Genomic DNA, 72,089 nt, shown 5'->3' with positions numbered 1-72,089 from the left:
ATGTGTTCTATGGAAGTAACCAGGCAGTGGGGGAATTGATTATGGCATTCGATATGGCTCTCCGAAGGGCAGCCCACCGCTGCAACTTCAGCAATCTGGAAGAAGCTCTCTGGGACCAGCCAGTGTGCGGCCTCTGGGATGAAAGAATACAATGGAGGCTCCTCGCCAAGAAGGACCCCACGTACCAGGTTGCGATGGAAAAGGCCCTCGCTGCTGAAGCAGTGGAACAGTTCACCATGGAGGTCTATCTGCCACCAAGCACACCAGTTTCCAGGAGGCCCGCCACTGCAGCCCACCATGTGGAATCAGCTGATGAAGCGGAAGAGGTCCTACAGCTACCCCGACCTACTCACCGTGCCTCATGCCTGACCACCACGCCACCTCAGGCTGCCATCGCGACTCCCTGTGCCAGCTGCGGAGAGCTCCATGAGAGGAGGACCTGCCGGTTCTGAGATGCCCAGTGCCAGAACTGTGTAAAGGTTGACCACATTGCCCGAGTCTGCTCCAAAGGGACCCGGAGGTGACAAACCGCACACCAAGAGTCAATGCACGAGATGGAGCTCCACACCACGTCACTCCAACCACTACAGGTACTGCATCTGCCCTTGGACACCCCAGATAAAATCAAGGTGACTGTTAAGTTAGAGGGGGGCCCTTGCCTGATGGAATTGGACACAGGATCCTCCATTTCAATTATTTCAGAGGAGATCCTCAGGGAAATCTGCCCCAATGGATGGCCGTACCTCTGGCTTGCAGGGTTCATCCTCAGAGACTTTTCACAGAATGATGTAGAAATAAGGGTGTGGGGGATGCCTGTTCTGGGGCATCCGGGTGGTGGTTCCTGCTGCTTTGCACCAATGAGTTCTGGAAGCCCTGCATGAGACACACCTGGGCATCATTAAATGAAAGCGCTCACCCAGAGCTATGTGTGGTGGCCAGGGATGGACAGTGAAATTGAAGCCTGGGTCAAGTGATGCCAGGCCTGTAAGGATACCCAGCCAGAACCACCCTGCGCCCCTGTACAACTCTGGGAGTCCACCCACAACCCATGGTCCCAGATGCACTTGGACTTTCCGGGCCCATTCCAGGGGCAAATATTCTATTTTGGTGGACTCATACACCAAGTGGTTGGAGGTAGTCCCAGTCACTTCCAAATCCTCCCAAGCAGCAATCCAAGCGCTCCGTAGGATTTTCTGCACACATGGCGTCCCGGTACACAGTGGTCACAGAAAATGGAATGGCCTTCACTTCAGAAGAGTTCATGGGCTGCTACCTCATCAAGCACGTCCACTTCGCCCCATTTCACCCGGTCACCAATGGAGAGGTGGAAAGAATGGTGTGCACCACGAAAGAGTATTTCCAGCGACTAATTCATGGGGACTGGGACCACTGCTTAGCTGCGTTCCTTTTCAGCCATCGAGTGACCCCCAGTGCTACCACAGGTCACAGCCCAGCAGATCTCCTCATGGGCCGCCGCCTGACGACCAGACCAAACCATCTCCACCCAGATAGAGCCCCTGAACCTTGGTCGTCACCAGAGTGCCAGGAGGTGCACCAAGGATTTTTTCTGGGAGACTCTGTGTATGTCTGGAACTTTGGCAGTGGCCCCGCCTGGATCCCTGCCTGAGTCACAGGCTTGGTTTTGTACGAAGTATCTACTGATGGGGGCCAAGTTCTGTGCAGACATGTGGATCAACTCCGCTGCTGCATGCTCCCTCCTGAGCCAGATGTTATGCCGGACACCGCGGAGCAACACCAGTTGGCGCTGCTGCAGGAGCCAGTGGGAGTTAGTGGCCAGCCAGACCGCCAGAAATCAGAGGAAACCCCACTGGGCACCTCCAACACTGGGGACCCTTCAATTGCTTCACTGCCACAGCCTTCCACTAGCACGGCACTGGCAACCCCAACAAGGGAACCTGACTCCTTGGCCGCCCCTGGTGTGCTTAAGTTTTTCCCATCATAGGAGACAACGGGGAAGAGAGGGCAAGAAATTTGGGGCCCCATAGAATGGGAACCCCTAGTCCAATCTTTTTGGAATTTGAAACTTCCTTGTGGGAGAGGCTCCTTCAGCTACACTGCAAATGTGGTGCCTCTCCCTCAAATCCCTTCCTCCCCAGTATCAATTTTCCCACTATGAAGAAATTGACACCTTTTCTCCCTGCCCTCCCCTGGGGAATGGGGCACCCTCTTTGGGTGCCCTGAGAATTGGATGCCCTTGTCCAATCTTTTTGGAATGTAGGGGTTTGGTAGGCAAGAGGCTCCTGCAGCTGCCTTGCAACTTTGGGGCCTCTCCCTCAAGCCCCCTCTTCCCCAGCACTCATACATTACCCTAGGTTGTTTGCCTTTTTTTTTTAAGTCTTGGAAGGAAAGAAAGCCCCAGACTCATGGAAGGAAACAAAAATAATTTTGATATTAAAGCCCCAGGAAGACCCGGAAGAAGTAGTTTCGTATAGGCCCATTAGTTTACTAAATCAAGATTATAAGATCTTTGCTAAGGTTTTAGCAAATAGACTTAAGAGAGTTATCCCGTCAATCATAAAAGGGGACCAATACAGTTTTATTGAGGGTAGATCTATTGCCCATCCCATTAGAAATATCTTAAATGTACTGCACCATGGCCAAAAGAAAAAAATAGCTCTGTTAAAGTTGGATGTTTATAAAGCCTTTGATACTCTCTCACATGAATTCTTGTGGCAAATATTAAAGAAGATAGGTTTAAAGGAACGGTTCTTACACGCTATACAGGAAATATACAACGGAGGTAAGGCAAAAGTTAGAGTCAACACTGACCACTCACAAGCGTTTCCAATTCAAGGCGGGGGGTAAGACAAGGCTGTCCACTATCCCCGCTCATATTTATAATAGCTATAGAACAACTAGCAGAGCGAATTAGGAATGCAGGGAGAATAGAGGGGTATAAGTCAGGTAATGAAGAAATGAAAATTAATTTATTTGTGGATGATATCATAGTAATTATGTCTAATCCAAAAGACGGAGTTAAAGAGATTAAGATAATTTTAGATGATTTTGAAAAGTGTCCAGGGCTCGGAGTGAATATGGCAAAATCAGAAATTCTATACCTTAATGTTAATAGAGAGGAAAAACAGGAAATAAATAGGATTACGAATATAGGAATGGGAGCCAAGAGACTTAAATACCTAGGGATAGTCCTGCAAAAAAATATGGACAAAATGATAAAGGAGAACTATGGTAAAATATGGAAGAAAATAGAGAGAGATATGAATAAATGGAATCATAAAATACTAGGGATATCAACTAGAATAAGATCTCTTAAAATGTTCTTGATACCAAAATTAATGTATTTATTCCAAACGTTGCCTTTAGGTTTGAGGAAAAATCAAATTGAACAATGGAATAAAGCAATCAAAGTGTGGATTTTTAATAATAAAAACTGTAGGTTTCATAAGAGAATTCTATACAACCTTAAATCAGAATTAGGTTGGGGAATCCCAGATTTAAGTAAATATTATGAGGCCTTCCAACTAAGAGCGTTACTAGATCTGAGTGAGGATAAGGTACAGAAGTGGATTAATTTCGAGAATGCAGTCAACAGTGGTATTGAAAGATTTGGAATTTTTTCCACAGTGTCGACAAAAGATCTAAAATTAGCTATACGGCCCAGAAGAGTAGCATTAGAAACCTGGATGAAATGGTACCCACAGTGGCTAGGAAAGGTTTCAAGGTGGAGCCCCCTAGAAGCTATTGTTAAGGAGGTGCATGCTATAAAATGGTGGGAAAGGCTTAAAAACAAAGGCTATTTTAGAGTGGACGATATGTTTAGGGGTGGTAAACTAAAACCCTTACAGGAAATTACAGAAGATTTAGGTAATCAATACTGGTTAAACATAGCAGGCTTGCATAAGATAGTTAAGAAGATCAGTGAAAAGGGAGAGCTTTGGTTAGACGCTCCAATGGAAGAGATATATAAAGTAATGGCCAAACAAAGGAAGGGTCTAGTGGGGTTACTATACAGAAAAATGATTTCAAATAAAGATAAAATAATAGTACATTTACAAAAGATTTGGAGTCATGAAGGTCAGTTAGCAGAGAGGTTGGCTGGGAAAATCTTGGAAGGACTAGAAGGGATTAAAGTAATCAAATTTAAAGAACTGGAATATAAATTTTTCACAAAATGGTACAAAACTCCCGCACAAATAGCCAATATATTCCCAGGAATGAGTTCCAAGTGCTGGCATTGCAAACAATTTAAGGGTTGGTTTGCACATATGTGGTGGGAGTGTGAAGAGGTTAAACCCTTTTGGGGGGAAATTATTCAGTTTATTAGAAAAGTCTGCAATGTACCATTAACCATTGGCTTTAATATGATGTTGTTAAGCACAATAGGAAGTCCGGCACTAAGTAGACCCACTCAAAACCTTGTCAAGGCAATGATACTAGCGGGGAAGGCGGTCATCACTTTGGAGTGGAAAGATAAAAGTAAATGGTCAATAGAAATCTGGCACAGCTATTTGTTTGATTACATACAGTCTGACATCGTGGCAACAATCAACAAGGATTCCACGTGGGAAGATAAAGTCAAAGAAATCGAGACCAGATGGAACCCTTATTTAGAATGGATCTCAGGAGAAACAAGGAAGGACATTCAGTGGAAGATTAAGACTTTGTGACCTTGGCTGAGGGGAAAAGACTAAGAGAAGATGGGGAGGGTTGGGGGGGGAAGGGTTATTTGTAATCTCAACAGTCATATGCTGTAATGGTCAATTGTACAAGAGTCAATAAAATATAAAAAATATTTTTTAAAAAAACCATTACCCTAGGTTTTGCCATTGACTTCATTGACCTATAGAGTATAAAGGTGTGATGGGGGCATTCACTTTAGGTGCCCCTAGAAATTGACCCCAGTCCAATTTATTGAATCCTGGGGTGTTCTATGGGGAGAGTTGCCCTGCATATTTGAAACCTCTACCTCAAACCTCCCCCCTCAACCGCAATTCATTATACCCTATTCTGTGATTGACTTCAATGGCCCTTAGGGTATAATGGAGCTGCATGTTCAGGAATAGCCGAATATCTTCCAAATCAGCTTCAGTCACCAAAGCTGATATTAGGAGATATTTAGCTTCAGTTGCCAAATCTGATATTAGGAGATATTCAGCCCCTCAAATCCTTAAGCCCCAAATACCCCCAAATCTGAATTTTCCCAAATTGTTTTTGCAGGTCCCCCTCCAGTAATTACCATTGTTTTTAATATGACCTATACCCTAGTAACATGACACTGTAAATCCAAGTGAATTAAAATGAGGCTTGGTCCCTTGTAAATATATATAGGATCTGTCTAAAAGTGCCAAGGAGTATAATCCCAAGTACTTAATATTACTGGGTTGGCCTTATTGTTATATAAGCAGGAAGTAATTACCATATGATTGCTGACTCCAAACTTCCTTTTGCAATGCCAAATCAATAAAGCATAAGAGTGCCACTAGTCATGAAGTTATATTGGATGGCAGCTTTGATCTGACTTGTCTGAGACCTGATTGGGGGATGATGATTCAATTTATCTTTCTCAACTAACCCCTCCAGGATATGTGACTTTTCAGCAGTCACAAACTGGGAGATTAGGAAATGCTGTTGCAGTTCTTATTCCAGATTGTTTCTCCTTTTGTAGTGTCCCTGTACAGGAGATTGCTAGCACTGAGTCCATTGGCCTGGTGAGGGAAACCTGGGAGAGGCTGGCTATCTTGCTAGCATATCATCCACCCTGGGGATGACTGAGGTGGTCTTGGAGTGATCATTGCATTTCCCTCAGCTGATAGTATTTGGGGATCTCAATATCCACCCTGATAGCATCCTATTGGGTTTGGCCTTAGACTTCAATACTGGGAAAGTTGATGGAAAATGTTCTGAAAGACAGAATTAGTAGGCACATTGATGAACAAACATTATTGTGGAAGACTCAGCATGGGTTATGTAAGGAAAGATCTTTTCTCATTAACCAGTTAGAGGGTTTTTTTTTTTTTGGGGGGGGTGAACAGACATGTGGACAAAGGGGACCCAATAGATATTGTTTACCTTGACTTCCAGAAAGCTTTTGATAAAGTTCCTCATCAAAGGCTCCTTAGCAAGCTCAAGCGTCATGGGGTAAAAGGACAAGTCCTCTTGTGAATCAAAAACTGGCTAATTAATAGGAAACAGAGAGTGAGTCTAAATGGGCAATTTTGGCAGTGGAGGGTGGTAAGCATTGGGGTGCCGCAAGGCTCAGTACTGGGTCTGATGCTTTTTAACTTATTCATTAATGATTTGAAGTTGGGAGTAAGCAGTGAAGTGGCTAAGTTTGTGGATGACACTAAACTGTTCAGGGTGGTAAGAACCAGAGAGGATTGTGAGGCACTCCAAAGGGATCTGTCGAGGCTGGGCGAGTAGGTGTCATATGGCAAATGAGGTTCAGTGTGGCCAAGTGCAAAGCAATGCACATTGGGGGCAAAAATCCTAACTAAAAAATACAAGTTGATGGGGTGTAAACTGGCGGAGACTAACCAAGGTCATGGGGTCATTGGGGTCATGGTAGATAACTCACTGAAAATGTAGAGACAGTGTGCAACTGCGATAAAAAAAAAAAAGGCTAACACCATGCTTGGAATTATTAGGAAGGGAATTGAAAAATTAGCCAGTATCATAATGCCCCTGTATAAATTGATGGTGCGGCCTCATTTGGAATACTGTGTACAATTCTGGTCACCGCACCGCCAAAAAGATATTATATAGCATTGGAAAAAGTGCAGAAAAGGGCAACTAGAATGATTAAAGGGTTGGAACACTTTCCCTATGAAGAAAGGTTAAAACACTTGGGGATCTTTAGCTTGGAGAAACATCAATGACATGATAGAGGTTTACAAGATTATGCATGGGATAGAGAAAGTAGAGAAAGAGGTATTTTTCTCCCTTTCTCACAATAAGAGAACTTGTGGACATTCAGTGAAATTGTTAAGCAGATGGGTTAGAACTGATAAAGGGAAGTACTTCTTCACCCAAAGGATGATTAACACATGGAATTCACTGCCACAGGAGGTGGTAGTGGCTGCTAGCATAGACAGCTTCAAGAGGAGATTGGATAAACATATGGAGCAGAGATCTGTCAGTGGCTATTAGCCACAACTTATTGTTGGAACTCTGGGGCAGTTATTCTTGGTGTTTGGGAGGGGGGGCACAGTGGGAGAATGCCTAGTGTCCTGGCCCCACTGGTGGACCTCCTGATGGCACTTGGTTCTGTCAGTAATGGAATCTATCTTAACACAGTTTGACAGCTCTGTTATGACAGCAGGTGATCTAGCTGGCATGCTAGGTCACAGTGACCTTATCTACAGGCCGGTTTGAGCCGGCTGAAGACAGGTGGAAAGGACCTGCTGAGTCAGCATGACTGTGGACTGCCAGGATTGGCTGACAGGACTATATATGGACTGTGCTTGCAATGCACAGGTCTCTCTTCGAGAGTACACTTGCTGGCGGAGCATTTTGGTCCTGTGTTTAATGTATTTATCTGCACTAGTGAGCACGAACTGTATATATTGTAAATACACTGTTTTAGCACTAGCTGCAGGTGTCTGGCTCACTTCTTTCCTGGGGCTCACCGTTGAGCACATCACACAGCTCTCTCTGCTAACACCCGCACCGACAGGTTCCCCCCCCCCATCATCTGTATATTATGCCAATCTATTGTTGATGTTTTTAGTATTTTAATGGTGCTTTAATTCCCCCTACACACCTGTTGTATATGAACCTATGAAGTGGTTGTGAAGGCAGTGAAAATATCTTATTTCTCTACCTCCATTGTGCCTGCTAGTTTGCACCCAGTACAATTATTTAGAAAAGTTCATTGCCTGATTTCAGCTAATGTGGAATCCCAAAATGATAGGGAATTGCTTATTAGATGTGACACTTTTGCAACATATTTTGCAGACAAAAACTTGACATTCTGCCAGGACATCACTGCCAGTTGGTATACAGGTAATGTGCCAGGGGCTTCCATGACTTATACAAGTCCTCTCTTGAATCACTTCTGCCTGATCTCCCCAATGGATATTGACAGGATTCTGGTGGCTGTCAAGCTGGATACTTGCTCCCTAGATCCCTACCCATGTTGGCTGGTTAAATCTTGCGAGTATAAACAATTTTTATTAGTAACATATGGTAGTAGAACTATATCTACAACTTATAAAAAGCTTAAGATTAAAAAAAAATCATTCTACCCCACATCTTACTTTTCTCCCACCCCTCCCCCCAATAATTGACCCCCGCCAGTGTTATTATTTTTTTTTTTAAAAAAAAACAGATATTAAAGGTACCTTTAACTATCAAGAAAAAACAAAAATTGATTAAGAAAAAGATCCCCCCTTCAAAAGTTATATTCTTGTCTTAAAGGTCTTAATCTTCAAAAATTGTCCAATGTCCTTTTATTTTCCACTCTTTTTCTACATATCTTCTGAATTTCTTCCACTCCCGATTAAAAAGTTCTAAATCGCAGTCTCTTAGTTTTCTTGTTAGCTTGTCCATTTCACTCCATGACATAACTTTTATAGTCCAGTCCCATTTTTCTGGTATTTTTTCTTGCTTCCACAACTGCGCATACAATGTCCTAGCAGCTGAGAGCAAGTACCATATTAAAGTTCTATCTTCTTTTGGAAATTTTTCCATTTGTAATCCCAGCAGAAAAGTCTCTGCTTCTTTGTTAAATTCATATCCTAGGATCTTAGATATCTCTTGTTGAATCATCTGCCAAAACATTTTAGCTCTTTCACAAGTCCACCACATATGGTAGAAAGAACCTTCATGCTTTTTACATTTCCAACACCTATCTGGCATCTTATTGTTCATCTTTGCTAATTTTTTTGGAGTCATATACCATCTGTACATCATCTTAAAACAGTTCTCTTTAATACTATGACATGTTGCGAGTTTCATAGAGTTTTTCCACAGATATTCCCAAGATTCCATCTTTATTTCTTTATTTACATTAATTGCCCATTTTATCATTTGAGATTTCACTACTTCATCTTCTGTAGTCCATTGTAAAAGTAATTTGTACACTTTTGAAATTAATTTCTCATTATCTCCAAGCAGAACTCTTTCCATTTCTGTTTGCTCTTTCCTTATTCCTTCAGCTTTGATATCATTCTCCATCAAGCTTTTTATTTGTTGCATTTGAAACCAATCATATTTATAATTCAATTCTTCTGCAGTTTTCATTTCTATTTTCCCACTTTGTATTTTTAGTAGTTGGTTGTATGATAGTTGTTTTTCCTTAACTGTTTTGGCCGTTAACTTTATCACTTCAGCCGGCACTATCCACAAAGGTCTTCTCTCATCGCCATATTTCTTGTACTTTATCCACACATTTAGTAAGCTGCTCCTTATATAATGGTGAGAGAAAAGACCGTCCATCTTCTTTTTCCCATAATACAAGTAGGCATGCCAGCCGAATTTTTTCCCATGGCCTTCTAACACTAGAAGTTTTTTATTTAATAACGTTATCCGTTCTTTCAACCATACTAAACAAATTGCTTCATGATACAGTTTCAAATCTGGTAATTGAAACCCACCTCTCTCTTTTGCATCTATCAGGACTTTCATTTTAATTCTAGGTTTCCTCCCGGCCCACACAAATTCCGAGATTTTTCTTCTCCATTTATCAAATTGCTTAGCATCTTTCACAATGGGGATGGTTTGAAACAAATACATAATCCTTGGTAAGATATTCATTTTTACTGCAGCTATTCTGCCCAACAATGACAAATTGAGCTTGTTCCACTTTAGCATATCTTCTTCTATTTTGCGCCAGAGCTTTTCATAGTTGTTCCTAAACAGATCAATATTTTTCATTGTTATCTCTACCCCTAGGTATTTTACCTTAGAGGTAACTTCACAACCCGTTAGTCTTTGTAGTTCTTGTTGTCTATTTTTCTGCATATTCTTACATAAAATTTTCGATTTTTCTTTGTTTATGTAAAGTCCCACCAACTCCCCAAACTCTTGTATTCTCGTTAACAACAACGGTGTAGCTTGTAAGGGATTTTCATTTATAAACATTATATCATCCGCAAATGCTCTATATTTATAGGTATACCCTTTTATTTGTAGTCCTTCTAAATCTTTTTCATCTTGGATCTGCATCAGTAAAATTTCAAGAGTCATTATGAACAACAATGGCGAAAGCGGGCAGCCTTGTCTAGTACCTTTACTAATTTTCATTTCGTCTGTAAGATCTGCATTGATGCACAACCTTGCCCTTTGTTCAAAATATATTGCCTTTATCATTCTTATAAAACTTTCTCCAAGCTCCATTTTTTCCATCACTGCAAACATGAAGTCCCAATTTAAATTGTCAAATGCTTTTTCTGCATCCGCAAAGAATAGTGCTACTTCCTTTTCTGGATGTCTTTCATAGTATTCTACAATATTTACAACAGTTCTAATATTGTCTCTTATTTGTCTTTTAGGAAGAAAACCAGCTTGGTCCTCCTTTATAAAATTTATCAGATATTGCTTAAGTCGTTCCGCCAGAATTCTTGTAAATATTTTATAATCGTTGTTCAAAAGTGAAATTGGTCTATAATTTTTCACATTTGTAACGTCTCTTTCTTCTTTAGGTATCAAAGAAATAACAGCTTCCTTCCATGTATTTGGTACCTTCCCTTTAACTCTTATTACATTCATCAGTTTCTGTAATTTTGGTATTAATTCATCTTTAAAAATTTTAAAATACTTAGCTGTATAACCGTCTGGCCCGGGAGCTTTATCATTCTTCATCACATTAATTGCTGCTTCAATTTCTATTTTTTCAATGGGGTCATTCAAAATTTTTCTCATATTTTCAGTTAAAGGCTCAATTTTTATTTTCTGTAAATATTCATCTATCTTTTTTCTCTTTACTTCAGCACCTTTAAACAACTTGGCATAGTACTTAAAAAATTCTCTTTTTATTCCCTCTTGAGTAACTACATCTCTTCCATCTATCACAATTCTACTAATTGTTTTGTTTTCCCTCTTTTTTTTCAGCTGCCACGCCAAGTATTTCCCCGTCTTATTTGCTCCTTCAAACGATTTCTGCTGAAGCCTTTTCAAATTCCATTCCACTTCTTTGTTTAGTAAATGTCTTAATTGAGTTTGCAATATTGATATTTCCCTTAGAATCTTCTTTTCCCCTGGTCTTTTCCTCAACTCTCCTTTTTTCTTTATTTCATTTTGAATGTCCAATAATTGTTTTTCTTTTTCCCTTTTATCTTTGTTGTTCAAAGTAATCAACAACCCTCTCATTACTGCTTTATAAGTATCCCAGACCGTCTGGAAGTCAATATCTTCTTTATCATTCATTTGGAAAAATTCCTTAGTTTCTTTTCCTAGGAAAGTCACTGTTTCTTTGTTCTGTAGCAAATCTTCATTCAGTCTCCATCTTCTCAGTCTTTTGGACAATTTTGTAATCCACATTATTGGGTTATGGTCAGCACCAATTTTAGGCAAAATATCTATCTTCTTTGTTATAAGGCCTAAGTCTCTAGTTCCCCACAGCATGTCAATTCTAGAAAAGGTCTTATGTCTTGCAGAAAAAAAAGTATAGTCCCGCACTTCAGGATTAAACTTTCTCCATATATCTTCCAAGTTTTCCTGTTTAACTAATTCAAAAAAAGACTTTGGCAATTTCCCTTCTTTCCCACTATTTTTTTTCCCTCCGGATCTATCCAATGAGTTCTCAACTGTTCCATTAAAATCTCCCATTAAGAGTATTTGATCGTAGGTCAACTCATCTAGTTGTTGTATAATGTCTTTAAAAAAAACATCTTTTGCACCATTAGGTGCATATAGTCCCAATAACAGCGTTTTTTTCCCATTTGATGTTATTTCCACTGCTACAAATCTTCCATCTTTATCTTTAAACACCAGTTTTGGCTCCAAGTCCTGTTTAATATAAAAAACTACTCCCCTTTTTTTCTGTTCAGCTAATGAAAAAAATTCCCTTCCCAATTGTTTGTTCCATAAAAATTTATAATCCTTTTGTTTCATGTGGACTTCTTGCAAACAAATTATATTACAATTTTGCTTCTTAATCCAATGAAAAGTTGCCCTTCTTTTTTGTGGTGAATTTAGTCCATTAACATTCCAAGACAATAATTTGTAATCCATCATGGTGCAAATTCTTTATTTTCTTCAAAAAATCTCCTCAACTCTCTGGCATTTGTAATTGTTACTCTCTTCCCCTGAAGTTCAAAGCTCAAACCCTCGGGGATTATCCATCTGTACCTTGTGCCATTGTCTTTCAGTTTTTCTGTCAACTTTTTATATGTTCTCCTGTCATTTATCACTTCTTTGGGTAGCTCCTTCATTATTCTCACTCTGCTACCTCTTACTATCAATGACTGTTCAAAGTTTTTCTTCATAATCCTTCCCACCATTTCCTTTGTCATAAATCTTACAACAACATTTCTTGGTAAGTTGTTTTTTTTTGGCATATAACGAATTGACTCTATACATATGATCATACATGCTCTTAGTCTTGTCAGGGTCTTCTTCTAAGAATTCTGCAATTATGTTTATTATATATCCTTTCAGATCATCATTCTCTTCCTCAGGTACTCCTCTCAAGCGTATCTGATTTTCCATTAATTTGCATTCGTGGATCGTCACTTTTTCTTGGACTTTCAGCAAGGTGGTATCATGTATTTTAACTTTCTCCTCCACTTCCTGTACTTTCTTGTCTATTTTTCCAATTTGGTCTTTAAGGTCATCCACTTCTTTTTTAATTACTGTGACAAGTTCTTCCTTCATTTCTTCCATCATTTTCTTAACTCCTTTCATAATCCTGGCTTCCATAGCCTCCATTTGGTCCTGCATTTTTTCTAATGAGAGGGCTCTTGTTCGGGGCTGCCTGGGCTCTGACATTTAGGCAAGGAGCAGGGAGATAAAATAAAAATACCAAAAATTTCCATCTCACAATTTACAAATTTGGCTACCAAGTTCAAAAGGTCTAAATTTTCTCTCTTATTTAGTCTTTGTTCTGTTCTCTTCTGAGCTTCCCAGGCCCAGATATATATTTTTAAAGAAATTTTTCCCCTTTAAAAAATGACGAAATTTTTAACTTCACCAATTTGAAATTTGACAGTCAGGTTCAATAGAGCAGAGCTTGCCCTTTCCAGCAAGCCTAATTTCGCTGGTTTCTGAGCCTCCAAAGCCAAGATATTTATCAAAAAAGTCTTCAAAAATTCCAAAATGGCGGCCGCGATTTTTTCCCCTTTAAAATTTTTTTTCCCCTTTTAAAGTCACCCCAGGAGCCCACCAGTAATGTAGTCAATAGTTCTTGTCCTCTTACCCTTTTTCCCGTCGATTCTGTCAATTTTTAAAGTCCCAAATCTTTTTAAAACAATGTTTTAAATTGGACCTCCCAGCAATGGCTGCCGACGTTTCTCTATGATGTAGAGTAGGCTTTTTTCTTTACTGCTTCCTGTCTCTGTCAGCTTCAACTCTCATGGAAATCTCACGATACTTGACGCACTTCCTGTCTTGCTCAGAAGAGTTGCAGAACTGTTCCAGTATATTCCAATGCAACGTGGGCTGTTTACTTTTCACAAACCGCAAACAGCAAGTAGACAAAACTATGTTCTCTTTTCAAATTTTAGCAGTTTTTAACACTGTCTTTTGTATTAAAACAGTCCAAACTTCTCAATTTCTTTCTTCTAATTGCAAGCTTTATATTTTCCCCTTCTTCCCACCTTTAATATGTCCCTTTAATCTGTAAATAGCTCCGGAGTGAAAAAAGAGCTTCTGTACCTTTTTTTCTTCACTTATCCAAGTTCCACTGGTCTTCCAAAACTTTAGTTGTTTAAAATTGTCCCAGAAGGTTAGGATCCTGATGAGCTTATGCCAAATCAATGACTCTGAAAGATCTTGCAGACGATAACTATGCAAACTTCTGAGACCCCTCAAAGCCTCAAAGGAACCCCCTACAGGGCTCCTTTTCAGCCAAGGTAAATCTCTTCCAAAGTTTTAAGTGCAAGTCTTGGACCTTTCTCTCACTGAGAAAGGTAGGCAGTGGGCTTTGATTTGCCCTCCACTACCCCGAACAAGACCTTCAGCTTGCTCCCGATGTGAGAGACAACTCAGCTCGCCATTTTCCTCCCCGGAAGTCCCTTGGCTGGTTAAATCTTGTGGTGATGTAGTAGGAAGCTCCCTGAGAGAAACTGAATTTGTCTCTCTCAGGGCTGTTTTTCCAGTTCTTTAAAGGAGGCCCTAATTTGACTTATTTTGAAGAAGCCTTCTTTGGATAAGACAGAGCTGGCCAGTTACCACCCAGTCTCAAATCTCCCATTTCTTGGGAAGACAATTGATAGGGCAGTGGCTGGCCAGCTACAGGAATTCCTAGATGAAGCTTGCGTATTAGATCTATTCAGGGGTTGTTTTGTAGAAAAATAGGTGGTGGAGCTCATCCAGAGATTGTTATGCAGCTGCACATACTATTCAATGGACAAGGAGGTGGAACTCTCAGAAGGAGGAGGAGGAACTCTCAGAAAGGTTCAGGAGCTGTGCTCCTGTGAGCTCCCACTGAATCTGAGGCCTGGATCTATTCCAATCTGGCTTTATACCTGGGTATGAGATGAAAACCACACTTGAGGTGCTGGTTGATAACCTTTAATGGCAATCAGACTGTGGTGAGTCAGCACTGCTGATTTTACTAGATCTTTCAGCAGTGTTTGACATTTTTGACCACTCAGTACTAATTGACTGCCTCACCTCCCAGGTGATATGCACTTCAGTGGTTTTTCTCATTCTTATGGGGACATCTACAGAAGGTTGTTGTTGGCAGCAGGAATTCACCTAGTACACCACTTGTTTGTGGTATTCCTCAAGGTGTGATCCTGCCACCAATGTTATTCAACATCTATATGCACCCTCTTGCTGAACTCATCAGGGGTTGCAGGGTGGGGTGCCATCAGTAGGCATACATCCAGCTTTATCAAGGCTTGGTGATCGGCCAGAGCCTACTCTCCTTGGAGTAGCTCAGTGTCTTGATGCTGTGGTGGACTAGTTGAAGGAAAACTGGGTGAAGCAAAATCCTTCCAAGACTGAGGTGATATGGCTGGGTTGGCATGGACCTGTTGGCAACATAAAACTCTCAGCTCTTGGTGGGATTCTGCTTACATTACTGGACTTCATCAGGAGTCTGGAGGTATGGCTGGATACTTGCTCACATTTGAAAAACAGGTGTCCAACATTGTACAGACTGTCTTTTACTATCTACATTGAGCCCAACATTTAGTTCCCTAACTCTCTTGTTCTGATCTTGCTACAGTTATTGAAAGGGGTGCTCTTGGTTACCACTAGGACAAAGGCCTTTTCCACCTTGGCTGTGTTCTGGTGGAATATCTTGCCAGACAAGGTTTGAACCCTGTGAGACTTTCTGAGCTTCTGCAGGGCTTGCAAATCAGTCTTATTCAGGGAGGCCTTCTTCTTGTTCTGTTGGGCCTCCTGGAACTCATCCACTGTTTCACTTCATTATATTTTATTAATTGATGAATGGCCAGTGTCTGATTTTATTGTCTTATATATTTTATATGCAATTGTTGTAATCTATCCTGAGCCTTTGGGAAAGGGTGGAATAGAAATCTAAATAAATAAATTCTAAAAGGTAGTTTTCTTAAGCAATTGTGTGTAGATCCATAGGCACTAGCAACACATTGATCTGTTACAGTCACCCCCACCCAGGGTTCTGTAATTAATATGGACACTGTAATGCTTGGCAGACTCTGCAGACACACAAATCCTGTTCTGACAATATTAAATGCAATTACCACCAAGTACCATCCATTTTATTTCCCATCCTCTTAAAAGACTCCAAAAAAATCTCCAAGATCACATTTGGCACATAGTTGCGTATATTTATTTGTATAGGACTTACCTCCATCTCAAAAGTGTATAAAGTTGACACATCTTGTCTCATTCTGCTTTTGTGTGTATGCTGATGAGGATTTGTATGGAGTGGTTTGGGGATGTTATGCAAATTACTAAATGTTAGAGTTACTAATAAGACAAAGAGTTCTATAATATCCACCTAAGAAACAATAACAAGGTATTAAGTCTGTTGAGTGTACCCTTCTGATGCAGTTGATTCACCTTTCTGCAGACTTAGATTCAAGGGAGGCTCTGTCTTGGTTGAAATTTGAATACCAAATAGATAAAATAGATACTTTGTGTTTGCAGACTGTGTGTTGGATGCTGTGCAAGAGACCTTCATGAAAGCCACAAAGCATTTTACTTTTGAAATTTCTTTAGGCCTGGCTTTGGAATGGAGATGGCTTTAGTTGCTCTGAGTTATAATCAGTGTCTAGAGTTAGATGAAGGGAATGTGTTGGTTTTGATCCTATTGGATCTATCTGCTGCTGGTTTTGACATAATACACCATTAAATCTTGTTGAGATGCTTTGAAACTGGAGCTTGAGAAATGCAATATTAGACTGGGTGGACACAGAATTTCATGGCTAATTACTTGGAACCTAAGGGAGTTTCACAGTTTGTCAATGTTACTTAATTTTTATGGTAAGCATATAATTGTCTGTTTAGGGGTGTGGTGGCATCAGCTCTATATTTCTTTAAATAAGCACCAGAGTGAATAAAAGTAGGTAACTTAGTGGACTTCATAGTTTAGCAGGAATTTGAACCCAGGCGTCCCATATCCAAGTTGGATGCTGTAATCACTGCACCACAACCATTTATTATCTTATGTGTGTTCTTTCATTCATAAACCTTAGTGAAACTAAGAAAAAATGCACTATGGTTTTTGTATTGTATACTTTGATAAGGTCATAGAAGATGTTTACATGCTCTAAAACTCCATACATTTAAGGTTAGCTGACTGGAGAAAAAATTATCATGTTTCAGACCTCTAGAATATGTCAACATTTTTTTCCCCATTTTTAGACCAGACCTTGTGTATACTAGGTTCAGATAGGACCTCTATGAACAAATGTCAGCATGACTGTCCTCCTCTGTGGGATGTGCAGATTATGGTTTTCTAGCTATCACCATTTTGAATATTGATTAGAGATGGGCATGAACTGGGAAAATGTGCTTTGATTTGCAGATCATGGTGGGCCCAATTCACAAACCATGAACCACCATGAACTTTTAGAGGTCAAACAAAACAGTTTGGTTTGTGACCTGGTAGAACAGATCCTGTGCAAGCTAGGGACACCAACTAACAGAGGATCTCTGGCTAACTCTCCTCTACCTCCTCTCCAAGTCTTGTGAGGATTGGATTTACAGGATCCAAGGCATGTCTTTGAAAACATTTTCCTAGGGGCTCCTTCTTTGCAGGGTCAGAGATCCCTTCTCAGTTTGGTGTCTCTAGCTTGCACTGGATCTACTCTATATACTCCTGGATTTCTTGAACTTGTGCATGCTAGAGACACAAAACTTGGAGGACATAGAGGTGCATCAGGGGGAGGTCCCCTGTGAGTTTGATGCCTCTAACTTGTCCAGAATCCATTTCATACACTCCTGAACCTGTGCCTTTCATTTTGACAGGCACAGGTTCAGAAGTATATAGAAGGGATCTTGTGCAGACTAGAGAAATAAAAGTCACAAGGGACCTCCTTTGCATGCTCCTCTACATGCCCTCCAAGTTACACACACACCCCGTTTGCTTTCAAGTTTTGTAAACATTTAGATTGCATGGAGACTGTCTGGGAATGTATTCATCAACTGTCATGAACCTCCATGAATAGCTTGAAGTTAATGGAAAGTTCATGCTGGTTGACTTGCCATGAACTTCACTTCATGAACCATGAATTGATCAAAATTCATCATGAACTTTTGGGTTGTGAGCCAGTTAGTGCCCATCTCAAATATTTTAAAAAAATCAGCAGGTGTAAAAATAGGAATAATATGGATTGATATTTTTGTAAAAAAATAAAGTGTAATAAAAAAACCCTTCTATACAGACAATCATATCTATGATAACCTGTCCAAACTAAATATTTCTGAGGGTTAGTGTGAGTATTCGGATCAGGCTCCCTGGCAATCCTTTAGAGAAAAGACAAGAGGCTTCACCAAAACCTGATAGGTATAAAAGGCAGAATAATGACCAGCCATGTCTGGAGTGAATGATTCATGATAACGTAGCATCTTGGAATAAAACGAATATATTACACAGAATTAAAATTACCCATGTATTTGCAAATGCAAGGTACACTAACCACCAATAATATGAATAGTGCAAAATAACAAGTAGAACAGACAAATTATCTTTCTACAACATATAAAAGATGTTAATCATGAGAAACAGAACAATTACAAGATCCTGGGTACACATACATTTTAAAATTCTCGCAATATTTTCTTCGGATTACAAAAAGAATGTATAGACTATACCAAAATATTCCAAGCTGAAAGACTGGATTTTTATGGTAATTCATGGAGAGATAAGAACAGCAGGATAATTATAGCAAAAGTCAAAGTAGTGCTGGATAGGAAAGGACTGTATCTTCTTAATAATCTGTGATATTAAGATAACAAAATTTAAAAAATCTGATCTGTAAAGTGTGCCCCAATCTACAGATAATTAAATTCAGACTGGGGCTATTTACACAAAAGAAAGATTATCCGACAAACTTGAGGAACTTCCTAGGCTTGAAGAAAAAAATGGATTTTTTTAATATATGAGGGGAGTTTAAATTCCACCCCAGATTGAGGAGCATTGTGTATGCTTTCACACATGCCTTTCCTTGCCAAGCAGCATCCAACCTCCTCAACAGGTGGGCAGGGGAGCTGCCACTGTCATTAAGGTGGTCAAGGGGGAGGCTGGGTGGGCAGGCAAGTGAATTAATATCTTCCTCTGTTGTGGATAACCAAAGAAAACAAGTGAATCATACAGTGAAACCAATACAGATGAACAAAAACTGTATAAAAATCAATACAACAATGAAGTGAATTTTATAGAAATATTATTATTATATTGATAATAAATACCCCTATGTTGCAAGAATGAGTCTGCATGCAATTTCATCAACACATAATTGTACATAAAAACATAATGTATGTACAAAAAGAAAACTTGCTCTTGAATGTCAATTAAGACAACTCTTGTGACATGTCCTCAGGTTTTTTTTTACAGTAAGTAAATATCCATTCACAAGAATAATTCATAAGCTTGAAACCATCGGTCCAAAGGGCATTTTTTCCAACAGGCTGGCTAGTTCAAAGTCAAGCCTCATTTCGCATCAGGCTTTCTCAAGAAATGATTTCACAAATATTCCAGCATTCTGTAACATCAATAAAGCTTCTTCAAGGAGACATGAAATTTCTTCAGCCTGAGTGACTCAATAGGTCTATTGTTGAGGAGAGGGAACAGTTAGACAGGGTGTTTCAGATGCTTCTGCTGGAGGTGGCTAGGTGGGAGAGAAGAAGCCTCCTAACTTAGCCATCAACCTGCAGCATCATTGCCTCAAACTCAGAACTTAGTAGCTAAGGGGAGAGTTGGGGAGGATGGTACAGGCAACAGCATTGGAGGTGGCTGTGTGCCCTGCCTGCAGCAGCATTACTTGAGCTGTCCTCCCCAACTCTCCTCTCAACTGCCATATGCTGAGATTGAAGTGATGGCTCGGCAGGCAGGCAGCTAGACATGGAGGAATGCATACAGGGGGTGGCCACAGTGGGTAGGATAGAGGGAGGAATTCACAGAGAACCTCAGATAAAATATATACCGCAAGTCAGAATAGGCACAAAAAAAGTAATGGAGGCTGTAAAAGACAAGAAGGATTCCTTTAAGCAGTGGAAAGCTAGTCCAAGTGAGGTTAATAAAAGGGAACATGTGCTGTGGCAAATAAAATGCAAGTCTGTGATCAGGCAGGCTGTCATGAGCCCTGACGAGGAGGAGCTAGACGGGTTAACAGACCTGGAAGAGTTGCCAGCCAGTTCCTCAGCTGAACAAACAGCAGCTGGCCCATCAATCACTCTCCAGGCACCAGTGTAAGCTGTTGAGGATCAATCTCCTCCAAGCTCTCCTCCACCCATCTCAAGAGTTCAAAGCAGGCTCCAGAAAGAACTTTCAGAGTGAAGACATGAGGCACGCCGATGCTTCAGATCTCTCAGCCCTGAGTTCTAGCAGAGTCACTGCTATCCAGGAAGCAGGCTGATTGAGACTCCCATATAGCTCCCACCAAGGACCTGGTAACCTTATGGAAGCAACAAGTCTATTCTCTGGCTTGCATCCATGCTCCTTCCTGATCCTGACCTGCTTGATTTCCTTGGCACCATGACCTTTTGGCTTTTGGACATTGACTTCTGATTCTGGTTTGTGATTCTGCATTGGTGACTTGGCTTCTGCTTGACTTCCTGGACTGACCTTGGACTGACTTTGGACTCCTGCCTGCCTGCACCCTGAGAATGTGACACAGGCATAAAGGGACTATGAGGAGCATATTGCAAAAACATAAAGACCAACAATAAAAATTTCTTGAAATACATTAGAAGCAGGAAACCAACCAGGGAGGCAGTGGGGCCCTTGGATGACCAAGGGGTAAAAGGATTACTGAAGGAGGATAGGGAAATGGCTGAGAAGCTGGATGCATTTTTTTGCTCCATCTTCACTGTGGAAGATGAAAAATGTTTGCCCACTCCAGAACCGCTGATTTTGGGATGAATGTTGAAAGACCTGAGTCAGATTGAGGTGACAAGAGAGGAGGTCCTACAACTGATAGACAATTTAAAAACTGATAAGTCACCAGGCCCAGATGGCATACATCCAGGAGTTCTGAAAGAACTCAAAGCTGAAATTGTGCATCTCCTGACAAAAAATATGTAATCTTTTATTAATAGCTGCCTCTATTTAACATTACACAAAAAACCTTACATCTTTTCCATCATTTTAATCTTTAAATTGCACCCTAAATTATTCTTAACAAACATTCAAAACTTTATCCCCAGTACCTTCTATAATTTTACACATGCTGCTAACAATTTCTGTCCAGATAATTCATCAAAAACTATATATGTTTTGCCTTGCAGATGCACAATAATGTGCCCTAAAGGTAACCAGCAAAATTTAACACCATTTCTCTTAAGTTTATCGGCCACTCCTTGTAATTTTCTCTGTGAAGCAAGAATTTCAGGAGGTAAATCAGGAAAAAACTGCACTATTAAACAATATTAGCAATGTTTTTGAGTTTAAATATTTAGAAATGTAAAATAGATAGTTGGAAATATGTATATTAAGTTTGGGTTGTAATGTTGGGAGTTAGGAGGAGAAAGGGGGGAGCCTCCCCACAATAGCCTCTCTAACAGGGAGGGTCTTTTTCCTACTCTGTCGAGTTTGCTTGGCTCCAAAATGAGAGGCAGACATTTGGTTTTTCTTTTTCTTTTTTTTTCCTTTTCTTTTTCATCTAGGTGAAGCTGACTTCTTGGAAGACAAATAGAAGGCGGGAAATGTAATAACAGATAGTTAGTGGAAGACACTTTAATCTAGAATGATATGAAGGTAATTAGGTTGATATTATTGTTATTATGGTGATTAGGATAAAATGAAATAGGGAGAACTGAATGGTAAATAGCGGATAATGCAAGATAAGATTCAGAATAGAAAATGAGTCTTGACTACTATAGGTGTATCAATTGTATGTGGATAAATTGAAGAACGTTTTCTACTGTTAAACATGGATGAATGTTATAGTAGAATGATGGGGAAAGGTGGTTAATAATTAGTGTTAATGTCTGCAGTAGAATTCAAAATAAAAAATTCAGTAAAAAAAAAAATCTGCCTCCATTCTTGAAGATCGGAAGGTAGCAAATGTCACCCCCCATCTTTAAAAAGTTTCAAGAGAGATCCAGGAAATTACAGGCCAGACAGTCCGACTGCAATATCAGGAAAGTTGGTGGAAACTATTATTAAGGAGAAAATTAGAAGGCCCACTGATGAACAAAAGCTATTGAGGAAGACTCAGCATGAGTTCTGTAAGGGAAGATCTTGTTACACTAACCTGTTAGAGTTCTTTGAAGGGTGAACAAACATGTGGACAAAGGGGACCCAATAGATGTTGTTTACCTTGACTTCCAGAAAGCTTTTGATAAAGTTCCTCATCAAAGGCACCTAAATAAGATCAAGAATCATGGGGTAAAAGGATCTTGTGGTTCAAAAACTGGCTAATTAATAAGAAACAGAGTGAGTATAAATGGGCAATCTTCAAAGTTGAGGGCAGGACCAGTCCTAGGGTGTGCGGCATCCCAGGCACACTTGCCACACTGCACCCCCTCCCCTCTTCTCTGCCCGCACACCCCCTGCCACGCACCAGCCCCTGCCCCCCCCCCGACATGCTCCGAGGTGCGGCGCCAGCCTCCTACTTACCTGCTTCAATGCAGGCATCTCAGCAGAGCATTCTCTTTTAAGAGAGCGCACGACAAGACTTTGCTCCCCCAATGTTTGCTTTGACTGGGTAAGGAGGAGGCTGATGTCGCTCCTCTGAGCATGCCAGGGGGTGGCAGTGGAAGCAGGCAGGCCATCTTCTGCCTCCCCCCCCCCCCCCAATGTGATCAGAGGAGCAATCCCAGCCTCTTCAACATGCACATCTCAGTAGAGCGTCCTCTCTTAAGAGAGTGCATGACGAGACTTCAGAACCAGAAGGTGGGGGGAGCAAAGACTCATCCTGAACTCTCTTGAGAATGCCCACGTCAAAGTGGGTAAAGGGGAGGCTGGCATTGCTTCTCTTAGTGCGCACTAGGGCCAAGGGGGCAGGACATGGAAAGTTGACTGCCTGCCGCTGCCGCCAATTTGGTGCTCCCCTCCTGGCACCCTAGGCAAATGCCTAATTTGCCTAGTGGGTGAGTCGATTCTGGTTGAGGGTGATAAATTGTGGGTACCACAGGACTCAGTACTGGGTCCAATGATTTTTAACTTGTTCATTAATGATTAGGAGTTGGGAGTATGCAGTGAAGTGACTAAGTTTGCAGATGACACTAAACTGTTCAGGGTGGTGAGAACCAGAGAGGATTGTGAGGCACTCTAAAGGGATCTGTTGAGGCTAGGCGAGTGAGCATCAACATGGCAAATTAGGTTCAATGTGGCCAAGTGCAAAGTAATGCACATTGGGGCCAAAATCCTAACTATAAATACAAGTTGATAGGGTGTGAACTGGCAGAAACTGACCAAGAGAGAGATCTTGGGGCTGTGGTAGATAACTTGCTGAAAATGTGAAGACAGTGCATGACTGCAATAAAAAAGGCCAATGCCATGCTGGGAATTATTAGGAAGGGAATTGAATACAAATCAGCCAGTATCATAATGCCCCTGTATAAATCGATGGTGCGGCCTTATTTGGAGTACTGTGTGAAGTTCTGATCACCGTATCTTAAAAAAGATATAGTAACGGAAAAGGTGCAGAAAAGGGCAACTAGGATGATTTGAGGGTTGGAACAATTTCCCTATGAAGAAAGCTTAAAATGCTTGGGGGTCTTTAGCTTGGAGAAATATCAATGACATGATAGAGGTTTACAAGATTATGCATGGGATAGAGAAGGAAGTACTTTTTCACCCAAAGGGTGATTAACACATGGAATTCACTGCCACAGGAGATAGTAGTAGCTGCAAACATAGACAGCTTCAAGGGGGGCTTGGATAAACATATGGAGTGGAAAGTTGCCTGCCTGCCAGTGGTTATTAGCCACAAGGCAGATGGAACTTTCTGTTTGGGGCAGTGATGTTCTGTATTCTTGGTGCTGGGGGAGGGGCAACAGTGGGAGGGCTTCTAGTGTCCTGGCCCCATTGATGGACCTCCTGATGGCACCTGGGTTTTTTTGCCACTGTGTGACACAGAGTGTTGGAATGGACAGGCCATTGGCATGATCCAACATGGCTTCTCTTATGTTCTAAATAGCAAACTGTTTAATTGGCATGTATTTTGCTCCATATGATTGATACAAGTTCAAGACCTTTAATGGCATAATTAAATTATTAATAAAAATACAAACAGAAACTAAAATGAAAGAAGCAATTAAGACGATGTCATGGAGAAAAAAATACTAAAAAACAGAATTAATCAAATATTGCCTTTTCCTAGCTATAGAGTAACTCTTATACAGTACAGTAGCCAAATAACCACTATTGCAGTCAAACTGGAAGATTTATCAGCAAGTAAATACTGGGTAATTCTTTCCAGGGCCAGAGAGGTTAGAAATAACAGGATCAAGAAGTTGCTGGCGAATCTTACAGAACATGGGGCAATGGAGAAGAATATGGGTAATTGAATCTGGTTCCACTAGACAATATTTACATGATCTGTTTTCGAAAGGGTTATTATGGTATCTGCCAGAAAGAACAGATGATGGAAAAATATTCAATCTGGCAAGCATAAAGGCCCGATGGTGCTGGGGATTAGTAAGATTTTGGATGTAAGCAACTCCTTGCCCGGCAGAGGGCAACAAACCAAAAAACATAGAGAACAAATATGACTGATGCATTCTTTTATATTTAAATATTGTTGACAACAAGAATTGTGTCCATATTTGTGACAACTCACAACACATCTGCACTTAAGGTATAAGAATACGCCAATCTGTCTGTCAGGTTAGACTTTTTTTGAAAACCAATGCAGAGATTATTTTGACAGCCAGGAACATCCAGCATAAGATGACAGTGCTTTTGTGCATAATCCTTATAACTTGATGTGACAAATGATGATATTCCATGAACCAATAAAAGTGGTTAGATGTGGATAGTGGTCTACCAGTTTAAGGACAGACATTTTCCCTATGTATTTTTTGTCTCATGTCATATAGCTGTGGCAGAGGTTAGGCACTGTGTCTTTTGTTTCATCCTTGTTTTCCTTTTATTTCTATTAATACTGACAAATTCCAGCACAGGGACCACCCTTCAAGTGGCATAATTGGAAAGCACAGTGGAAGATGTACACACCAGTCAACCATAAGTATGGTAAACCCAATGTCGCCCCCCCCCCCCAACCCCCCCCCCCATACCTGTATTGTATCAACAGGCCAAGAAATGCAGAGATCACTTTTACTAATGTATACTTATGTCAGGTAGCAGCCTGATTCAGAAAGCCCTGAATGCTTATTAAATCTATTTTTCCTATAAATTCCCAGTGGTACATTAATGCATACTGCTGGGTAATAGCTAGAACAACATGTTTCTAAGACAACTGGTTTTTGGTTTTTTTGCTTTACCAGCTTGCAGGACAGAAGAACAAAAGACACACACACACTCCCTCTTTAAATAATTGATCTGTCAAAACACAATGGTATCTCGGCATAGATAATGTTATTTTTTGTATAGTTTACAAGACAAGTTGCTTTTTACTTCAGAAAACAACATAAGCACTGGTGAGGGGGAACATGAGGAGGTACAGTAGTGGTTTTCTTGTGTACTGAAAAGGACGTGAACTGAAAAGTGGGTTTTTTGTTTACACATTCTTCTGTATTGAAAAGGATTCTAAGAAAAGCATTAAGATAGACCAACATATTCAGGTCATAAGCCAGGCCATTTGAAGTTCACCATTGCTCTGCATGAAAAGGCATCTATGCACTAAAATATCCAGCATGGTTAACTACCTGCCTTAAAGGGAAAGATTCATTTATTTCTTCTCTTCTGAGTGAGAAACAGTTGAAATCAGAATAATGTTACCCTTTCCACTTCTGCAGTGGATACCACTGCCCCACACAGCTATTCATCCATATGGGTCATGTGACTCCCAGAATAATTTTCTAGGGTCAGGGGGAGAACATAAGAAAAATCTGTGTCCCTTCTGTTGGTTGTTTAGAGACTATATGAAGAAGACCTATATGGCAACACCTTCCCGCTGGTCCCCCCCGTTTCTCACAGAGTTTGCCGTATCATGGTGCGACCGAATGTCCGGCGGTATAACCGGATGGGCAGGCTGGGCTCACCAACCTCGCCAGCCAAGAGAAGGAAAACTCTACCATCAAACCCGGGCAGATAGAGCTCGTTAATGTAACACCTACCACCTGGAGGACTCGCTGCCGGCGTCCCGGCTTACTGCGCCATGGCAGATGACCCCAAGGTGAAAGGGTGGAGCCAGTACTGCACACACTGTGCCTCACCTAAAAATTCCTCTGCGCAGGCCTGAAGGGCATATCCACATCCACAACCCACAACACACCAAGTCCTGCAGCGATGGGCAAGGGGCGAAACGGCAGGTGGAAGATGCCACTGGAAGCCGCAGTCCCGATCCTGCATGTAGGAGGTTCAGGGTATTGGTCGCCTGATGCTGACCCGGAGACGAAAGCATTTTTCGGCAGCACCCTGAACGACCAATCAGCCTTATCTAGGGACAGCACTGCTTGCTCCACACGGAGAGGGGCCTAGAAAAGGTGGCCTAAACAAAGCTCGTCTCCCCCACCCCAGTTGGCTAGCCGCGGTCAACGGGCATCCTTACTTGTGGTCAAAAAATAACAACAAAGAAAAGGCATGCACCTGCCTCACAAAGTGTGCAAAGACTAAAGCTTGCATGTTGGAACATCAGAACCATGCTTGACACAGTAGACAGTGGTCGCCCTGAACGACGCTCTGCTCTAGTTGCCCACGAACCTCTCAGGTTGAATATTGACATAGCAGCTCTCAGTGAGGTCCGTTTCCCTGAGGAAGGTAGTCTTCAAGAACATGGTGCTGGCTATACCCTCTACTGGTCGGGTAAGTCAAAGGCTGAGAGCCGCCTTTCTGGCGTTGGCTTCATGGTCAGGAACTCCATTGCCTCCAAACTCGAAAACCTGCCAACAAGTCACTCAGATCGCATCATGTCCATGCGCCTCCCACTTCAAAACAAGCAACATGCAACACTCTTCAGTGTGTATGCCCCAACCCTTCAAGCAGATCCTGCAGAAAAGTACAAGTTCTATGCTGATCTACGCAACCTCGTACGGAAGACCCCTACAGAGGACAAGGTGATCATCCTTGGCGACTGCAATGCCAGAGTAGGTAAAGACTCAGAAGCCTGGAAAGGAGTACTTGGCAAACATGGCATTGGCAACTGCAATGATAACGGGCGCCTCCTGCTACAATTCTGCACGGAGCACCAGCTCACCATCACCAACACTATCTTTCAGCAGAAAAACAGCCTGAAGACAACCTGGATGCACCCACGGTCCAAGCACTGGCACCTTATCGACTACATTCTGGTGCGCCAGAGAGACCTTCGAGATGTCTTACACACCCGAGTAATGCCCAGTGCAGAATGTCATACGGATCATCGTCTTGTACGCTGCAATCTCCGTCTTCACCTTAAACCCAAACCCAGGAGAGGAGGTATCCCTCGGAGGAAGCTTCAGGTTGGCAGCCTTCAGTCAGCCGAAGTTAAAGCTGCCTTCCAGGCAAAACTCCAGTCAAGAATTGAGGACCCCAGTTGCCCCACAGACCCTTCTCCAGAAGCACTCTGGGAACACCTAAAAACTACCATCCTGTCGATCTCTGAAGAAGTCCTCGGGTTCTCCACAAGGAAGAACAAGGACTGGTTTGACGAGAACAATCAAGAGATCCAAGAATTACTAGCGAAAAAGAGATCTGCCTACCAAGCACATCTTGCTCAGCCCTCCTGTCCCGGGAAAAAAGCAATCTTTCGCGCTAAATGTAGCAACCTCCAGCACAAGCTTCGACACATTCAGAACGAGTGGTGGACCAAGCTTGCAGAGAGAACCCAGCTGTGTGCAGACACTGGTGATTTAAGAGGGTTCTACGAAGCCCTGAAGGCAGTATATGGCCCATCATATCAGGCTCAGAGTCCCTTGCGTAGTGCAGACGGCCAAGTGCTCCTCACAGACAAGGCATCCATACTGAACCGGTGGTCGGAGTATTTTCAGGTTCTCTTCAGTGCCAACCGCGTAGTTCAAGATTCAGCAATCCACCTCACCCCACTTCAACCAGTGAAAACAGAGTTGGATGAGATCCCCACCCTAGAAGAGACTGTTAAAGCCATCAAGCAACTGAAAAGTGGCAAGGCAGCGGGAGTTGATGGAATCCCACCAGAGATCTGGAAGCATGGGGGCACAGTACTACATAGCACACTTCACAAAGTACTTGTCACCTGCTGGGAACAAGGCAAACTAACACAGGACTTTCGCGATGCAATCATCATCACTCTACACAAGAACAAAGGGGAAAAGTCAGACTGCTCCAACTACCGGGGGATAACCCTGCTCTCCATCGCAGGCAAAATCCTTGCCAGAATACTTCTGAACAGACTGGTGCCCACCATTGCAGAAGAACTCCTCCCAGAGAGCCAGTGAGGCTTCAGAGCTAACAGGAGCGCCACCGACATGGTATTTGTTCTCAGGCAGCTCCAAGAGACATGCAGGGAACAGAACAAGGGTCTGTATGTGACTTTTGTCGACCTTACCAAAGCTTTCAATACCGTTAGCAGGAAAGGCCTGTGGCAAATCTTGGAATGTCCCCCAAGGTTCCTCTGCATGATCATCCAGCTACATGAAGACCAGCGAGGCCAAGTCAGACACTGCAACGACCTCTCGGAGACCTTCCCAATAGGCACAGGTGTAAAGCAAGGCTGCGTTCTCGCGCCAACTCTCTTTACGATCTTCTTTAGCATGATGCTTCAAAGAGCCGCAGTAGATCTAGATGATGACGATGGTGTCTACATCCGCTATCGCACCGATGGCAGCCTGTTCAACCTGAGGCGACTAAAGGCCCACTTCAAGACAATGGAAAAACTTATCTGCGAGCTACTGTTTGCTGATGATGCTGCACTCGTCTCCCACTTGGTATCAGCTCTGCAGCATATGACGTCCTGCTTTGCAGAAGCTGCCAAGCTATTCGGCCTAGAAGTTAGTCTGAAGAAGACAGAAGTTCTCCACCAACCTGCACCCCAGGAAGACTATCACCCTCCCTGCATCACTGTGGGTGAATCAGTTCTGAAGACAGTCCAGCAGTTCAGCTACCTGGGGTGCATCATCTCCTCAGATGCCAAGATCGACAAGGAGATTGACAACAGGCTGGCAAGGGCAAACCGTGCATTTGGCCGACTGCACAAAAGAGTGTGGAGCAACAAGCATCTGAAAAAAGGCACAAAGATCAATGTTTACAAAGCGGTTGTGATGACAACCCTCACCTACGGCTCCAAATTGTGGGTTTTATACCGTCATCACCTGCGACTCCTTGAGCGCTTTCATCAGCGCTGCCTTCGCACCATCCTCAACATCCACTGGAGTGACTTTGTGACCAACACTGAAGTCCTCAAGCGGGCGGAGGTTACAAGCATCGAGGCACTGCTGTTGAAGACGCAGCTGCGCTGGGCAGGGCATATTTCTAGGATGGAAAATCACCGCCTTCCCAAGATTGCTTTGTATGGCGAACTTTCCACCGGCCATAAAAATAGAGGGGCACCAAAGAAGAGGTACAAGGACTCCTTGAAGAAATCCCTTGGCACCTGTCGCATCAACCATCACCAGTGGTCTGACCTAGCCTCAGATCGCAAAGCATGGAGGCACACCAGGCTGTCTCTTCTTTTGAGAACGCACGCATAGCTGGTCTTGAGGACAAAAGGAGATTGAGGAAGAATCGCACTGCTACAGTACCAACCCCTAATCAGACTTTTCCCTGCAGCCACTGTGGCCGGATCTGCCTGTTCCGCATTGGTCTTGTCAGCCACCAGCGAGCCTGCAGCAGACGTGGACTACTGCACCCTTCTTAAATCTTCGTTCGCGAAGTCAAGCCGAGAGAGAGAGAGAGAGAGAGATGAAGAAGAAGACTGCAGATTTATCTCCCGCCTTCTCTCTGAATCAGAATCTCAGAGTGTCTTACAATCTCCTTTATCTTCTTCCCCCACAACAGACACCCTGTGAGGTGGGTGGGGCTGAGAGAACTCTCACTGAAGCTGCCCTTTCAAAGACAACCTCTGCGAGAGCTATGGCTAACCCAAGGCCATTCCAGCCGCTGCAGGTGGAGGAGTGGGGAATCAAACCGGGTTCTCCCAGATAAGAGTCCACACACTTAACCATTACACCACACTGGCTCCAATTTATGCCACAGCATATATGTAAATTAAGTGTATTATACATATAAAATCATATAACATGCATAAATTGCATAAAATACAATAAAAAGTGAATAAATAATAGACATTAATAACAACAATAGGCATACCCAAACAATTCAAAGCAGCATGCATAAACAAAAAGCATGTATTCAAAGGACATGTCACCTCCGTGAAACACATATATAACCTGTCTCAATGGCTGACTGGAGGACTCTATGGAACAGGATGAAAAAATATTCATCCATTTAGATTAATGGTATAGCAAATCACAAGATGTCATAGTCCCACTCTACATTGCATTATTTGGTCAGGCTGCACCTGGAGCATTGTGTGCAGTTTTGTAGGCCTCACTCCAAAAAGGATGTGGACAGAATGCAGTGGGTGCAGAGCAATGAGGATGATCAGGGGCCTGGAAACCAAGCCCTTTGAGGAAAGGCAGAGGGACTTGGGAATGTGCAGTCTGGAGAATAGGAGGCGGGGGGGGGGGGCAAGATTTCTGTCTTGAAGTATCTGAAGGGCTGTCACTAAAGGGCAGGCAGCTGTTCCTGTTGACAGCAGAGGTGAGGACTCACAATAATGGGTTTAAATTAAGGGTGGGAAGGTACCAGCTGGATATTTGGAAAAACCTTTCTCCAGTAAGAGTTGTTCAGCAGTGGAATCAGCTACCTATGGAGGTGTGAGCTCCCCCTCACTGGCAGTCTTTAAGCAACAGATGGACAAACACTTGTCAGGGATGCTCTAGGCTGGGGGTTGAACAAGATGGCCTTTCAACTCTATGATTATATGATTTTAGGAAGCACTGAACTCATTCCATCTGGGCTTCATTGTCAAATCTGATGGTTACATGGCATTCAGAAGAAGCTAGTTAGAGGCACAATACGGTTTCCTGCTGTCAGTCTGGTTTGACTTTTCTTATATGGAGAAAAAAGATCAAAGAACTAAGGAGAGCGGGGGGAGCTGAAGACTGTGCAAGAAATATAAGCAAGCGTGGGATGTGTGAAACAGCTCTGTCTTGTGAAACTCTCTCTTTACAGTCCAACATCAGTGCAATCCTAAAAGCTAGCTAGTATGGTATGGAAGTCTGTGCAGTAGCAAAAGCTCTCCCATGAATCCACTTCCACCACTTTTGCTTGGCAGGACACCCACATTTTCTCTTTCTTCTGCCATGACAGTGGGGTTGTGGGGGAGGGGGTCACTGCCTCCTGTTTGTTGGGCCACTCCTTGGATTGTGCTGTGTCATGCTGCCTATGAAGAATGGCCCAATAGTTTAGGTCTTTTGCAGGTAACTAAACAGTTCTAGGCAAAACTAAGCTCCTATGGGCTTTAAAAATGTCTTTCCATTCAGATGCTGCATGGAAAGCAAGTAGGGTCTGAGGAACCCTAACCCAACTTGTCAAAAAGCATGTGTACTTTAGCCCTGAGATATTAAGTGCTGAGAAAGACCATTCTCTGCCTCACTTTGAGGAGAACTACTGATGGAATGAACAATAGTAAATGGACCACTGTTCTATTGTGTTCATAGGTAACCTCAGGCCTCAGATTCAGTGGGAGCTCACAGGAGAACAGCTCCTGGGCCATTCTGAGAGTTCCACCTCCTCCTTCTGAGAGTTCCACCTTGTCCATTGAATAGTAGGTGCAGCTGCATAACAATCCCTGGATAAACTCCACCACCTATTTTACTACAAAATTACCCCTGGGTAACCTGCAGAATTATCACAATACATGATCAGGGCAGTGATAGTGCAGCTAACAATGCTGTCAAGGGATCATTTGTTAATCCAAATACATTTAAGTAAGATATATTATAATATTTTGACCATAAAAATCCAAAAATTCCCCAGTAAGTGCTACAGTTTGACGTACTCAGGAAAAATACACAGATCACCAGAATGTTAAAGCCTATTAATCTTGTACCTAAACACAACATCTCAATATATAGTTATCTCTGTTTTGATGGTTACCATCAAAATTCAGTTGACTGCTGACATGTAGTATCTTGTTAAATGAGTATATATTTACTAATTATTATCATTTACATTTTTATCATACATTTTTCTTCTATCATGGCACTTGAAATGGTGTTTAAATGGTTCTTAGGAGGTATCCTATTGAGGCATTGAGCAAAATTAGATCTGTTTAGGTAAATCAAGGTGATGTGATTAAAATTCACTCATTTGGGTTTGATGAATAATTATTTAATGCTGTGCATTCTTCCTCAGATGGCAGATCCCTTACTTTGCTAAAAGAAACATTGGGCCCAACAAGAAAAAAAGAAAGAAAGAAAGCTTATCTGAAGTATATTGTGATGTGTTTGTTTGTTTTTTACTAAAGTCTGGAAACAGTAGCAGATGTGCAAGTTTACATATTTGCTGTAAATCCAATACATTGATCTATGTCAGTGGCCCCCAACCTTTTTGCCATCAGGGTCCGATTTTGTGGAAGACAATTTTTCCACGGACCAGCAGGGGTGGGGGGCCTGGGACTTTTGCTGCCCCAGGCTGCCCCCAAGCCCACACCTTATCTCTGCCCCCCCATGGGGGTCTTTAAATAAGGAATAGACAAAGGTCTCTGCCTCACTCTGCAGCCCGGTTACTAACAGGCCACGAACCAGTACCGGTCCAGAGCCCAGGGGTTGGAGACCCCTGATCTATGTGATAAAATTTACTGAAACATGCATATACAACAATACAAAGCAATGGTAAATGCATCTTCATCTTCAAGACAAAATAATTCCCAAATTTCATTTTAAAAATCCTCAATGTTGGTTGCATTTGCTAGTAATATTTAGTATCCCATTACTTCTCAACTAAGATAATTTATTGCCAGAAGTCCTTCATAAAATGTGGAAAGGGGTATATTAAAAGTGGATCACATTGTCAATAAGATCCTAAGGACTTTAAGATCAGGTTCATGTGCTTTAGGTGGGCAATATTAAAGGACAGCTGTCGTTCAAGAACTCCAAAATTTCATCTTTGTCAACATTCATATGCAAAGTACTAACTTCAAATCCACACAGAAAAACAAAAGCATAAAAAGATGAATAATGATTACTAATGACTGTGAAACTGTTAATTTTAATTGAATTAAAGCAAACTTCAAGTCAAGGAGATAAATCATAATCCTGTAATGCTTTAATTTTCTTTCTGATATTTCTAATATTCTAACGTACTATGTTACTGACTCTGCTGAATCAATTTCATGTTACATTTGCAAAAGTGTATGATATGTTTCTTGTTTCAAAACAGATGCAAAAGGAATGTAATTTCAAATAATTATTTTAAGTGCAACAATTTAAATAAAGCAGAGTTCTCAGTTGTGGAGAAGGGAAGGAGTACTGTGAATTATCTCAGTGTGTCTGTGATTGGCTGCAAGGACAGTCATTTCATCCACAAGCCCTTATACATTTGTACCATTTTCTTATTATTTTCACATTTAATTATTGTTATCAATATTGAACTGGAAGTGCTAATTAGGAACAGGCATGGAATAGTTCATCTCTAGCATCCTTGTTCAGAAAAAAAAGGCATTTTTTTCTCCACTGTTTAAGTTCTGGTTATGCTTTAATGTTGCTGTTCATTTGCAGCCTTTCTGCTCTTTAGCCTGACAGCCTGTACTTCTCTGTAGTCCATTCACAAATGACTTTTAAGCCTAGAATGTTCTTTTAAAAATAAACTGTTCCACACACCAGCATATGTTTCTTCCTTTTTAGATAATGGCTTCTGTTATTTTACCCCCCTGAGCAACCGTACACCTGGTCAAAAATACAGACACTTTCTGGCTTGATTGCTTTAAAAGAACATCTTTGGTTGCCACCTCCTCAAACCACAGAAAGTTTAACCAAACAAGTTTAATTCTTTCAAGCAACATGCCCTGTACTGCAAAAAGAATTATTCATTCCTGAAAGAAAAAAAAAGAAATTTGTGTTTAGTACAGACTAACTATGGTTGATCTCCTTTTTACTAAAGCTATTCAAATTTTAAATACTGCATTTGTAATAATACTGTTAGCATAATATTAGACATTTCCTGGGTAGACAGACATATACAATGCATAAAAAGAAAAGGCCAGCTGAGCCTTCAAAGAGGGTTACAATCAAAACCTTTCTTTGAGAAAAAAATTGAGTAGGTTCTTGATTTTGTTTTGGGAAAAGATTAATTATAGCACTGTGAGGTTAACTGCCTCTAATGACTGTGAAGTTGAAAATACCTTTGCAACCTGAAAGAAGGATATGTCTATATTCTGTAGCACTTGCTGTTTAAAAAAACAACACACAGGCTCAGAATCACAGACAAGTATTTCCTTAAACTTATTTTTCCAGTTGATATTTTATTTTTATATGGCGACAAAAATTTTTAAATGCAAGTAGGGATGCTTGAACACCCACTGATTCAGCTCACTGTATGTTCACCAGTAGCAAAGAACAAGCCAACTAGCCATCAGTCAGTTCACTGTCTGCAAACAGTTATAGCCTGTTGGGTGTTTTTTCAAGTATCCAAACAGCACAGGACAGAGAAATCAGCAGTGTTTCACATAAGCATGTTTTCACAGAGCCTGATGAATGTTCTAATCTCACCTATTGTGCAGATGAAAAATTCCCACAGGACAAAAAAAAATAAAACTCTACCCATATCTACTAGGTAGGTGCAAAACTATCCAGTAATTGTTCAAGGTGCTTGGTGACAAGTGAACAGTTTGGCATTCAGCACCTAAGTGATCCATGACTGTTGAGCAAAGTATGTTTTTCTACTGATTATATTCACTGAAAAAATTGTGGCCCCTCCAGATGCAATTGTAAGGATGTCATTGCAAGTGTCCAAAAAGCGGTCAAAAGACAGGTTACAGGAAGCCTTGATTGGCCATCAGAAATAATCCAAAGGAAAAAAGAGCATACATCTCACATTTTACAATCAGTGTTTCCTCTAAACTGAGCTAGTGGGAGCTAGCTCACAGTTTTTTCACCTCCAGCTCACACATTTTTGTCTTAACTCAGGAAAGGTATGCAGTAGCTCACCACTTTAATGCCAGTAGTTCACAAAGTGGAATTTTGCTCACAAGACTCCACAGTTTAGAAGTATTGCTTACAATAAACATCACTGGTATATCACTGCTATACTGATAAGTTCCTGCTGATTGCCTAAAGTATAACTAGAAGAACCATATCTAGGCCTAGTAAAAGCCTCAGTGGGAGGCCTTGTGGAAACCCTATACCATGATGCTGGCATATAAGCACAATAGATCTATACTTACTTTTCTGTATATACAGAGTGGTCTGGAATTATTTTTTGTTGTTGTTGTTTTAAGACAAATGGCATAGTTGTAGCAATGAATAATTTTACTTGATATGATTAATTTCACTTTTCAATACGTTTTTTTAAAGTGTGTTCTTCAGGCACTTAGAAAATAAATACTGCAGTTGATGTTCTAGTGCATATCAATGTTGAGGGGCCTTTGGCCAAAAATTTGGCTGGCTATTTCCAAAATATATGACTCTCTCTAGTCTATACCTCTTCTACTCCTCATGGGCATCTCTCCTTTTTTATTCTTTCTCTCTTTGGGTTTTTGTTTCCTTCTAAGAGCCAATTCACATATTAATAGGGTTGCCAAGTCCAATTAAAGAAAAATCTGGGGACTTTGGGGGCGGAGCCAGGAGACTTTGGGGGTGGAGCCAGGAGACATTGGGGGTGGAACCAGGAACAAGGATGTGACAAGCATAATTGAACTCCAAGGGAGTTCTGGCCATCACATATAAAGGGACAGCACGCCTTTTTAAATGCCTTTCTTCCATAGGAAATAATTAAGGATAGGGGCACCATCTTTTGGGGCTCATAGAATTGGACCCTCTGGTCCAATCATTTTGAAACTTGGGGGGTATTTTGGGGAGAGGCACTAGATGCTATACTAAAAATCTGGTGCCTCTACCTCAAAATAGCCCCCCCCCGAGCCCCCAATACCCACAGATCAATTCCTTATTATTCCCTATGGGAATCGTTCTCCATAGGGAATAATAGAGTGCCTAGTAGACATTTCCCTCCCCCCACGCTTTCTAAAGGGGGGGAGGGCCTCCATACCAGGGAATCCCCCCTCCCTGCCACCTCCCTCTCTCTCACACACACACAAACACTTACCGTACTTGGTCTTCTTCCAGTAGAATGTGCTTCCTGGGAAAACGAAAGCAAGGCTCCACAGGAAAAGAAAGGGAGGGGCCATTCTCCATGGAAACTGTTACTTTCCCACGAAGCCCTTCCTGTTTCCTATTTCCTGTGCAGCCTTAAAGGGACACATTTTAAAACGGATCAGAAGCTCTACAACATGATGCCTAAAGGTATGTTCTCTCCCCCCACCACCCCCAGATTTTTTGAGAGCGGGGGAGGAGGATGCAATTTCGGGGGTCCCCCACCAGGGCGGGGGGGGGGGGGTTGGGAAGCCTACATATTAAAATATCCATGTGATCTATGAGGATAAGACATGTGCCTGGAGTTTCGTTATAGGGTCTCAGTTCCCAAGTGTGTGTGTGGGGGGGGGATGCATATTGGGACCACAGTGCAATAGAAGGGACTTCATTCCCATGGCACTATCTTCCTGACACAGCAGTTCCCAGCACTTTTTCAAGTAGGGAAAATGACTTGATAGGAAGGCCTGCTGAGGTAAACTCTGATAGAGACTACATTGTGTTCACTACTACAAAATCCATTAGTGTGCTATCATATACATTATCCTTTACTGAACCACTGATATTTGTTAATTCCTTATTGATTGTGAATGTCCTGCTTTCTGATTAAATGCAAAGCTATTAATGTTAACAAAATGGAACATATCTTTCCTAGATTACTGCTTTAAAATTCCAGTACATTATGAGTTTTGTGAAGAAAATATATGTGTAATTTTGAGCTGTGTATAAATTGTGTTTATTCATCATTCAATATGAATGATTCATCTAGTAAAATCAAGATTTGTTTTAGGAATGACAGGTTTCATGTGCTGTTCTGGGGTATAAAGATGTGGAAGAGACTGACACTTTGATAGCAGAAGCTGTTAGATTCTACCATGACCATAAGGTTAGCACTTTATACTGAGATAGATCCAGGCGGGCAGACTTTGTTGGTCTTAAAGGTGCTATTGGACTCCTACTTTATTTTACTTTATATTAAGGATATTCTATTATTGTTTGCATTATATAGTCTCTCTCTCTCTCTCTCCTCCCCCTTCTTTCTTCCTCACATACACACTATCACATACATACACAACATAATGGTGCAGTGGAGATACTTCATGAAAGCATTGTTTAATTAAATCAATTATGCACTTTATTCTGTAATCTGTGGAAGTAAGGATTGCAGACCTTTCCAACATCCTCCATCCACAGTACCAGCTGACCTCCAGAAAGTTTATTCCCAAGATTAAGGGTCTCATATGGTCTAATAGGGGCAGGAGGCTGCAGTGAGGAACGGGAAGGAGGCAACATCAAAATGGGGTTGTGTTATGGCTGAACTCAGCCAATCACTAGGAGGAAGACTAATTATTCTAGGCTTGGTACAGATGGACAGCTTGAGGCACACCAGAGGCATCCCAAACTGTGCTGCCTCAGAACTGGAACAGGCAAAGATCAATCACGTGCTCCTGCGCAAGGCACCTGTATCTCACACGAGGGGTACTTCAGTGCAGTCACATGGTTGTTGTGAACCATCCCCTTAGTATGGTTTGAATTTATTTTGTTCCTTACATTTTTTTTAATGGTCATGCACCCATGCACCTAGGGCAGTTTTTTTTTTTTTTTTAAGGAACACTGGTGACTGCCTAGAGCAGATTGGTGGGTTCACATTGCCAATCCACCTTGCTTGCATTCTCTGGCGTTCAGACACCCAGAAAGACAGATGGCATGCGGCAAAAGAATTTGCTACCACTTCTGAGCCACCTCAGAGCTGCAGGAGGCAGATGTGCACTCTGGACTTGATTTTTTAATCTGTCTTTGAGCCGTCCCTGTGTCGGTTTAAACTGCCAGTCTGGATCCAGCCTTACAGTGGACCACTGAGCAGTTGTATTATAAGAAATGGTTTTCCATTGCTTTCTTTCCCTTGAACTCATTTAAATTAGAACATAGTCTTAATGCATTCAATATCCTATATTTGTTGAATAGATTAAGTTTAAATACTAAACAATTATTATAGGGAAATTCTAGATTTAATGCTATGAAACATTATTTTAAATGAAAATATTGAATAGATTTTAAGAAAAGCAAGACCAACACAAAACCCCTGACAGATTATATGATATTTATTATCCCACATTAAGAGCTATTTGAAGTGGAGCCTTTGGTTCTGCCACATGCATATCAACAAAGCAGCCTCATGGCTCAGATGTTCTGGCAGCAAGTGCATTAAAAGCAGAGCACATTCTTAATGGCTGGCAAATCTTTGGCACGGTTTGTCCAATACTGCACATAAAACTTCATCCAACAGTCATTTGAATCTTTAATAAAGATTCTTAGATCATATTTTCACCCTATTTTGGATCACTCGCTGTAAATGCTAGAGCAACTGAATTTTATTATAAAAAAACCCCATGAGAAGTGAATTAAAAGGTCAAAAGTACTGCCTAAAGCTGAATATTAATTAAGAATTCTGATAGGAATAACAATGGACTTTAACCAAACTGGTCAAGGAGTAAATTTGCATGGTAAAGTAGAGGGCTGGAAGTGAACGTTTAAGTACCGAGTACTATTACTGATCTGTATTATCGTAATAAAGAGCAATGTCAATTATGGATGTGTAATTTGGATTTGGAAATATCTTGACACACCAAGTAATGCTATATTCGGAATATTTACAAATAAATCTGATTTTTATAGTTCCAGATATTTGGAATAATTCCTAATATTTGGAGTAAGGCAAGGCACCCTAATTCCCCTCAAGGGTTAACATGATTATTAGGAGGCCTGTTCCAGCTCTCAGGTGTCCATAGTCGAGGCCTTCCTGCAGCTACCATCCTTGTCTCTTTCAAGGCCAGATTCAAGAATGTAGTAATTCGTTAATCATGACAACCTGTGTCCAGTTGTGTAACCAGATCGGAGGGGGGAATTAGGAGTGGATGTTAACATCTTCTGCAAAGTTCTGTCAAGGGAGATTCCTGATTGGGTCTGAGAAACCACTTGGTGCCAGAGGGCAAAATATAAGAGATCAGCCATGCTAACAATGCTTGTACCATGCTAGTACTTTTTGGTATGTTATTGTACATCACGATGGACAGTAACCTATACAATGCTTTAGGTTTCAGCTTGGATCTTTATGCTAAAAGAAGGTATGCCATCAAATACCAGGCACTAAATGTATTAGATATAAAGTTAGGGTTTTTTTTATTTTTCTGTTGCTAAGCTATAGAGAAGGTATTGCATAGTGATTTCCTTTTAAAAAAAAACTGTTCAATTTTTATATATGAATATATATTGCTCTTGAGCTTGGTCTTGAGCTGTGGTGCTGGAGAAGACTCCTGAGAGTCCCTTGGACTGCAAGAAGATCAAATCAGTCAGTCCTAAGGGAAATCAACCCAGACTGTTCCCTGAAAGGTCAGATGCTGAAGCTGAAGCTCAAATACTTTGGTTACCAAATGAGAAGGGAGCACTCACTGGAGAAGATCCTGTTGCCAGGAAAGACAGAAGGCAAAAGAAGGGGACGGCAAAAGATTAGATGGCTGGACAGTGTTACTGATGTAACAAACACAAATTTGAGCAAACTTCAGAGGATGGTGGAAGACATGACTTTGTCCATGGGGTCGCAAAGAGTCAGAATTGACTGTGCGACTGAACAACAGATAGATGATAGATAGATAGATAGATAGATAGATAGATAGATAGATAGATAGATAGATAGATAGATAGATAGATAGATAGATAGATAGATATAGATAATAAAGCTCTGCTTTATTTAAGTGCATTCAGCCTCAAGGACCCACAGGGAGGGTGCTGCTCAGGAAAAGATGTGATGACAAAGGAGGATCCAGGCTTAGGTCTCAGACATCCATTGATTCCTATAGAAAGCAGGCTATGCTGCTTGTAAAAGGAGGAAAGTGAAATGCCTCACACAGCTTGACCTGACTTCTTAAGAAAGGAAACCAAACCATTCCCCAGGTAGTCTGGCACTATGAGTAGTGGGGGGAAAGAGCTCCGTTACCATAGTTTTGTCAAAGTGGGAAATGTGGTGAGAACAGAGTTTTTAAATGATGTCTGTCTGTACTTCTGAAGTTCTGAATTAGGCATAGAAACTATGGGTGTGCATTTGGATCTACCCAAGCTGAAAATATACCCAAAAATATATTTTTGGTATATTTCAGATATATTACAGCATCCCAAAGATATCCAGCTTGGGATCTCTTGTGCAGGACTGCCCTATTTAAAGGGACTGCAGTAGAAAGCCCCCCCCCCCAAAAAAAAACCAGCTGTGTAGTGGGAGCAATCTGCTTCTGCCGCTCAGCTGCTTTTTCTGGCTTTGTCACTGCTTCCCCTCCACACCCTTGTTTCTCCCTTCTCAGTTGTATTGGACCTGAAAAAAATTCAGGATTTCTGAAAAATCCCAGATCTGAATACTTTACTCTCTAGAGTAAGGAAGAAGTAACCCCCTCCAGGAGCTGGCAACACTGGAGGACAGGGGTGGGGGGCAAAGCAGTCCTGTTCCACCACACTGTACATATAACTATTTTACAAATGTTATAATTGACCTCACCTACAAAGCTCTCCATTACATTGGACCCTCATTGAAAGCCAGTGTTGTGTAGTGGTTAAGAGTGTCAGACTAGCAGCTGGGAGACCCTGGTTCAAATCCCCACTTAACTCCAGATTGACAATTTTACTGGTATTGAGATCGAGGATTTTTTTTTTAAGGAATCCCCAAAATGTTTTGGTTCTAGTAGCTCTGAACCAAAAAATATAGATAAAAATATTTGCACACTCCTGATTGACACCAGAATATACTTTTACATTGGTCCTACTCAACTGAAAGATGGGCATAACATTTATAATTCCTCTGGAATCCACTGACCATTTGCTGTATTAGATGTAGTTTAATAGGAGCATTTTATATTAAATTTAGACTGCTTTTAGGGTAGATAGATTATATTTAGATAGTAGGGGTATTTTTTTTTTTTTACTATATATGATCGTGTCTTTGTGATTTTGAACATTTTTTTTTGGTCCATGTTCTTCTGTAGCAAAATCTGATAGTGTTGTTTTTTGGGGCAGAGTCTGCCAGCAGTATAAAACATGGACATGGTAGAAGACATTGGTGAAGGCTGGAGGATAATTGCTGGGCATCCCTGAGGTTCCTATAGACACCCTGAAAGTTTCAAGGGCCTGAGGAAAACCTTGTAGGATTGCCAATCCCCAGGTGGGGGCAGGGATACCCCAGGTTGGAGGCCCTTCCCCCACTTCAGGGTCATCAGAAAATGGGGTGGGGGTGCGAAATGACTGCTGGGCAGCACTCCATTATTCCCTATGGATACCAGTTCCCATAGCATAATGGAGAATTGATCTGCAAGTATCTGGGGCTCTGGGGGTGGTGGTTTTTTAGGTAAATGCACAAAATTTTCAGCATAGCATCAGATGATGCTCCCCTAAGTCCCCTCCAAGTTTCAAAAAGAGTGGAGCAGGGGGTCCAATTCTATGAGCCCCCAAAGAAGGTGCCCCTATACTTCATTATTTCCAATGGAGGGAAGACATTTTAAAGGTGTATAGTCCCTTTAAATGTTTGTTTAAACAATTTTATTCCAGTAAGATATGGTAACAATCAATTCTTGCATTATTAATTACTTCTTTTTAACTATCCCATATATTACTTTTCTAACCCCTCCTCCCCCCGTTACTTGACCCCCGCCAGTGTTATATACTTAAAATTCTAATATTTAAAGGTACCCTTAACTAATAAAACAAAAATTTCTATTTTTCTTTCTTTTAAGGCTTAATCATTATCAAAAATTGTCCAATATCCTTTTATTTTCTACTCTTTTTCTATATAACTTCTAAACTTCTTCCACTCCAGTTTAAAAATTTCTAGATCATAGTCTCTTAAAATTCTTGTCAATTTGTCCATTTCACTCCATGTTATAACTTTTATAATCCAATCCCATTTCTCTGGTATTTTTTCTTGCTTCCACAACTGTGCATACAATGTCCTAGCAGCTGAGAGCAAGTGTCAAGACGTGGAACTTCAAGCAAAGTAGGACCATGTTGTTTATTGAGAACGCACATACAGTATGGAAGCAGATTGAGTTTGATACTGGCCCAAGGCCTGAGCCAGTCTTTTCTAGGTTTCTACATGCGGGAAACAATACAGCCTTTTTTCACACACCCAGAGACAGCCGGCTCTTCCCAGGGTATTATCTCATTCCCAGCAGAAGAGTCCTTGAGGATGTGCACTTCAAAGCTGCAGCTGGTTTCTCACATAGGAGTGAGATTTTACTCTTGCGGTTACAATATGCTTTGAGAAATAGGCACTAGCTACAGTTCTCATGGTTAGTAAAGCAGGGTTCATGCTGAAATACATCATGGTGTTAGTCATGTCAAGCATTCTATTCTATATTTCAGTTTTAGTAAGTTACACGTCTGACAGCAAGCACCAAATTATAGTTCTATCTTCTTTTGGAAATTTTTCCATATATAATCCCAATAGAAAAGTCTGCAGCTTTCTTGATTTCATATCCCAAGATCCTAGATATTTGTTGTTGAATCATCTGCCAATACTTTTTTGCTCTTTCACAATAATTTGAAATTCATCATGGTGCAAATTCTTTATGTTCTTCATAAAATCTATGCAGTTCCTGTTCTTTAGTAATTGTGGTTCTTTTTCCCTGAAGTTCAAAGCTCAAACCTTCAGGTATTATCCATCTATACCTCATTTCATTGTCCCATAATTTCTCTGTCATTTTTTTTGTATGTTCTTCTGTCATTTATACTTGCCTTGGTAATTCCTTCATGATTCTTACTCTGCTACCTACCTGCCACAATCAATGTCTTTTCAAAATTTTTGTTCAAAATCTTTCCCACCATTTCTTTTGTCATATATCTTATGACCACATCTCTTGGTAGATTTTTTTTTTTTTTGCATAGAATGAGTTCACTCTATACATATAGTCATACATATTTTTAGATTCTTCAGGATCTTCCTCCAAAAATTCTGCAATTATTTTTATTATATATTCTTTCAAGTCACTCTCTTCCTTTTCAGGTATTCCTCTCAGACGTATCTGAGTTTCCATCAATTTGCAGTCATGGATTGCCACTTTTTCCTGTATTTTCAACAAGGTGGAATTGTGTACTTTCATTCTCCCTTCTACCCTCCTGCACTTTCTTAGATGTTTCCTCAGTCTCATTTCTGAGATCCTCAATATCTTTTTTAATCTCTTCTATAATTTCTTTCTTAGAGGCAGTTATCATCTCTTTCATACCTTTCATCATTCTAGCCTCCATTGCCTCTGATTGTTCCTGCATTTTCTCCAGAGAGGTAGCCCTTGTACGGGTTTGCTTATGCTCTGACATTTAAAAACACCAAAAATTTTGTTCTCACCAAATTAAAATTCAACTATCAAATTCAAAAAACATATTGCAAAAAACATAAAGACCAACAATAAAACTTTCTTCAAATATATTAGAAGTAGGAAACCAGCCAGGGAGGCAGTGGGGCCCTTGGATGACCATGGGGTAAAAGGATTACTGAAGGAGGATAGGGAAATGGCTGAGAAGCTAAATGAATTTTTTGCCTCCGTCTTCACTGTAGAAGACGAGAACTTTTTGCCCGCCCCAGAACCACTAATTTTGGAAGGGGTGTTGAAAGACCTGAGTCAGATTGAGGTGACAAATGAGGAGGTCCTACAACTCATAGACAAATTAAAAACTAATAAGTCACCGGGTCCGGATGGCATACATCCGAGAGTTCTGAAGGAACTCAAAGTTGAACTTGTGGATCTTCTAACAAAAATCTGTAATCTTTCATTGAAATCTGCCTCCGTTCCTGAGGACTGGAAGGTAGCAAATGTCACCCCCATCTTTAAAAAAGGTTCCAGAGGAGATCCGGGAAATTACAGGCCAGTCAGTCTGACTTCAATATCGGGAAAGTTGGTAGAAACCATTATCAAGGACAGAATGAGTAGGCACATTGATGAACACGGGTTATTGAGGAAGACTCAGCATGGGTTCTGTAAGGGAAGATCTTGCCTCACTAACCTGTTGCATTTCTTTGAGGGGGTGAACAAACATGTGGACAAAGGAGACCCGATAGATGTTGTTTACCTTGACTTCCAGAAAGCTTTTGATAAAGTTCCTCATCAAAGGCTCCTTAGAAAGCTTGAGAATCATGGAGTAAAAGGACAGGTCCTCTTGTGGATCAAAAACTGGCTGAGTAATAGGAAGCAGAGAGTGAGTATAAATGGGCAGTCTTCGCAGTGGAGGACGGTAAGCAGTGGGGTGCCACAGGGCTCGGTACTGGGTCCCATGCTCTTTAACTTGTTCATAAATGATTTAGAGTTGGGAGTGAGCAGTGAAGTGGCCAAGTTTGCGGATGACACTAAATTGTTCAGGGTGGTGAGAACCAGAGAGGATTGTGAGGAACTCCAAAGGGATCTGTTAAGGCTGGGTGAGTGGGCGTCAACGTGGCAGATGCGGTTCAATGTGGCCAAGTGCAAAGTAATGCACATTGGGGCTAAGAATCCCAGCTACAAATACAAGTTGATGGGGTGTGAACTGGCAGAGACTGATCAAGAGAGAGATCTTGGGGTCATGATAGATAACTCACTGAAAGTGTCAAGACAGTGTGCGTTTGCAATAAAAAAGGCCAATGCCATGCTGGGAATTATTAGGAAGGGAATTGAAAACAAATCAGCCAATATCATAATGCCCCTGTATAAATCGATGGTGCGGTCTCATTTGGAGTACTGTGTGCAGTTCTGGTCGCCGCACCTCAAAAAGGATATTATAGCTTTAGAGAAGGTGCAGAGAAGGGCAACTAGAATGATTAAAGGGCTGGAGCACTTTCCCTATGAAGAAAGGTTGAAACGCTTGGGACTCTTTAGCTTGGAGAAACGTCGACTGCGGGGTGACATGATAGAGGTTTACAAGATAATGCATGGAATGGAGAAAGTAGAGAAAGAAGTACTTTTCTCCCTTTCTCACAATACAAGAACTCGTGGGCATTCGATGAAATTGCTGAGCAGACAGGTTAAAACGGATAAAAGGAAGTACTTCTTCACCCAAAGGGTGATTAACATGTGGAATTCACTGCCACAGGAGGTGGTGGCGGCCACAAGTATAGCCACCTTCAAGAGGGGTTTAGATAAAAATATGGAGCAGAGGTCCATCAGTGGCTATTAGCCACAGTGTATGTGTGTATATAACATTTTTTGCCACTGTGTGACACAGAGTGTTGGACTTGATGGGCCGTTGGCCTGATCCAGCATGGCTTCTCTTATGTTCTTATGTTCTTAAAAGATTAGAGCTTGCTTTTCCAACAAGCCTAATTCGCCATCCTCAGAGCCTCCTAAGGTGAGATATTAATTTTTAAAAATTTTATTTCTTTCAAAATGGCAGTCACGACTTTCTACTTCCCTTTATTTTTTTTCCTTTAAAAGCTTCTAAAGTCCAATATTGACAATAATGTCCGATAGTATTTATCCTTTATCAGCATCTCAATTGTTTCCAACAATTATTAATGTCCCGAACACCTTAAAATTATTATTTTAATTTTGACCTCCTGGCAATGGCCGCTGATGTTTTTCTATGGTATTATAGTCCTAGAGTAGGCTTTTCATCTAATGCTACCTGCTTTACTTGCCACTAAATCCCATTATCACTGGTAGAGCAATCTCACAATACTTGACGCACTTCCTGTGTTGACTGTGTATGCTGCAGGTCTGTGAAGATGGTGCTCTTTTTTCAAAACGGCAAGTAGACCAAACAATAAATTCCTTCTCCCTTTTTAGCACTGTCCTTTAAATTTAAAAAGTCCAAATTTCACCTCTTCATCCCTTCTTCTTCCAAGCTTTCTAGATTTCCATTTCCCACCTTCTGAATTTATTCTGTTTAACTTTAAATAGTTAAAGATAGTATGAAAGATAGCAATCTGTACCGTTTCTGCAAATTATCCAGATCCACACTGGTCTTGTGTAGCTTTAGATGTTTAGTAATGTCCAAAAAGGTTAGGATTCTGTCGAGCTTATGTCAAATAAATGACTCTGGAAACTTCTGCAGATGATGAAAATGCAACTCTTCTCCAGAGACCCCTCAAAGCCTCAAAGGAGCCCCCCAACCCCGGGACTCCCTTTTAGCCAAGGTGAATCTCCTCAAAGTTTTCTGTGCATATCTTGGACTAATCTCTGACTGAGAAAAGTAGGCAGTAGGCATTAATTTGCCTTCCACTACCCCGAACAGAAGTTCCAGCCTGCTCCCTTTATGAGAAGCAGCTCAGCTCGGCATTTTCCTACCCCAGAAGTCTGCAATCCCTTTAAATGTAATGGCCAGAACTCCATTTGGAGTTCAATTATGCTTGTCACAACCTTGCTCCTGGCTCCATCCCCAAAGTTTCCTTGCTCCACCCCCAAAGTCTCCTGGCTTCACCCCCAAAGTCCCCAGATATATCTTGAATTAGATTTTGCAACCCTAAAATCTTGTGAAAAGTGGTTTGCTGCTTTGGTCCTCACTGTGGAGAAGGTCCGGCCCTTCCCAGCCAGCGTTCAGGCTGGGGGCAGTCTTTGCCCCCTCGGAAGGAGGGAGCAACAGACTGATCGGCCTGGTACATCCGGGTCTATCTATAGGCATGGTGTCAGGGCTATATAAGCCCTGGCCCCGCCAGAGCTCCTGCTGTCTTCTTTGGCTCTCTGAGGGAGAGCCACGTACAAGATCGGCTGGGTCGGCTGGGCCTCAGAAGCGACGAGGGACGGTTCCTGCCGGTCTATTCGGAGTGGTAGCCGAACGGCATGGGCGACGGCAGCAGCGCGAGCGGCCGGTGCTTGGGGCTCGTCGGCTTCGCTTCATTTGATGGTGGTTGGGGCCCAATAAAGGGGCCGGTAGTGTGGGCGGCGGCCATTTCGCGGGGTGTTCCTTTTCTTTAGGCGGCAAAGGGAGGCAGGTGGTGCACAACGGCAGCGCGGTGGCCATTTTAAAAGGAGGTTGGGTGCCAAGGGTCGCAGGGTGTGCTTTACACACGGCGCGCGTGGCAGCCATTTTAGTGGAGCGGCTTTGCAAGGTGGCAAAGGGAGCTTGGACATTTGCTGCACTCGGCGCGTGTGGGGGGCCATTTTGTCTAGCGCAGCGAGGTGCAGTTAAGGGTCGTGGAGCATAGCCAGCGGCGCATGCGGCGGCCATTCTAATTCCCCTTAATACTAGGTGGGAGTCTGGGGCGTAGTGTGAGTATCTGCCTGGCAAGTAGATAGGCCCCAGGTTCGTTCCCCAGCATAGCCAGTAAAGAATAATAATAAAAAACAATAGCAGGCAGGTGGCGCTGGGAAAATCTCTGCCTGAGAGCCTGGAGAGCCCCAGCTGGACTGAGCAGACCATACTGACTTCACCTAGGTTCAGGGGAACACAACCCTTCCTCGTAGGTTCCTTGGGACGGCTAGCATACATAGTGGCCGTTTAGGGCCTGGCCGGGCCTCATCCCGCCTTCACCCTTCTTTTTCGGTTAGCGGTCGGGGGGTTCAAAGTAGCATTATTTACAGGGTCACTGGTGTGTGGCTGAGATTAGGTCATTTTCATGGCGACTAAGAAGGGACGGCGAAGCGCCAAAGGCAAGCAGCTTGCCCGCCCGTCACGTGGGTGGGTCAGCAGCCATGTCCAGTTGAGGAGCCAGGCCAAGGGGAGCGGGTCCGGCTTGCCATCATCAGCCAATTGGAGGCGCTTGAGCAGCAGAGGGTTGCTATGGGGGCTCCCATATGGGAGGGACGTCGCCGCGCTTCAGGGCGGTCGGCGCGTCTAACTTTTGAGGCAGAGATGCTGGCTCACCTGTCTGCCTTTCAGGGCGGTGCTGTGGGGCCCGATCCACAGCCGGAACCAGAACAGGATGATGATCCGAGCGAGGGTCCGTCGGGTGAACAGGCCATCGGCGGCGTGCATGGTGGCGGCAGACAGCAGACACCAGGTGGGGCCGGAACGCCCTTGGACGTTGGGGGTAAGATTATGTGGCAGCAGACACCTGGGTGGCCCTGGGGACCTATTCAAATGCCCCCCCTAACCTCAGAGATGGGGGGGGCTTGGGGCGCAGGGCAGTCCGGAACACCCGCTCTGCAGTGGGGTTCTGGGATGCCTTGGGCTTGGGGCCTACAGAGTTCCGCCCCGCAAGGGGCTCGCTTGGGTAGTACGGGATTTCAGGCACTTGGACAGCAGGCGGTCCCTGCGGTGACGCCTGCGAGTCCTGCAGTGCCGCCCCCTCAAGGGGTCCTGCCTTGGGGCGGGCAGCAGTATGCACAGATGCAAGGGGCGTGGCCGAGTGGGCAAGGAGGCAGGTGGTTTTACCCGCCAAACCCTTATGCCACTATACCTTTCCACGTGCTCCCATATGGCGACACATCGTTGCCTCTGGGAGATCATTTAACGGCTGTTACACGTGATAAAATCCTAAGGGGAGAGTATGTAGACATGTTCAGCCTGCTATATACAGAGCTCAAAAAGAAGAGCAAAGACGAGCTAGACGAGAAGGAAAAAGAAAAATTAAAACGCAGAAAGGTGGATAGGACGTGGGCAAACTGGTTGCCCGGTTTTTTAATTTATGCAGGAGTCATCGCCAGGGCGCAGCCGGCTCGTGCGGCTGCGTTGTTTCAGTACATGGATATTATTCACCGGGCGTATACTGATTTCGTCGGTGCAGCATGGCTGCAATACGACGAAGCCTTCCGTATGAGGGCCGCCGTCAACCCAGGGTTGCCATGGGAACAGGTCAGCCAGCAGCTTTGGCTGCAGTTGATGTCCCCGGCAAAGCCTAATGCGGGGGATAGGTCCGATAGCGGACACTTGGTCCAAAAGCAACAACAGCAGCTTTCTGCAGGGGCCCGCCTCACGGCGGGCCAGCCGGTTCAATCCTGGCTGCTATGCTGGGAGTTCGCTTCAAAGGGAGCATGCCCCAGAAAGCCCTGCAAGTTCAAACACGAGTGCCCACTTTGTAGCAGGCCTCATGCCCTTTCCGCCTGCAGCAGATCGAAGCCTAGGGCTGGGGGTAGACGCCTTAGAGGCGGCGGCGGTCAACAGCCTCCTGGAAAAGGGGCCCAGTCCCATTTGGCTGAGGGTTCTCAATAGTTTATTGAGAAAGTACCCATGCAAAGCGGATGGGCAATATTTGTGGGAAGGGTTTTCATTTGGATTCAGGATCCCTTACCAGGGGAATAGGGCTCCCTTCTTGGCTTCTAACCTACGGTCAGTGGCGGGTCTTGAACACATAGTTAGAGCCAAGATCGCCAAGGAGTGTCAGGAGGGCAGGGTCCTCGGACCCTTTGATAAGCCGCCTGTGCCCACATTGCGGGTATCTCCCTTGGGGGTGGTGCCTAAGAAGGCGCCTGGGGAGTATCGCCTCATTCATCACCTGTCCTATCCCAAAGGGGCGTCGGTTAATGACGCTATCCCCGAGGAATTGTGTTCAGTGCGGTACACTTCCTTTCACCAAGCGGTCAAAGTAGTGCGGGATGTGGTGCTGGGGCTGAGATGGCGAAATGCGACATCAAGTCGGCATTTCGTCTCTTGCCAGTGCACCCCGAGGATTTCGAGCTCCTGGGGTTTTGTTTCGAGGGCAAATTCTATATGGATCGCGCCCTCCCCATGGGTTGCTCAATATCCTGCGCTGCATTCAAGCGCTTCAGTTCCTTCGTGGATACGGGATAGGACCGGGATTAATGATACAGTGCATTACCTGGACGACCCCCTTTTTGTTGGTCCTGCGGGCACAGGGCAATGCACCAGGCTGTTCCGTTCTTTGCAGGACTTAGCCACCGAGCTGGGGGTACCGTTGGCACATGAGAAGACTGAAGGGCCCAGTTCGGTGCTAACTGTGACGGAAAGCTAGGGGTTAACCAGAAACTGAAGACGCACAGGGCCTGCGTCAGGTGACCTGAGGGTGGGGGGCAAAGTGCTCGGAGCTCTCAGGGAGGGAAAGTGGTTGAGGGACAGAATCTGCTGAGGCAGTCATTCAGTCAGTTGGTGTCTGACAGAGTTGGGGCCTGTCAGAAGTCTGTCAGTGTTGGGGCCTGACAGAGACTGAGAGGGTCAGTTCGAGCCTGCCAGAAGGGCTGAGAGGGCAGCTGATCCTGTGAAGGAGCTTGAGGCGGAGACGGGGAAGTCTTCCAGAGACTGCAAGCTCGACAAAACCAGCCAAGAGGGCTGTGTGTGTGTGAGTCAGTTAAGACCTGAACAGTCACAAACACCTATAGACGACTCTGAAGATCTAGTGAGGTGGTTGAGGGAGTGGATGTGGGTCTGAGACACCAAGAAGGGCTGAGAGGAGAGACTCCAGTCGAGGGGTGAGACTAGACACATCAATCCCAAGAGGCCAGACCTTGGCTAGAGGTGGAGAGTGAGTTATAGGAAAACTGTGAACTGTGTAACTGTGAGAGACTCAAGAAAAGACAAAGTGATTGTAAAGCCTGAAACAACTGAGCAACGTATTAGCCTGTGTAAATATCTCCCATACCCCCAGTTTAAGACTTTGTGTTACAATAAATCTGTGGTTTAAGTTAAAGTTCTCAAGAGCCTATATTTTGTGGGAAGAACAAACAAAGCTGCTGTGGTCCCATCAAATAAACAAGTAAAATACCCCGAAGAGCCTGAAATATAGAGATCCAGTGAGGCCGTGAGGCGGGCGCGGCTATACTTACCTTTCTAGGCATTGAGCTGGATTCCCACAAACAGGCTTCTCGGCTGCCGGAGGCCAAAGTAATGGACCTTAAGGCCCGGTTGGCTGCCCTGAAGAGACAGCGCAAGGTTTCGCTGCTTGAATTGCAGCAGGTGGTAGGTCACCTTAACTTTGCATGCAAAGTGGTGGCACCAGGCAGGGCCTTTCTGAGGCGTCTTTGTGACGCTATGAGTCAATTGCGTCTCCCTCACCATCGGGTCCGAGTGACCGCTGGAATGCGGGCAGACCTGGAGTTTTGGGAAGAGTTTCTTGAATCATTCAACGGCGTTTCTTTTTGGCGTGAGGAGTTGAAGATCGAAGCTGAACTTCAGATCTCCTCGGACGCCTCTGGGTCTACCGGGTTTGGAGTGTACTTTTATTTATTTATTTATTTATCTGAGATTTATATCCCGCCCTTCCCACTAGGTGGCTCAGGGCGGCTTACAACATGTAAAACTAACATAAAATATAAAATTAAGCATTAAAATTAACATTACATAATTTATAGTTAAAAATCTAAACATTTATTATATACATAAAACATTAAAATCATTCAGCGGTCTTAAGTTACGCTCAATTCGAATTCGATGTTCAGTGTTCAGTGTTCAGTACTCGGTGCCGGTCAATTGTGGGCCAGCCGGAAGAGGGCTGTCTTACAGGCCCTGTGGAATTGGGTAAGGTCCCGCAGGGCCCTTACCTCTTCCGGCAGCTGGTTCCACCAAGATGGAGCCATTATGGAGAAGGCCCTGTCCCTTGTAGCTTTCAAACGGGCTTCTTTTGGCCCGGGGACAACCAGGAGGTTTTGAGTTCCCGATCTCAGTGCTCGCTGGGGAACGTGTGGGAAGAGACGGTCCCTCAGGTAGGCAGGTCCTAGGCCATATAGGGCTTTAAAGGTAATAACCAGCACCTTGTACCGAACTCAGTAGGATATTGGCAGCCAGTGCAGAGCCCGAAGTCCCGGCTGAATGTGCTCCCACCTTGGGAGCCCCAATAACAACCGGGCGGCGGCATTTTGCACCAGCTGCAATTTCTGGGTTCGGCACAGGGGCAGCCCCATGTAGAGGGCATTGCAGTAGTCCAACCTCGAGGTGACCGTAGCATGGATCACAGTTGCTAGATCGTCGCGCTCCAGGAAGGGAGCCAGCTGCCTTGCCCGCCTAAGATGGAAGAACGCGGACTTGGCAGTGGCTGCTATCTGGGCCTCCATTGTTAAGGAAGGCTCCAGAAGTACCCCCAGGCTCCTGACTCTATGCGTCGCAATCAGCGGCGCACCGTTAAAAACCGGAAGGGGTATTTCCCTTCCCAGACCCCGACGGCCCAAGCAAAGGACCTCTGTCTTCACCGGATTTAGCCTCAGCCCGCTCTGCTTGAGCCACCCAGCCACAGCCTGTAATGCCCGGTCCAGATTTTGTGAGGCGCAGACCGGCTGGCCGTCCATAAGCAGATAAAGCTGGGTGTCATCAGCATACTGGTGACAACCCAGCCCGTACCTTTGGGCAATCTGGGTGAGGGGACGCATATAGATGTTAAATAACATCGGGGAAAGAACCGCACCCTGAGGCACCCCGCAATCAAGCGTGTGCCTGCGGGACAGCTCATCCCCAACCTTCTGTCCCCAACCCCTCTGTCCCCAACCTTCAAGGAAAGAGGAAAGCCATTGCAAGGCTAACCCCTGAATCCCCGCGTCGGCGAGACGACGGGCCAGCAGCCGATGGTTGACCGTATCGAACGCTGCCGATAGGTCCAACAGCATCAGTACCGCCGAGCCGCCCCGATCCAGATGCCGTTGGGGTCACTGGTGTGCGGAGCAATGGCCTGCAGAATGGTTGGACAGTGGGCTCAGTAGGGACCTGACATTTTTGGAATTTTTCCCTATCTTAGTTGCCATTTGGCTTTGGGGTGAGCAACTTGCCAACCATTCTGTGCTCTTCTGGTGCGATAACATGGCAGTAGTACATGTTATCAACTCCTTGACCTCTAAGTCGGTGTTAGTAATGAACCTGGTTAGGTCATTTACACTTCACTGCCTCCGGTTGAATATTTTGTTCCTGGCAAGACATGTACCCGGAGTCTGCAATGGGGTGGCGGATGCTCTATCTCGCCAACAGATGGAGCGTTTTCGACAGCTCGCCCCAGAAGCGGACCCGCGGGCGGCGCGGATGCCCTTGGATCTCTGGCAGCTTGGGAGGCTGAAGCCGGTAGGGCCATTCAATTGGCTTTAGCGCCTAGTACCAGAAGGGCTTATGATAGAGCGGCTTCTCAATTCAGGGAGTTTCGGAGGGTTGCGGCTCTGATGGATTGCTGACCGATTCCCACGGCTCATATTATGCAATTCATCGTATTTCAAAAAGAGAGAGGTTTGGGGCTAAAGACTATTAGAGGCCAACTGGCGGCGTTGGCCTTTATTAGTAAAGCACAAGGGTTTGCCGAGAACACGGCCGACTTTAGGGTGAGGAAAATGTTAGAGGGCTGGGCCAAGGAGCGCGGTCCACGGGCAGATGACCGGCAGCCCATCTCCCCTTCTGTTTTGAAGGGGTTGTTTGGAAGTTGGCCGGCCATTTGTTCTTTCCCTTTTGAGGCCGCTTTGTTTCACGCGGCATTGTTGGTAGCATTTTTTGGCGCATTACGTATCAGTGAATTGGTGGTGCAGTCAAGGGCTGACACTTTGGGGCGGGCGCTCCAAGCCGGGGACTTCAAAACTGAACAAGGGCAGATTGTTTTGACGCTTCGGCGATCCAAGACCGACCAACGGCAGAGGGGGTCCAACGTCGTGCTTGGACAGTGTGAGGTTCATGAGTTATGTCCGGTTTTGGCGGTTAAGCGGTATGTTCAGCTTAGGGGCGGAGTGGGGGGGCCCTTCTTTAGGCATGACGATGGATCCCCCCTCACCAAGTATCAGTTTTGGGCTGTGACAAGCCGGGCCCTGGCTGCACTAGGTTTGAAGGGCGTCAAGTTTGGGACGCATTCATTTCGCATTGGAGCAGCCTCCACAGCTGCTTCAATGGGTTACATGCCATCCAACATACAGCGCATTGGTCGCTGGCGGTCGGCGGCTTTTAAAACTTATGTGCGCCCATTGGTGGCCTAATGGGCGATGGTCTGGCGTGGTTGTATTGTTTTGTTAATCACTGGTTTGACCATTTTTGTTTTTCAGGTGCTGTGGCTCGTGGTGAGAGGCGGCGTATTCTCATCTGTGGGCACAGCATGGTGTTCTGGGCTGCCCATCAAGCCCGGCGGTCTCCTGTGGGCACCCAGCTGGGCCTCAGTGCATGGGCAGTCGTGGAATGGCTGCGTCGTCGGGGCCTGCGTTGGCCTGGGATTATGCCCTTATTGTTTAAGAAAGGGCTGCCCCGCCTCCACACATTCTGGTCGTTCACTTGGGCGGGAACGACTTAGGGCTGCTGCGAGGGAAGGCTCTCTCACAGCAGGCATTGGCCGATCTCCGGGAAATAAAACGGAGGTGGCCGGGGGTGATCCTGGTGTGGTCAGCAATTCTGCCACGCAGGGTGTGGAGGTATGCCCTTTCACCGGGAGGGATCAAGCGCGCTAGGTGCAAGGCCAATAGGGCTCTACAAAAAGCCATGGAGGATGGCTTGGGAATTTTTCTTCCTCATCCTGCCATATGGGTCGAGGATGCAGACCTGTATCGGCCGGATGGAGTCCATCTTTCGGAGTTGGGCAACCGGGCCTTTTTAGATGAGATTCGGCAGGGTTTGCGGTCGGCTCTGGGCCGTCCGTTGAGGCGCTAATGCCTAAGCAGAGGCTTGGTATTGGCGGTGGCTGGAGGATGTTTTGGCCGCAGTGTTTGCAGGGGAGCACCTATGGCCTAGCACCATTGGTGCGGGTGGTCTGTATGAACCGCAGATGGGCTACACGGCTCAGTGCAGGGAATGCAGATCACGGAGAGCCTCACCTGGGCGGATCTTTCCATGGGGGATTGATGCTAGCCCAGGTGGAGAATGGCTGGGGGCCTGGCCGCTCAGTTACAACCCGAATACGGCGGGTTTGTGCTGGGGGTAGAGTGGCTCGCCCTTTGGACAAGGCGGGGTCAGGGGGTGAACCCAGGGCTTGTCCTGTTTAGGTCTCAACCCTGCCAGTTTACAGGTTAGTTAATTATTCAATAAAGCGGCCCGGTTTTAAACCCAACACTTTGTGTCTGTCTCTTCTTTCCGACTGGGGGGGCAAATGTGGCGTATAAATGAAGTAAATAAATAATAGAAGCCAAATAAAAGGTAAATTGGTGAATGGCTGAGAAGGACATAATGAGGCAAGGGGAGAGTATGGGGATTACCAAGAGGAGGGAAAGGGGGAATAGTGTGGGGAAGGGGAAAGGTGCGATCCTATAAGTCCTTGAAGGTTCCCTGCCATGCAAGCAGGCCTTGCCCAGTGGCCAGCAACACACAACCGGGTCACAGTTTTCCTAGGCAGAGGATGCTGGGGAGGGAGGTGGGATTGAGAGAAAAAGCTTAAGACAGAAGGGCAGATAAGATAGATTGGCTGTTCCCTCTAAACTGTGGAGTCTTGTGAGCAAAAATTCTACTTTGTGAGCTGCTGGCATTGAAGTTGTGAGCCACTGCATAAATTAGTTTGCTCTGTGGTTTTGACTTAGCTCTGAGCTAAGACAAAAATGTGTGATCCAGAGAGTGAAAAACCATGAGCTAGTTTACACTAACTCAGCTTAGAGGAAACATTCATTAGCTCTTGAGTGGACAGGTTCGGAAATTTCTAGAAATTTGGTGCCATGGAGTCTGCAGAGAGTGGGGTTTGAGGAGGGAAGGAACCTCAGAGGGGTATAATGCCATAGATTCCACTCTCCAAAGCAGCCATTTCCTCAAGAGGAACTGGGGTTGTCAGTCTCCATGTCAAGGGTATCGAACTCATTTGTTATGAGGGTCAGATCTGATATAAATGGGACTTTGTGGGGCCAAGCCATGTGTATCATAAAATGTAATGCCAAGTAGTGAACATGTAAATTCTATAAAGGATACAGAGAAACACAATTAAAGATATTGTTTTTTACTTAAAATACAAACATGTTTAAAACTCTTGCAATGTTTCATTTAAAATGGAAATATGGGAGAATAGTGGGATTTGGCAATGCAATTTTAGAAATAAAACATCAATCAAAAGCAAAAAGGATCACAACAGAAACTAAAAATATAAACCCAAAATTTAACATGGTCTGGGCTTAGGAAAACATGAAATGGCTGGGCATTGCAAGCCTCTCCCTCTGCCCCCAGGTCTACTCAGGCTGGCAATGACTCTTCAGTGTAATATCCCCCTTTGGCTGTGCATTCCAAAAGTTAGAATATTCACTAAGCACCAGTTCTAAGATCCATTCAGCAGAGACATGCTGGCTCAAAGCATCAACCCTTTTTTTACAAGGTCACACAACTCCAGCAAGGAACAGCTTCTAATTGGTCATATAAATGCTGTAAAGTTAAACTGAGCTCCACTCCATTAAAATATATTGCAGCAGTGGTACAGAAAACATGGAATGGATTTTCCGTTAAGGTCTCTGAACCTGGAGGCACGGAAACCTTAATGGGAAATCCGCATTTTCTGTGCAGCTTTGCAAGCCCACAATTGCTTCCTGAAAAGACAAGGAAGAAGGAGCTGGGAACTTCAGCAGTCTCAGAGTTTTAAAGGGGGAGGGGTGGAGAAAAGAGCCTGGCGGGCCTGATTAAAGTCCTGGGCAGGCCAGTTCTGACCCACAGGCTGGACATTTGACACTCTTGCTCCAGTGGAGGCAGGAGTTCACAATAATTACAGCTGAACTCCAGATGACAGAGATTAATTTCTCTAGAGAAAATGAGAATGCCTTCTGCAAGTCCTTGCAGGTTCCCACTTGTCTTCTCTAGTTCAGCTGTTAGTCAAACTGGATGATAATGTGTTAGTATTTTCAGAGTTAAATCCCATTTTGCACAGTTGTTCTTTTATCAATTATCCGCATAAACTTCACCATGAATTACAAATATGCATAATAATCACACTGAAATTTGAATAATCATATTATAAATAACTATCACATCATTAAGCAAGGTTTTGTAGAAAGTGAAGATACTACTGCACAGGGCTTATTTTGTGGTAGGATCTCCTATGCATATTAGGCCACATACCCCTTATGTAAACAACCCTCCAAGAGTTTACAGGGCTCTTAGTACAGGGCCTACTGCAAGTTCCAGGAGGATTGGCTACATCAGGGGTGTGTGACCTAATACAAAATGCTACAAAATGAGTCCTGCTACTGCATATGATTCTGGGATTCATGCTTAAGGATAATGCTGAGAAACTGAAAAGGGTGCTCAGAAAAGCAATAGCTTTTGAAACATGCCATAAAGCCATGGATTTAAGCAGCACAGTCAATTTAATCTTACTTAAAAGAAGAGGTGACATGGTTGGTAAATACATGACTGGTAATACAGATATCCACATTTAGAGTGTCAAGGTCTTGCAACCAGATGGCACCAAAAATTAACCATTATATATCAAATGGGAAACTCCTGTATATATATATATATATATGAAATAGTCTTGTATCATGTGTCAAATGTATCATTTTCGGATAAGAACAGCTCTTTTAAAAAATGCAAATAAATGTCTCCTGGGGATAATGTTCAGTCAAAATTTCATAGGTCTGCATGGCCAGGCTGTCAGAATCATTTACAAAGTTTTAACATATAATTTGACCTCCATAGATGATGGAGCATTGAGCTTTGTGTCTGTAATTGGGACTATTATAAGTGGTTGTTTCCATAAACATCAGTTTTAATAGCTACATTTATCATGTAGCATGTTCTTCTCTTTCATTCCTACTGACTTTCTGGAATAGCCAACATACAGAATAGGCTTATTGGAGTATGACAATTAAGTGTGTCAGTATGTATGTCCTTTACTGTTATCCTGAGAGGTAGGTTAGGCTGTGAGGTCACCTAGTGGGTTTCTATGACAGAGTGGTGATTCAGACTTGAGTCTCCTAGATAGTAATCTGAAATTCTTACTACACTGGCTTTGTGGGGTGACTGTTGTTGCACAGCAAGCAACTGGGGATAGGTGAGTCATTCAAAATGTTTCTCGTTGTGGTCCTGATGAAGGTCAAGAAAACTCACTGATAATCCAGAATTGTGTGTTGGCATCCTGGAGGCTTCCCAGAACTCTGAAAATAGAGACTTTGGTTTTTTTATACCACTGTGTACATTGATCCAATAGTGTCTTTCTCATATATGCAACTGTGTGCTTTAGAGCTCTTTGGGGCTTTTTGAGATTTATGATTAAGAATATTGAATGTGGAATATCCCATACTAGGAATAAGGTCTGTTGTGAGAATAAATACAACAGACTCTAGAAAGAGCACTCAGCATCAATTTGCTGTGGCGGTGTAGCACGATGATGATCATGCAGACACTGAAGCTCAGCATTCCTTTTGTCTGCAGTGTGTTGTTGTTGCTTTTTCCTGTCATATTTGCCCTTGCAGCATTTAGCATCAGTATATGCTTGTGGTGTGATCTTTTTCTTTTCTTTTTGGTCTGGCATGTTTGTATTATGGTATACCATAGAGTATGTGCTTCAAGGCAGTCATTTTCTGTAGGGGAACTGATCTGATTTCAGCTTTCCATCTTTCCTCCTGCAGCCTCTACCTAGAAAAAGTAGCCTTTCTTCACAGTGTGGCCCAAAGCAGGAGGGAAGCTATATCATCAGGGCATAATAACACAGAGTCCACCTTGCCAAGCAGCCATTTTCTCCGGAGTAAGTTATCTCTGCCATCTGGAGAGCAGTTGTAATTCTGATTAATTTTCAGCCTTCACTTGGAGATTGGCAACAATGCTTTCTGAGGAGGAAATGGCTGGTTTGGAGGGTGGAGTCTATGGCATTATACCTGTCTGATGTCCCACCCCGTCTAAAACCCCACACCTCAAATCTCCAGGAATTTCCCAAACTTGAGTTGGCAACTCTATCTCCTTCCCAGACAACCGTCAATCTAGCTTTATCTGTTCTTCTGACTTCAGCTTTCCATCTCCTCCCCCCTCCCTGCAGCCTCTACCTAGGGAAAGGTCTTTCTCCAGGGTGGGAACCAAAGTAACTTACATAATTCTCCTCTCCCTCTTTTGATCTGCAGAACAACAATGTGAGAGAGGCTATGCTGAAAATCTGTGACTGGTCCAAAATCACCCAGCCAGCATCCACAGCAGACCCTGCTCTGAAGCACTAACTGCAATGCCACACTGGCTGTCATGGGGGAAGGGCTACTGCTGAACAGTAGCAAGCAGTCAGGCCTAGTTACATCATGGCAGTCAGGTGGCATCAAGTCACCCAAAGGGTGCTGCCAGGCCTAAGGTAGCCAACCTCTAAGTGGAGCCTGAAGATCTCCTGGGATCACAACTGAACTCCAGACAACAGATCTCTCTCCCCCTGGAGAAAATAACTGCTTTGGAGGGTGGACTTTATGGCATTATATTCAGCTGAGGCCTCCTGCATTCCCAAACTATGACTTCCTTAGTCTCCACCACAAAATCTCCAGGAATTTCCAACCAACCTGGACCTGGCAACCCTAGTCACAACTGGCCCCAATGAGTTCTCCCTCAAAGACCAAAATAGGCCTGGAAAGGACTTCTTCCCCCTGCTGTTTACTGACAGAACCAAGTTTGGTTACCTAGTAACAGCCAGTGCCTAGCACTTCCCCAGTGGCCCAATCCTTGTCTGTCCTGGGGCTGGAAGGTGGGGTTATTCTTTGAGCCAAAGGGTAGGTATGTGAGTCATCACCAATACAGCCAGGTTTTTATATAAGTCCGAAATTGATTGTGTATTTTATAGTGTGATTGTTAGTATTAACTCTATTAGGTAAAAATTATGATTAATAATTATAATATATACATTGTTAAAGACTTTTTGCACAGTGTTCCTTTTACTCCTGCACCAGTATTTTACCATGGTAAAATACTGGTGCAGGAGTAAAAGGAGCACTGCAGAGAGCCAATGAGATTCTACAATTGCCCTGGTTCAGGTTGGCAACTGACTTTTTTACCTCAATGCCCAGTCCTACTTTATAATTGTTAACTGTTATTCCAAATACCCTGAAGTTCTACTGCTACCTGACAAGACAGCTGACATGGTTGGCTCAGATGGCTCATTGTTCATTCACCGTGGTATTCCTAAAGAGCTCATCTGTGACCATGTCCCATTTGCAAGTTCAGTGATGAAACAATTTGAATCTGAATCTGAATGGGGTATCTCTGTCACTCCCAGCTATCCCCAATTCAATGGTCAGGCTGAGCACATGGTCCAAACCATCAAACACATGTTCAAAATAACTTTGCTAGATGGCTCATCTTCATTTGGTCCTACTCAACTTGCGGAACATGCCTGTTTCACGTCTAGAGTATGCCTCTTCACAGCTCCTTATGGGAAGACTTTTATGTAGTATTCTACCAGCTACATCAGCAGCTTTAACACCCAGACTGTTATCTGCAGTTCCACAGAAGTTGAAAGCCCTTCAGTGTCAACAGTGTCAAAAAAAGACCTACTATGACAAATGGGCCAGGTTCCTTCCACTCCTGCAAGAGGGGGAGAAGGTGTAGATGCAGACCCATATGGAATGGGTACCAGCATCAGTTACATATTCTTATACTGAGAGTCTGAATGGAAATGTGTATAGGAAGAATAAGATACATTTATTTATTTATTTATTCATCTGTTTATTTATTTCAGTAGATTTATATTTGAGAAAAAGATTGTTCCTCTGTACCTTCAAAATCTGCTGCTGTGCCTGATCATACTATCTCAGAACAGATTTTGGCTGATGTTCTAACCTACCTGGAGAAGGGGATCATAGCACACCAGATGTGCTCTCAATGCTTGATGCTTCCCCCTCTCTTCCAGCTGAATATGTACAAATAAATAGCGGGCAGGTGGTTAAATTGCCTGCTAGATTTAAGGACTATGTGATGACTTTGTGGTAAAGGCAAACCCCAATGGCGAGTCAAGTGCTAGCAACTCCACATTTTTGGGTTGTCATGACTACACCAATATTTGGGTTGTAGTGACTACACCAAGGTAAAAAGGGGGGATATGGTATATTTATTGGATATATGTATGTATGTAATGGAGCCGTCTGCTCCTCCCCTAATATCTGTGTGCTTTAGTTTGGTCTTATTGGGTAGAGTTCTTGTTTCAGTTTCCAGTTTTGTATGTTATCTGAAGATGTTGGTGATTGGAGTTGTCTCCTTGCAAATAAGTGGTTGCTGTTTTGACCCAGCTTCTCTCTGCAGAATGGACCTTAGAATGGGTGCCTGAGAACCCGCAATCAAAGGGGGACATTACAATACAGGTCATGTGGTAGCAAGTTACCTGGTGCTCACTCCTAGGTCAAATGTAATAATAATTTAAGTCAAATAATATAAGTCAAATGTAATAATAATAATAATAATAGGTCTGATTCTGATGAATTCTCAAATGCCAAAACAGCCCTGGATATTGCCCCGCTCTTCCCCCTGCCTTTTACTGACAGAAAGCACTGCTTGAAGGCTGTGTGGCTGCTCAGAAATAGCCATTGAGGGCATTAAATTATTAAAAGTACAGATACAGATTCTATTATTTGGAAGGGTTAACCCCCCATTATTAGTTTTCAGGTTTTTCTGGAAGACTGTAATATCTTTCAAGTTTGTAGAAAGATCTATATTGTCTATTCATGGTTCCATATATTGTCTATTCATGGTTCCACAGATTTGGCCATATTGAGAATTAGCAATGTTGATTATCAGTCTTACTGTTATTTTTTATTTACATGTTTTAATGCTCTAATTTTCTTTCCCTAAGCTTAAAGAACATAAATAACTTGAATATTAGAGTTAAATTGGCTCAGGATGTGAGATTAAAAGTTGAATTTAAACAGCCAGTGAACAGAAATTTCTCAGGAGTTTTCAAAAGTGCTTGCTAATAAGGAAATTTCTGAACATATTTGTTTATTCCGCTAAACCCACAGAAGCTTGACTCACACCTTTGATCAAAGAGCTAATTGAAATGAAGAGAACTGCACCTCATTTTAAATTAAAACAGACCTGCCATCAACTTCTCTGAGGAAAGTTCACATACATCAGAATATATTCTGATAAACCACCCACACAACTATGCATAGAAACAAAGTGTAAAGAAGCTAGAATGTCGTTATAGGTATATACAAATATTCATAGCTATATTAAGGCAGCACTATCCATGCTTATGAAGGAAGAGTCAATGGCCATTTTTCTTTCTTTCTTCTGGATTCCATATGTGAAAATTGCTTTTGGTCTCCATTATCTTCAGTATTGTTGATGAGTCTGTTTTCTTCTATTTTAACATTTTCATGCCATTTATATGCAACTGACACCTAAGCAACACTGATACATGCATTAGTTTTAACTATAAAAATCCAACATGAAGAAACTGGTGCCAAAATAAAGACCACCACCCCCCTTCCAAGTTTATTTCTTACAGATGAGACATAAAATTGAAATGGGAATAATCAATCAAACAATAAGCTTGCAAAATTCAAACAATTTAGTTATGGTGTTCTAGGAATTTCATAACTCTCTATGGGTTTTAACCTTAGGGATTTAAAAGTTTTGTGATGTCACTTTCAAAATAGAATCCCAGAAGTCTCTGTCTTCCCTTCCCACAGTGCTCCTGGAAATCACCAGCCAACCCTGAATCCATGGCACATAATGTTATTTGTGGTGCAAAGTGAGAAGAACTATCAGGTAATTAGGTTGATCCATACAGGCAGAAACTTTTATACGTTGCACTAATCATGTTTCTTTAGGTCAAACTAATTTGTTTGGTAAGTCTTCCATGGCATACTAGAGAGATTGCCTGGGTCTTTATATAAGCTCCTTAGATTCAAATACACATTATTCTTGCTCAAAAAGTGTTTTAGGTTTTCAGATGAATATAACATATTAAAAATGCTTCTATTTGCTCTGAAGACTTTTACGAATCTCAGAGGGCTGAAAGAAAGACTATGTACTTTGATGGGAAAACAAGGAAAAAGGAAATTGTCAGTAGACTGCCACAAGATGACACACACAGGTTACTTTGAATGAAGAAGGCCATAAATTAGAACACCAGCAGACACAGTTATTATGAATTTCTGAACACATTAGGTATGAATGATATTTTATATGAGTAGGGATGGGCACAAACCAACTTATGAACACCAGGTCAGTTCACAAAGCATGAACCAAGAGTTCGAGAGACCGGTTCATCCCTGAACCCATCCATGAATCTTATCATGGAAATTTATGCTGGTTCAGAAGTGAACTCCATCAGTATTTAAATGCCTCCACCCCCCACATGAGTGAGCTCCAAAGGCATTTCAACCAGAGTTGGGCTCCAAAGTTGACCCAGAGTTGGGCTCCAAAGGCCTTTAGATGCCTTGGAGGAGTCACTTGGGTGGTAGTGGTGGGCTCTGGTAACATTTAAATGCTTCAAGAACTCACTTCTGGTTGGGTGTCCCAGTCCAAAAGTTGGCTCCAAAGCCACTTCAGAGCTCACTCAGGTGAGAGCTTTGGGGCTCACTATATGGTGGGGCCCCCACAAACTTCTTGAAGCACTAACTGGTTTGTGCAATGGAGAAGGTCATGGAAGTTTATGCTTTGGGTTTTGTGAAAACCCTCAAAGGATAACCTCCAAGAACCTCCATTTTTTCTGGTTTATACCCATCCGTATATACAAGATATGGATCCTTTATGGAAGACATATTTCTATGACAAGAGCTACCCAGTGCACATACATCAATAATGTATTGTAATCTCTCTCTCTCTCTCTCTCTCTCTCTAGGCCTTCTTGAGTCTGCAAAATAAACACTGTCAGGAATCCAGCAGCCCACTGAACATGCCATATTTAACTTGGTAAGATCTTCCATTTGCTTTCCTTTCAGTTTGTTTTCTACATCTGTGATCCAGGTGGCTTTTTATTGGATTATTTTGAGACTTCCCAGAGTTCTTTCCAGAAGGTTGTTGTCTTTTCTTTGTTTGGTTTCAGTTCCCTCTAATACTTTGTAGAACTTCCTTTGGTTAGCCTGGAATTTGAAGTTCTGTCTGCATTGTTGGATCCTACTGTTGTAGCTCTTGATCTTCTTGGATAGTGCAACAATTCTTTGATTTCTTCTGTAACTTGGGCTATTGCATTTATATCCATCTGATATTTCTTACTGAGGTTTGTTTCTCTTCTTTCATTCTTGAGTTTCTTTTCTTTGCATTCTTTTAAGGCACTTAAATCTGAATGGTATTTGTTGATTTTTTTCTCCAGTCTCATTTGGTTTAGTTTGGTTTCACCCGAAAATCCTTAATGGCCTTTTTCTTAATGTCCATTTTCAGTTTGTATATATCAACTGGTTGGTTTCAGTTATGTTTGCTGTAGGATGACAATGATGAATTGTCACAGTCAGATGTTTGATTTGTAGATGGTGTTCTACTGAAACACCTGGGAAAATGTAATGCTGCTGGAAATTATGGGGGTGGGAAGAAACTAACTCTTACCTTGTATTACCACCTCTGCCTAGATACAGATGGTCTTGGCCCAGCATCAGTCTGCACTGTAAATTGATGGGGAGAGAAGATTTTTTTTAAAAAAAAAAAGACTGAAAAACAAAAATGGAAAACGTGCTTTATGTCTCAAAGTCAGTAAATCTGTAGTTATAAGTAGTCAGTCAGTCAGCCAGCCAGTCAGCCAATCCTTTATGGGCATAAATGTAAGAAAGTATAGCCTACGAAAAGACTGCAAATGTTGAGCAGTTAGGAAATACCCATCAGTTCACTTGTAAGGCTTGGCTTTAATGAGATGCAAAGGTGGTCAAGAAGCACACAGTGATACAGTGATGCACCTTTAGTGGATATATTTGAAGAAGATCATTGGATGGTGAGGATGCAATAGTGAATCTACACCTACACTATGTTTGCCATTTTCCCTAATTCAGTCTGTGACAGGGCTATAGTGTCTCAAGGCCAATTCCTAGCTAACTGTGCCTAGTATTGAATTGCATAGATGAGCACAGATGAGGAGTGGAATGAACAGACAAGCTACTTGTAAGGAGATATCTCCCTCAGATGGGTGCCTGATTTCCTGCTCAGTTTGTACTATTAGCCCATATAAAATCCCAGTTTGGTGTGGAGAGCCAGTTTGGTGTGGGGAGCCAGTTTGGTGTGGGGAGCCAGTTTGGAGTAGTGGTTAAGTGTGCGGACTCTTATCTAGGAGAACCGGGTGTGATTCCCACTCCTCCACTTGCACCTGCTGGAATGGCCTTGGGTTAGCCATAGCTGTCTCAGAAGTTGTCCTTGAAAGGACAGCTGTTGTGAGAGCCCTCTCAGCCCCACCCACATCACAGGGTGTCTGTTGTGGGGGAGGAAGATCAAGGAGATTGTGAGCCACTCTGAGACTCTGAAATTCAGAAAGCTGAAAGGATGTTGTAAGGCCTTTGTTTTCTTTTGCTGTATTTTGTAACCATCACCTTGCATAACACCTAAGTAACCTTTAATAAATACCATCTTGAGCACCATTTATTACTGCCCAGACACTCTCTCCAAACCTCTGTAAGTAAGACAATATCCCTTTTGGTCTTGCCATTTTGCAAAAATCTCATGGGACTAGTTTTGATCCAAGAATTCCTTCAGTATGTTTCTAGAGCTGGTGGATGAGTAATGAAAGATCAGGATACTGATCATTTTTTTAAAATGTCCAAAAAGGGGAAAGGGAAGTTCTCAATATTTATTTTGTTAATGAACATTGTAACAGGTAAATGTACTGAAGTGAGACAAATTAAAATTTCAAGGACAGTTGGGGTTGACTTTGCAGAGGTTTTTGTTTTGAATTTAATCACATTAATTAATGTAATAATTAAAATGTTATGCTAAAGTGGGTTGCAATCAACTTATTATTTGCCATGTTTGTTTCCTGCCAGGTTATGCAGGCTTTTTTTTTTACTACATTGAATTCACACAAACTTTTCAAAAGTAGCCAATAAATGTGACTACCTTCAAATTCAGCTCTAGTTCCATTTAAGCTCAGCTACACTCCTGAAAAGTACTTAATTGTGTCCTTAAACTGATCCACTGAAGCCAGAACCACTGGTGGGTCTTTAAAATCAATATATATATATAAATGTGTGCAGTTTGTATTATTGCATTATTTGTACTATCGGGCTGTTATCTTACTTTTCTAAAAAGTATTGAGAATCCAAGACTCTGAGTGCTTGATGCTTTTCTACATCTGCATACACAAATACACATACTCAAGATATTGCCAGTGTGGTGTAATGGTTAAAGAATTGTCCTAGGATCTGGACAAGCACATTCGAATTCCCTTAATGCTATGGAAGTTCACTAGGTGACTTTGGGTCAGTCTGTCTCTCACTTAACCTACATCACAGAATTGTTGCGAGGATAAAATGGAGGAGGGGAAAATGATGATGTAAGCTGCTTTGGGTCCCCATTGGGGAGACAAGTGGGGTTAAAGATTTACATAAATACATATGGATTGTGTGAGCTCATTGAACTTTTCCGAACAATCAGCATACATTTTTCTTCATTCCTCTTAATCTCCACTTCTCCACTTGCTATCATTCATTGCCATTGCAAATACATAAAGATCTTGATACTAACTGAATCTAAAAGGCAGCAAAATCTGCTGCTAGAAATATGAGTATTTACATGCTTAATGATAATACCCTGTTCATCTCTACCTTACACTCATAATCTGGGATACAAATTACAAACTATTAGAGATGTATGAATATATATATTTCAGTTTCTTTTAATTATCATGTATAGTCATGAACGCCATTTTCCTCTCACCTATTTACTTTGGCTAATTTCCCCATTTACATTTGTTTCTGCTATGCTACTTTTAAAACATTTGTTATATTGTACATAATTCAATGTCATTTTTTGCCACTTTTATGTCATGTAAATGCAAGAAATGCAAAAATACATGATTTTGAATGCAATATATCATCAGATCTTATTAATATAGAACAAGAACAACTGCACTTTCATCCCTTGAAGAAACCATAAAAGAAACTTGAACATTGGATTGCCTGCAGCTGGCAGCAACAGCTGCTAGGCTGCTTTGGCAAATTTTGCTCCTCTGGAGAGGGAAGAGAGGATCTCAGCCCATTTGGGCACGAATTTCAGGGGGCAGGGCTTGGCTGTGTTAACACGCTTCCCCATGAAGTCAGTTTTGTTGAGTGGCCCTTAGTTATACCAAAACCTTGTGTCTGACTCTTCATTCCGACCCCAGTGAAGACATGAGATAACAGCCTGGGTTTAACTGGTGTATTTAATTAAACTGAAATGCATCATATTAAAATATCTAACACATTTAAACAGGGGGGCTGTGCTAGGCAACCTGCTCATCGCTCCTTTTCTGGCAGATCCATACGTACCTATTGTGATCAGGAAAAATGGAAGAGGCCTAAAGAAGCCAAGGTGGCTCCATAAACAGCTCTCTAAAGACTTGAGAAATAAAAAGACTACTTTAGGCATGAATATAAACAAATCACCAATGCTTGTAGAGAAAAAGTTAGGAAAGCTAAAGCTCAGTATGAGGATAGGTTGGCCAAAGATGCTAAAAATAACAAAAAAGGGTTATGTTCAGAGTAAGAAAAAGAGCAAGGATGTGGTAGGCCCTTAGCGAGGGCAGAAAAGTGAAATAGTAACAGGTAATGAAGAGAGGGCAGAATAGCTCAATTCCTACTTTTCCTCAGTCTTCTCTTATAAGGGAAACAGTGCTCAACATGGCAAAAACAGAACATATAATGAGGGTATGGAGTTTCAACCTAGAATCAGCATAGTAGTGCATAAACACCTAGTTTCTTTAAATGAAACTAATCCCTCAGGGCCAGATGAACTGCATCCAAGACTTCTAAATGTAATTTCTGAACCTCTAGCTATTATTTTTTGAGAATTCTTGGAGAACAGGAGAGGTGCTGGAAGATTGGAAGCAGGTGAATGTTGTCTCCATCTTCAAGAAGGGGAAAAAAAGGATCCAGGTAACTACCGACCCGTCAGCTTGATGTCTATCCCTGGAAAGGTTTTAGAACAAATCATCAGTTTGTCAGTCCTGAAACATTTAGAAAGGATGGCTGTGATTACTAAGAGCCAGCATGGGTGTCTCAAGAACAAGTCATGTCAGTCTAACTTGATCTCTTTTTTTGAGAAAGTGACTACTTTGCTGGATCAGGGGAATGCTGTAGACATAGTTTATCTTGATTTCAGTAAAGCTTTTGATAAGGTTCCACATGCTATCCTTGTTGACAAGTTGGTAAAATGTGGTTTGGATCCTGTTACCATTAGGTGGATCTGTAACTGATTGACAAATGCTTGTGAGTGCTTGTGAATGGTTCGTCATCCTCTTGGAGAGGAGTGACAAGTGGAGTGCTTCAAGAATCTGTCCTGGGGCCTGTTTTGTTCAACAGCTTTATAAAATATTTGGATGAAGGAATAGAAGGAATGCTTATTATATTTGCAGATGAACTAAATTGGTAGGGGTTGCAAATACAGTAGAAGGCAGAAACAGGATACAGGATGCCCTTGACAGGTTGGAAAACTGGGCTGAAACCAATAGCATGAATTTTAATAGGGATAAATGTAAATTTCTGCATTTAGGCAGGAAAAATCCAATGCATAGTTATGGGATGGGGGAGACTTATCTTAGCAGTAGTATGTGCGAAAAAGATCTAGGGGTCTTAGTGTACCATACACTGAACATGAGTCAACAGTGTGATGTGGTGGCTAAAAAGGCAAATGCAATTTTGGGCTGTATCAACAGAAGTATAGTGTCCCATGCGATACCAGATGAAAGGTGGGGAGGAGGCAACAGCAGCAGTAGCCATGGTCACTCTATCCTGGCTCATCCTTCCTGCTGCTGCTGCTGCCTCCTCTCACCCGCACTGATCATGATCACACCAGAGGGCTGTCATGGGAGCCCCCAGCCTCCAGAGTTAGTTTCCCCAATGATCAGCAGAGGGAGGGGCTTTACATGCCCTGGGAAGTCCCAGCTGTTTTAGCACACGTTCCCAGCCATTGCAACAGCAGGGATGGGAGAGAGGTGGAGGCTGGGGAGCACAGCCCTCGGGCAGCTGCGGTGGTGGGGAGTCGGGTGGGGGGAGCTTGAGTGTCCCCTCAAACATCCCAAGGCTCCCTGACTCCCCAAATCCTGCCTATCACCCTGCTAGCTTCTTAGGTGGCCCCCTGTCTGATTGTACCAAACTGCCTTGGGGATGGGATGGGGCTGCCACCCGCTGGAATGTGTGGAGGCTTCAGGATGGCTCTTTTTGGCCCTCCCAGCTGCCCCAAATTGCCCATCTGTTATCAGCCTTAGGTATTCTATTTCTCTGAATCCATAAAGGCATCACTTACATTCCTAGTGGAATCAGCCATGCACCTAAGAAAAAGCCCTACTAGGAGCAATGACCCATCATATGAACTTCAGCCATTCCTAAACTAAAAGTAACCTTCCTACTAACCCACAACTCCTTCCATAGCCCAATACTTATTTCTTTCTTTGCACTTTCTGAAGGGACTTGCAATACAGTGGGGGGGGGGTGTGTTTGTTTACAACCACGTCTTTTCAAACACTTACTACAACCCTCAGCCAGTAATGCCATTCTCTGATGATAGGGTATTCTAACCACTCCAAAACAGCACCCTAAGCTCTACTTGACTAGGTCCCCTTTACAGGTTTGCTCCCTGTGCTACCACTCAACAATTCTCTTTCAGGGCTAAAGCTACACACATTAGATAGGGCTTTTCATACTGAAGCAATGCAGACTGTGCATATTCAGTTTATGACCTATGAATAATATCCAAATACTTAATAAAAGCTGGTGCCCTACCTAGTTGTATCTGAACCACCACTGTCATGTATGTATTATATCAACCAACTCTTCTGTATGTTTTGTTGTACCCCTAGTTGTCTTCATTGCTGTTATCCTTAGTGTACAGCTTTCTTAATGTGATTAAAAAGATCCAGGTACTTCCCCTGCCTTATCTTTTACCTCATATGGAAAATGCTTCAAAGGAACCAATCACTGGTCCAGTTTAACCAAGAAGTCTGCTAACTACCCTGGTGTAAATGTCTGTGGGGCAGTAGGCACAAAGCCCTAAAAATGTGTGGATTAAAAAAACTACTTACCCCTTTTGGCAAGAGTTCCAATGTGTTTGGCACTATGACAAGAAAATTCAAGTCCCAGCATACCTTTTGCCACTTATGTACTTGAAACATGTATCTGAATTACCAACATATGGTGTAGGTACATTAGTACTCTCATGCTTGCCCATTACTTCGTCAGCTCCCCATGATCAGTGGCACCAGGACACATTCCCCCCCCCATCTGACTTCTCTTCTACTGGAACATACACCAGCCCTGATGGCACCATGCTTCCAGACAAAAAAGATGCCCACTAGGATTTCCTATGGTCTCCACCCCAAATTCTGCCTGCAGTACTGCAGCCCCGTCAGTCTCTAGGGCTGCTACCATGGCTACTAAAAAGGAAGAAGAAACATGAATAGCCTAAATAGAAAAGAAGTTGATGGCACTGAAATTCTGAATAACCTGAATACTGATTCGGTGCTATTTGGACAGCTGTATTCAGCCCCCAAATAACATTAGAGAATCTGATTTGGCTGTATTCAGGGCCAAATATGGCCAAATCAGTGGGTATTTGGGGCTGTATTCAGTTTGGCTGAGCCAAATTCACACCCCTAATCACCAGCACCCTTGCAGCACTGACGCTGTCAGAGATTCTTAGAGTTGCAAGAGAGGAGAAGTGCTAGACCCATTTTCAGCTGTCAGTTGAAGTGATGAATGAGTTGTTTCAGGATGGTTGCCAAGGAATTGGCTGGGAGTTTAGCTCATTAAGACATGACTGCAAATTCAGTCAAGAGAAGTTGTGGATACAACAAGTACACTTTGCTACTGAGCTGTCAACCTTGTTGCTACTCTACTACTGCACCTTTGAATTGGACCTAACAGCTGGCTTTTCATAACTTTGGACTTGCTGCCTGGATCCCTTTGATCCTAGATTGGACTTTGGTAAGCCTGTTCTCTGGACCTCCTGACTTTTGGACTAGAATTTGGTTATTCTTTGCAACCTTGCCTGTGACATGCCCTGCTGAACCCCAGCTCTTGCCTCCTGGGGAAGTGTAGCAGTACACAAAGTCTCCTGGCTCCACCCCCAAAGTCCCCAGATATTTCCTGAGTTGGACCTGGCAACCTGACTCCTAAGTGGAGTCAATGTGCTATAATCTCACTGAAAAATGTTGGTCAGAAATGCCAGAATTATAGCTTCAGTTTATTGAAATGACCTCCCCCTTCAAGCAATTACTGAACTTTGTCATGAAAAGTTCATTACCATTCAAAGAATAAAGTCAATAAAAAGGTAAAAGACAAGAATGTGCCTTGTTTTGTTTGGGGGGGGGAGTTATGATGAGTGGTGGATGTAGGGTAAAACCATTAGAACAAACTTATGTATGAATTTTCCCAGGCTTCCGCTTGTTATGTTCTATAAAACCATAAAAATTACTGATATTCACAGCAAATGTTATATTTAATAGCATCTTTGCTAAACATGATTAAACTGTTATTTGTTTTAGGGTAGCTCTGTACATTTGAGTCAGCTTTAATCACTTGTAAATTCATTTTCTTTTTTTATACATTTAGATATTGCATTGATGTTCTGCTCTTACAGATGCGCTCTCTGGGGTTTTCCCATCTAAGGGACTGATCAGATCCAGTAACAAATGCTTCTAAACTATTCACAGGTTCTAAAATAATATTCCTGCAGGTACTAATTGAGCTGCTAAAGAAGAACACCCCTTCATAACAACAGCAAAATACAATTACTAATCACTGTTCTGGGGCAACATGCATTCCCTGAAGACGATAGAGATCCAGACATGTAGATGGGCCTTGTTGATGGATGGAAAATAACAAGGTGATAAATATTTCATGTTTTTAGGAATTATGGTAGTATTTCCTGACTATATATCGGGACATAGTGGGCATCTTGGTTTGCTGTAGGTTCTGATCCTTGGGTTTACATTTCTGTTAGGTTGTCCATTGTAGTTGGTATGAACCTATCTGCAAGAAAGTGCTGCCGTCCAAGATCTGTTAGATAGAAGTATTATCCATAATGAGCTATAGATCAAGATAGTGCATCCCTCCACTCGGAGTCTCAGAGCAGCTTACAATTTC

Source organism: Heteronotia binoei, chromosome 2, assembly GCF_032191835.1.
Source record: "Heteronotia binoei isolate CCM8104 ecotype False Entrance Well chromosome 2, APGP_CSIRO_Hbin_v1, whole genome shotgun sequence".
NCBI classification, from domain to species: Eukaryota; Metazoa; Chordata; class Lepidosauria; order Squamata; family Gekkonidae; genus Heteronotia; species Heteronotia binoei.
This window is presented reverse-complemented; position numbering follows the sequence as displayed.